Source organism: Papilio machaon, chromosome 24, assembly GCF_912999745.1.
Source record: "Papilio machaon chromosome 24, ilPapMach1.1, whole genome shotgun sequence".
NCBI classification, from domain to species: domain Eukaryota; kingdom Metazoa; phylum Arthropoda; class Insecta; order Lepidoptera; family Papilionidae; genus Papilio; species Papilio machaon.
The window spans coordinates 2,666,939-2,739,027 of NC_060009.1; the positions used below are offsets into that span (position 1 = coordinate 2,666,939).

Here is a 72,089-nt window from a genome sequence, read left to right on the forward strand (position 1 = left end):
GCGATGTATTGTCTACCTTTAATCGACACAGGAGTGAACCATGTCCATGTCCCACGTTCAGGAAAGGAAACTAAAATTAGGCCTCCGGTACGCACACTCATCAGATGGAATGTAGAATTGTTTTCCCTTCACTCCAGTTCTGTGTGGTCGGGGTATTGTAACAGATGTTATTTTGCTCGCATCTACTACTGTTGAAGTTAATATTACATAAATATAACCGGGCGAATAATATAAAATAGTCGGACACATATAAAACTAATGTATGATCTATGTTAGGTCGTGCTACGAATTTTATATGACTAATAACTTAGACTAACTTATATTTATGACATCCTGCGGACGTCGTAACTGTCAAGTAGATAGCTCATGTCTAGTGCACTTAAAGAATATACGCAATAACTATCTATAAAACAACTATCTCAAGATCTCTAACATACGCGGTTATTTTTTAATTACCAGAAAAAACAGGTAATATTATCTGAAAATATACAAATTTAAGATCTACATAAGTGGTTACTGTTACATCAAGATCCGAGAGCAGTTCTGGACGTACCTTGTAACATACGTCAATCCAAATATTCGCATTTATAATATTAGTAAAATTAGTGAGACATTAGTAAGAATTAATATCTTACTTTTTACTTAATTTTACTTAAAGGCAATTAATTGCAATTAAAATTCAATTATAGGTTTTTGTAGGATAATTTTTCGTTTTTGACTTAAATATGATCAATAACAGATAACACTATATTTTCTCTCATAATTACAAAATAACTGTGTACAAATAAAATCAATTTCTGAATGTATGTATGTGTTTTGATACAAACCTTAAGAATGTACAGAACCACCTATTCGGTGGTTCCGGGGGACATAACATACCCGTTTATATTATAAACTAGCTTTTATCCGCGACTCCGTCCGCGCGGAATAAAAAATAGAAAAGGGAGTAAAAATCCTATGTCCGTTTCCTGGTTCTAAGCTACCTGCCCACCAATTTTCAGTCAAATTGATTCAGCCGTTCTTGAGTTATAAATGGTGTAACTAACACGACTTTCTTTTATATATATAGATATAAACACTACACTACACTTTTACTGTTTAATGATAATATTCAAATAAAAAAATGTAATATAAATAATTTTTTCCTACCCTAAGTGACTTGATTCAATTTCTTAAAGTTATGATAAGCTTTTGTTAATTAATGTGACTTTAATTTTTCATTTTTTCGATCATCAGCTTTCATATTTTTTATAAGAGGCACATATTTAACATCAGTTTATAACAATGCAAATATTTACAGAGCACAATGATACAGATAGAGTGGCAATTTCTCTAATTGTACACATTTGGTACGTTCGTAATTACTGTAATTAGCGAATAAATAAACACATTATGCGCCATTCATAGTTACGGGTCTTAATAGAACGTTATTCCAACGGCATTTGTAATTAAAAGCTAATATAACATACTATTTAACGCCCGCGGCTTTGTTTATGTACGACAAACCTTAAATTAACTTGCTTATTTGTTATATCCTCGTTTCTGTTAAAAAGTATTTAATTTCTGTGCCAAAGAAAATCATTAAAAATTATATTTATACAAAAAAAATACATACAATGCTAAACAAATTAAAACTAAATGTAAACGTGCGATTTCACTGCAGAAATGTGTAAAAATAATATAATTATTTCTTTTTTATACTTTTGCTAAAAACGTATTCAGAGTCTTAAAAAAATATTCTACCCGAATAAAGAGAACTTTATCTAAATAAGTGGAATAAAGTAAGTTTAATCTTTACTACTTTGTTAATGTCAACTAAAAAGACGTAACGAATGGTGAAAACTTACCACTGTCAAAGGGCGTTAAGTAACATAATGAATGGTGGAAAACACGAACGGAATAAATCAGTATATTAGGAAATAAACTAGTTTATAGTTTTCGTCTCACACTAACATGGAATAAGCTCTTAAAATTATCTTACAACTTATAGATGACAAAATTATAATTCTGCAATATTATATAGGGGGTCGACATAGTACTGTTACATACGTCTATATATAACATTAGCTGTCGCCCGCGACTCCGTCAGCGCGGTATTAAATAAAAACGTAATGAGTAGCCTATGTGTTCTTCCAGACTACGTTCTACATCTATGCCAAATTACATCAAGATCTGTTGAGCCTTTCCGGAGATACCTTTAAACATCCATCCATCCATCTAAACATTCGTATTTATAATATAAGTATGATTTACAAAATGCAGCTGTATTTAGAAAATTCAGTATGTAATACAAATTTCCACATAACTTAAGTTTACCGACCGTCTTTGTCTTCGACATAGCTCAGACAACAAGCGACCCAAGAATTTCGTTGAAAGTTATTGCAGTTTGCATTACACAGAAATAGATGGCGATAGTTTGGTGAATTTACCTAGCATGTTCAAATAGTAACCACAGTATGCATATTTGTCTTTCATATTCCAAAGGATTCTAAAATGAATGTATAAGGTCTTATGTAATGTAATCTTGACTATTTTTAATAGTAATAAACTATAAATTGCAATAATTTCTTAAACTGACGTTAGTTGATATAAACATATCCACTTTTAGGCCATCATTATAATAGGTCTAATATTTTTTAAACGCAGAGATGTTTTATATGTTATATGTTTTATACTGGGATATTGGTCTCAGAAACCAATGGTTACCTACCTATTCTTTTGATTTAAGAACTGTGACGTCACAATAAAGGTTCGCGAACATTCTTATTTGATACGCAGTGTACTTAAGAGACTACATTTTATGAATAGTAATCATGACCAAAGTTGAATAACCAATAAACTGCTCCTAAAAGTCTTTTATAAAACAGAAAGCTTTTCGTCAGTTACAAATGAGGTGCTGAAAAGTTTCTTTCGTGATAATTTAGTTTACATAAGACAACGCGACGTGATTATTATTTAAAATACATATAGAACTTAAATTCATACATATTTATATAAACTTATAACGTATACAGGTGCTTTATCATCATCATCAGCCTTTGTCAATCCATTCCTGGATATTACTTAATAAAAATTATTTTATAAAACAAGTCATCGTTAGTTAAAACTTTAACGACAAAGGAAGTAAGTTTTCTTGTTTAAAACTTCACTGTACTCCGAGAACTAGTTCGTTTCAATTGCGCTGTGAATAAACTAACCAAAGGACAGAGAGACAAAAAAAAAGACTGCGGCGTCTCTAATAAATGAAATGGCGCCATCTATTGGCTGGAAAAATTCGAAAAAATGATTTTGCAATATAAAATATATGACGTGTCAGCTTCGAACTCTTTTTTGACTAATATAATTTTATTTCTTACGCGTTGTATGTGTTTTGTGCTGATGTAATATTCTCTATGACACTACCGTGATAATAGATTTATTTGAACATTCGGAATGTTCATATGTGTATTTCATAGTTGACGTAGCTGGCTTTATAATAACGTACATAACAATTAGGCGATTAAGATCTCCGATGTATTGGTTTAATTAACATTGGTTGAACGAGCTTGAATTGTTTATTATTCTTGTATTAATTAACAATGAAAATGATGTTTCAATTACAGTCATAACAATCATCTTCGTACTCCTTTCCCTAAAGAGGGTCGACACAGTATAGGTAGTACTCTACATCTCTATCAGGTGTCATATCTAAATTCACTCCCTTCTTAAGCATATTTTCTCTCACACAATACTTTTTTCAGTCTTCCTTTTCTTTGTAACCATCTCGATAATCTTACCATTATTATAAATGCGAATGTTTAGATGGATAGATGTTTGTTAGAATCTATCTTCAGAACCGCTAAAAGGTTCTAGTTGTAAATTGGCACAGATGTAGAACATAGTCTTTAAAAGAACACATAAGCTACTAATTTACTTTTTAATTCTGCGCGGACGGAGTCGCGGGCGACAGTATATTATACAATAGTGACAAATAAATTGACAAGGGTGTTTACGTAAGCATAGTATACGAAATATCGCTCTCGTGTAATCTCGAGTTAAATTTGTTGAAAACAGCAATCATCCCTTGTTAACTTCGTCCCTAAAGGGATTAATGGAAGGCATTTCGGTATGTTCGGCTTACGATAGGACATGTCTGTGGTCGGATCCCTAACTTTTCCAATATGTCGTGTTTTGATATAACGATTAAATCCTCAATAACTATGTAGAGGGCCAATATGTGACCGCGTTGTGATAAAAATATAGTTTTCTATATAGATTTTCAAAATATTCACTGTTTTTTTTTTTGTAGAAAATACGGCCTTCAAACTATATAGAATACTATACTAGTATAACACGAGGGTTTATTAAACTTTAAGTAATTTCTAAATCAGGATAGTTCGTAACTACTTTAGTATTTGCATCAACTTATAAGGCAATTGGGGAATGTTAGAGACGTGTCAGAAATTTTCAGGGAACTTTGACGCGAAATCCATTAAAGTTTTCCAGCGCATCGAAAACTTGAACAACACATTCTGTCTTCTGAACTGTTAACCTTATTGATTAATTTATAGGTTAACAAATGAGGGTACTAGGTTTAATTGTTAACCAAGTAACCTATTTCATATAATGCAATAAACAACACTACTATTTCCATGTATGATTATTTAATTAATTAAATTAAAGCTAAGCCACTTATTTTAGCCATCAATATAACATAACTGACTGCCGCCTGCAACTCCATTCGCGTGCAATTAAAAATAAAACTTAATTTGTAGCCTATACGTTCTTCTAGATACATGCATCCGTTCTAGAGATACCTTCTAACAAATATACATCATCCATCCATATATCCAAACATTCACTTTTTGGAACGAAGTTCCTTATCGCGCGTTGTGAAAGGGGGCTAGACGGAAAAAATTCTTACGAAAAGTTGTCACGACACTTTTTGCTATAGTAACCATGGCAACGACGTGACAATATATAACGAAAATTCATAGGAACTTCGTTCCATCCGGGTGTCCCTTGACACCTCTCAAGTTTTTATAATATTAGTAAGATGTACTAGTAAGTATGTATTAGTAAGATATCTGTGTTGTAATTTAGTTTGATTGCAATAAAAGGCTAGTTACAACAGTTATTACATAAATTGATGTTAACTTTTGTTCACAAAATTCAGGTTCAAGTTCATAGACTTTTAAATTATAGAGCACTTCAAATGTCTGTGTCTGTGGTCCCGTCGAGTCTGTGACTATGGCGATAAACTTTTATATTTTATATCTAATTCTATTCCCCTTAAGCAATGCGACGTTGATGTAACGCCTGTCATTTGTCTTCAGCCGTTGTTTGCTGTTTCATACTACGAGCTAAATTGGCTTATTCGTATCGCTCGAGTACTTTATAATATAGTTAAAAAGAGTTATATTTGTTTCTTTAAGGTATGAAATTGTTTAAGAAACATATCGTTGTCTGAAGACAATAATATGGTAAAATGTTTTTTTTAATGGAAACCTGCTGTGAGAATTCGTTAAGTCGTCTTATCAAACCATTATATTTATATACATGTTTATTGAAATCGTATTGGAATTTATTCTTTATTTGTGTTGTATTTTATTATTCGTACTTCATACTTTAATACTAATGTAACAAATGTGAATATTTAGACGGATGGATGTTTGTTTGAAGATATCTCTAAAACTGATCTCTGTGAAATTTAGTATAGATGTAGAACATAGTCTGGAAGACACATAGGCTACTAATATTTTTTTTAATCCGCGCGGACGGAGTCGCGAGCGACAGCTAGTTTATAAAAAGAATTAATTATAACAGAACTGATTTGTAAAATCATGTTTAAACAATAGTCAGATGTGATCGTAGATTTCTACTGAAAAAATGACTAGGGTAAAAGCCGGATAGTTGCCTCGGACGGATACATGCCTCAGTTTCAAATGCTCTATGTTAGACGTATTGACTGTGTTTATTTTTGATCATAATTAAAAGCGTCCCCCTCGCAGGCCTTAGTGCCGCATAAGCCGTTGAAATAGGGGTATTTGTTTTGTCCGTGTGAGAAAACATCTTCCGCGGCGATACATTGACGAGCGCCAGATTTATATTGGTAAGTAATCTCTGTTAAATATTTTTATAACTGATTGCGATTTCAGTCAAAAATAAATTTCTTTGAGTTCATTAGAGTTTAAATTGCACTGTTTATTAGGTTTTATTGTTAAATATGTTTTATATATTTCGTAAATAAAAAGGGCAAGTATCCGTATCGAATCGGATAGTTGCCCTACTGACTTTTGCGGATTGTTGCCCTGCGGCAACTATCTAACTATACATTGTTAACAAGCAAAAACAGATTTTTTTCTTACTCATTTTTTTCATTTGCTTTTACTGTTTTTTTCTTGGTGATTTTTTATTTGATTTTACCATAGTTTATCTAAAATAAAATAAATACTCAACAGCAAAATGCCGAAATAGGTGTGAGGCAAGCTGAGGGCTTATCAATTCAAAGAGCGAAGGGTCTAAGCAGAGCCGAATTAGCCAAATTTTTTGATCTGCTCATAACCGTCTTAACTGATAAGGATTTGCTAGATAATAAGCCGGATCGAATTTTGAATATGGATGAAAGCTGTGTCCAACTCAACAATAAACCAGGCAAGGTATTGGCCAAGAAAGGTACTAGAACAGTGAAATCACTTACTTCCAGTGAAAAAGGAGAAACAATTACCATTGTTGCGAACCGAAATAAATAATAACATTACATTTTTATTTTGGACACTTATTTACTATTTTGGAGTCAATTATTGTTATAATTTTATAATTATAATTTAACTTTAAATAATATTTTATAAAAAATTGTATTTAATAATAAAAACTGATTATTTAAATTAACATAAGTTCATTTTTATTTGAAAATAAAAACAGACGGGCATCTATCCTCACATTGGGCAAGTATCCCCCCAACCATTTTTAACGTTAGGCTAGTATCCGCTATAGTTGGCAACTATCCTCTTTTTTAGAGGTCATATTAAAGTGGATTTACTTAAAATTTATAATATTTATAATTTTTTTATAGTTAGGGTATGTTAGAAGATTAATGAACTATGTTGGAGAATACACTTTGAATAAAAAATGTATTGGTACAAATTTTTTAAAGGAGATTTTTAAAAAGTGTGGCAACTATCCGGCTTTTACCCTATACGCAAACGTAGTAAGCCTCTTATTGATACAATATCTTATAGATGGAGTGTATTATACAAGTTTGACGACTAACAGAGAGTCGATTTCCGAAATATAATTTTGTATTCTTAATGGCAACAGAGGAAAAAAAGGCCTCCGAATGCCTTTTGTGTCTCATTTTTGTGCTCCAAATTAGATTACAAAGGTTATAAATCTATGTTCTCTCAATTTTAAATTCAATACAACAATGTTTTCGTACAGTTGAAAGGCAGTTGAGTCCCTTTTAAATCATCTAAATTTTTCTCTTCAATAAATATGTTTAAAATAAATCAGAAGTAAATGTAATGAAACTTTGAAAGATAAATCAATTAGGTAAAAAGGGTTACGATAGGTAAATAAGTGAGGTGGAAATGAGAAAACTTTAATGAAATTGACGTCAAACTCGTCGTGGAAATATCTTTTTGTTATCAGGTTTGAAATACGCTTCTCTATTATAACTTTGGTTAATAAATTTATAAGATGAATAGATTTCTGAATATAAATATTTAGATGATTACATAGATAGGGCGTCCCCCGTCCAGGTGGACCGACTACATAGTACGCACTGCAGGAAGTCGTTAGATGCGGAAGACGGAGGTCCACGTACTGTGGAAGGCGTTGGGACAGGCCTATGCCCAGAAGTGGGCAGATAAAGGCTGTTGATGATGATAATGATAGACTGAAAGATCTTGCATACTAACATTTTATACCAATTGAAACTATATCTGTAGACAATTAAATATATAAATATAATAAATATTTTCTTAAGTTAATGAAATAAGTTTATAACGAAATAGCAGTTGCTTGCAATATCGTCCGCGTAGGATTAAAATAAAAATCTACTAATAAATATAGCCTATGTCACCCTGGGATATTGTAGCTTCCTAACAGAGAAAGAATTATTCAAATCGGTTCAGTAGTTTCGATGCTTAATGTAAACAAATCTTTCCATTGTATAATATTAGGGTACTCGTAGATTAATCCACAGTTTATTAATTTGAGGCATTGTTTTCTATTCTATGTAAATTCACTTTATTTGCTTTAGGAGCTACGCAAAAGGTTAGCTACTAATATTTTAAGTTGTCATAGTTTTTAATATCCACTACATAAGTGTATTATTGAGCGTCGGTGGCTCAGGGGTTAAGCACTTGACTTGCAATCTGCAGGTCCTGGGTTCGAATCCCGCCATGTACCGATGTGTTTGTCGATTTTTGATTTACTTATGTAGATTTATCCGACGTTCTTACGGTGAAGGAAAACATCTTGATGCAACCTGCACATATCTGAGAAGAAATTCATTGATATGTATGAAGTCAACCAACCCGCACTGGGCCAGCGTGGTCCCGAGTCATCCCTAACTAGGGGTAGACTCCGAGCCTCTCAGTGGGGACCTATAGTGAGCTGATGATGATGAGGAATTATTTGAAATTATTTGGACTTAAGAAATATTCACAATATATGAATAATATTGATTAATACCATCTACTCAAAATTATTAACATCTTCCTGATCCACTTGTAATTTTAGCACCATTTTCTAACATTAAAAATTGAGTACTCTGAGAGTGTTTTAATTGAATCTTTTCAAACGTCTATTACCATATCAAAGCTTAATTAATCTTTCATGAAGGTTCACTTCGATGCTGTTAAATTTTAATTAACATCCGCTCTTGAGACTTTAACATTGTAATCTGTAAAACTTTTTTAATGGTACCAAAGTTTTTTGTTGCATACTTGCATTTTTATCGCCATCGAGGAAAGAATCTTTTAAATTTTCATTTACTTTGTACTTTTGAATAAGAAGAAAAAATCTCGCCGAGTGAAACTTTGTCAGTTTATAATCGGACTAGTTATATTATGAACTCGGCGAATTATCTCAATGCACATTTGGATGGCATTTTTAACTTAGATTGGTTTTAAATTATTCTACCAAAAAAAACACTACTTTTACGCCTTTATTTTCCCGACAACAGTACATTATTTAAATACAATATTGTGCTTATTTATTAACGTTACAATCAAAGTATAAACCAGCATAATTCACATAAGTTAATCCATGGATGAAAACAGAATAACACGTAATTTGAATTTGTACCTGAATAATACTATAGTTGGACCAATTTAATCGGTCACATTTAACACTTCATCAAAATCTAACAATGTAACCTTGTTAACGGCTTGTAATTTTTTGCGCAATTGCTTATTTTTTAGTTTCGATTACAACGTCGTTACAATCATGCATTAGTGATTCTCTTTTTCTTCTCATGCACGAAGGTTGTAACAAAAAATTCGAAAATAAAACATCGATCATACTAATATTATAAACGCGAAAGTTTGAATGGATAGATGTTTGTTTCTACGCACCTCTGAAACGGCTCAACGGATTTCGAAATGTAAAACTTAGTCTGAAAAAACATATAGGCTACTTACTAAGTTTTTTTTAATTCCGCGCAGACGAAGTGGCAGGTAAAAGCTAGTTTCTAAAAATAACTAAATTCGATTAAAATATATTTGTAGTCCGTATCGATCCGTTCATTTAATCGATCTTTTAATCAGTTTATCTTATTATACAGCTAAATTAAAGACATCAAATATGACCTATTAAATTGGCACTACAATAAACACAAACTAAAGCTTGCTCTAATTCAAAGTTACGTGTCATAATCCTGTATATTAACGCGCGGGCTATTCGTTAGCTAAAACCAGATTTAACGACCTGAAGGTTTATTGTTGGTAATAAAACTAAACGTATGTTTCAAATGTTGAAACGACCATTACCAAAATGTTGACATCCGTTTCATACTTTAGAAAAATGGTGTCAAGAATGTGTTTTAATAACAAGTGTCTTGGCAGTTGAATTTGACGGTAAACTTTATAATTTAAGCAAGATAATGTTATAAATAATTTAAGATAATACGGAATTTATTATGTACTAGCTGTCGCCTGCGACTACGTTCGCGCGAAATTAAAAAACGTAACAAGTACCCTATGTGTTCTCCCAGACTATGTTCTACATCTGTGCCATATTTCATCAAGATCCGTTAAGTCGTTCCGGAGATACCTTCAAACAAACATCCATCTATCTAAACATTCCCATTTATAATATTAGTAATATTTTAATAAAGATGTCTGATACTGTTACTTGTGCCACATATGGGCTTCATGTAATCTCCTATTTTATTTAATTTAATATTTTCATGTCATTTTTGGTTAATAAACTTTTTTTTTGGGAGAAAACATTTCGTTTTAGAAAAAAAAAGAGATCACACCTTAGAACAAAAAAAATAATATTTAAATTAGGGATATATTAAAGAAAAAATAGTTCACAAATCTAAATTAATGAAAGTTCTAAAACAAAAGCAATTTGATCAAATTTTAATAGAATTTTAATAAAGTGTAAAACATAAGTACTTGTTAATTGTATTACATACTTCAAAATCCCTCAATAATTTTCATTGTTTACTCAAGTTTATAACGTATCATAACATATATTGAGAAAGTTATAGATCTAACCTCGTGTCCAAACCCTTGGATCGAAAATACCGAATCTCATACCTTAATTAATACCTTTTGAGGGTTTACGATGTTTGAAGCAAACTCCAAAATAATATTTTACAATATCTACAACTTAATTATATCTTACTGATATTATAAATGCGAGAATTTTGATAGATTGATATTTGTTAGAATGTATCTTCGGAACGGATCAATGGATCTTGTTGTAATTTGACATATATGTAGAACATAGTCCGGAAGAACACGTAGACTACTTATTATTATTATTTTTAATTTCGCGACGACTTAATGAACCTGGCATCTTTGTCAAAAGTGTCCAGTATCATAATTGTATTTAAACAGTGGTAGAGCCTGCAATAACATCATTTATACGAATGAACTGGCTAGACTGATGATTGTGCATTCCGGAGGTCTAATTTTAGTCATCTTCTCATTCCCAAAGTTTTCTTATAAACAAGCAATGAACTTTGGACACTGGAGGTGGATTTGGCAGAGTTGGGAACTCATAGGGAAGAGAAATAAAAAATATCTTCATTCTTTTCGTCCCTTCCTCTGTTGATTTCGCAACGTAGCGGTAGCGGTGACTTAACTAAATTGAAATTTGCATGGATGAATGTATTTATGTTAGTTACCACATAAGTCCAGAACAGCTGGATAGATCTGGATTGAATTTCTAACAAAGATAATAGTCTGGAATATGCTTACACTACTTCCTTCATAATGATTCTATGACGAAATCTTAATAACAATAATATCAAATGTGCAAGAAAACATTTTCACTGGAAAGGAAAAAATCTTTAAATTAACTCAATGATACTCGTACTCACTTGAGTACAAAAGCAAGAACTTGTTGTAGTTTTTTCTACTGACCAATTAAAAAACAATCTTCTTAGTTCTCAGTGAACCGTGAAAAGAGACTTTAACACTGTTAACTTATTCAATGACAAAAGAAAACTTAAATAAGATGCTTTATGTTTTTCAAACAATTCATTTATACATTTAAGAAGCGCTTAATCAAAGTTTTGTATTCATAGATTTTGTTTTTGTATCACGAATTTTATCTTTATTAAGATCCGCAATAGCTTCTTATGTCTGAAATTTCGATATGAACAAGCACTTATGTAAAAATTCGTGTAAAGATATAGTATGTTCTTAATAACATTTCGCAAGTTACATTACATGTTGTTTAGTTACTTTCTTTGTTTTCATTTTAATTTAAAACTATTGATTATACTTTTAAATGTTCCTTCTATGTACAAAGGTAACTTTACGAGGTCTGTTTTACATTTTATAGCTCTCGAATCCAAGCTTGAAATTTCGGTAATGGAACAAAGATACTTATTCGGAAGTCGTGAAGAAAAACGTATAAATATAAACAAGGATTTATAATAATTTTCTAGTCTAAAAAGTTGTGTTGCAGGTCCAACAGTACGTGAAACATTCGCCATGGAAGACCCCGTAGTGGTAAACGATGATGGAAAAAAGTTTAGCCATTACAAGGTGAAGAAGAAATGTTGCCATAGTTCTCCAAAACCAACAAAATTTTGATATCAAATCTCTGCTCACATACAATGTTCTTTTACCCTTCATTAGCAATAACAGTAAATCAAGATTAATTTTTACTTTAACACTATTTAGGTTAGTTTACTTGTGGCTTCCATATTGTTTTTTTATAGTTAAGAATCTATGACCAACAAATATGTTAGTATAAAAAAAACTGCTATGTCCCTGGTGATTACAATTGAATCTGAATTTGACAGTTAACCAGTCGTGTGCGCTACCAAGCGTTTATTTATTCGCTTTTATCCGAGTTATTTTTTTATGCCATGAAATGAAAATAAAATAAAAATATCTGAAATTATTGGAGTGAATAATGAAAAAAGAAAAAAAAAAAAAAGTGGAAAAAATTCTTACGAAAAGTTGCCACAACACTTTTTGCTAAAGACGAATGAGCGCTACTTCACCATGGCAACGACGTGACAATATAATATAACGAGCATTCATAGAAATAAAATATACTTTGTGAAGACTTACGTTTTTTATTCATAGAATAAACATTGGTTCCTTCACTAATCAATTGAAAGGAACTTCGTTCCATCCGGGTGTCCCAACACACCTCTCAAGTTTTTTCTGTATACTAATTTAAATTCGATTGGTATATTTGTAATTCTTGGAATGGTTTAAATTGAAAACATTTTCTTTTGATATTCAGCGCAAACATTTAATGGATTCTTTTCTCGCGAAATGTCACTAACGAAATTTTTTATTACGGTCAGAATACGTTGAAATTTTCAACTGAAATCTCCGACCATTTTTAATTCTAAAGCTTTTAATAAGATTTTATAATTGAATAAATGTAATTTTGTAGCCAAACAAATTTCAAGCTTACTGTTTGAACGGCGGAGTATAACGAGTAATAAAATTTAATATTTTTAACTGTAGAAGAAGAAAATGAAAACATTTATGTAAAAGTACTTAAAGTAAAATTACATTCAACTTTTTTATTAAAAGTCACAAATTAAATAACTTTGAAGTCCATTGAACTTTATACCTACGGTATTATTTATTATTTATATAGGATAGGAACTAGTGGTGGTCCGCGACTTCGACGACAGAATAAAAAAAGGAGCCTACAATGATCTCGCATGCATTAGCTACCTGACAAACTCCCGTCAAAAACCTCCAATTACTCGGAACTAACGTGGACTTGCAGAAAGACAAAAATTTTAAGATTGGTCTTTCGTTATAAGTAAAACAAACACAGTCGAACCTGGATAAGTGAGAGTGCAAGGGACCGCGATATTTTTTCTCGCTGATAGAGGTTTCTCACCCAAGTTACTCACGTATTGAGGTCATCCGTCAAGACCGGACTCTCGCTTATCATATTAAGTTCACGAAAAATATATTCGAATTTTATTCATTGTATAGATAATGCAGGATTTAGATAAATAATTATAAATCATCATAATTAAGGGAATAAATATAGGAACATGTTACTATCACACTCAAAGATGTTCACTTAAATGAGTCGCGTATTGCAGATTTTTCGTACTAAATAATACTATAGACTCCCTTAGTGATCATTAACATCTCTAGTGCTACCGAAGTATCCTGTGAGTTACTTAAGCAAGTGACAATCATGATGGCATGTAACGTGCTTGCAGTATTTTCAACACAAACAAGCTGAAGTAATATAGAAAGCGCTCCGAGATCCAAACTCGTATATTAAATTTATTACTCGCATAATAAATGTAGCACATCATATTTGAGGAGACTAGTTTACAACGAAACTCGTTACTCGTTTAATGTTTATTTTGTGAATTTCTGCATCTCTTTATGATATATCATACATACTTTCTTAACAAGAAACGTCTAAATAAAAGTTTAGTTTTTGTTCGTTTTAATGCAATTTCATTTATGCAATTGTTTACTTATGTCATAAACAATCAAGTCTTTAAGAATCTGGATGAAAGAAGGTATTATATAAGTTTGTTACATTATTTTTTACCAAAAAAATCATGGAGGTGCATTATTAGTTTATTTTTATACTAATGAAGTCTTAATGCTAGTTTTATTTTGTTTCAGGTAACCGAGCGTTGTTGAATTTAGACTTAAATTTAATGCCAAAATTTTTAAATGTTGGTTTTTCATAACGCACAAAGATTTATTTCTCATATTACAGATGTATTACTCTTTTAAACGAATTTAAAAAGTATAGTTTTTGTTGCAATCTATCTTGAAAAACTGAACTTTGAAGTTACCATAAATAAAATTATCGAATAAATGTCATTGGGTAAGTAACATTAGAAGTGCAATTCTTTCTGAGAGCTTCCGAGTAACTTAATAAACGAGCTGCAATCCTCCAATACTTTTGTCAAAGGATAGCAAAAATTGTATTTTATATAACCTCAAAAATATAGCGATATTTCTATTTTGATCATTATTTGCATTTGTTAACAAAATAGAACGTTTTTACCACCTCCAAAAAAAAAAAAACATGCTATGTAACTTTTTCTACTAGTACTGATCCTGGTAAGATTTAACTCTGTTTGAATTATTGTATTGTGTCGGTCCATTGTAAGTGTATACACATAATACTCTATAAATAACTACAATAACAAGTGTTTTTTTTAAGAGAAGGTACAAACGAACAGCAGGAACAACGAGGTGATCATCAACGTACATGACTTCCTCAACATGGTAGTGCAGATGCGTTGCCGTCCTCGATACGATAGCTTCTGGAAGGATCCTAAGTCCGCATCCTTACGGACGTTTTTTACGCCGCGTTAACGCGTTCAAATTGAATAAATACATTTCCATATAACAAGTATTTTTTTAGCCGACTTCAAAAAGAAGGAGGTTATCAACTCGACTGTATTTTTTTATGTGTGTTACCGCGAAACTCCGCTCCTGGTGGTCCGATTTTGATAAAAAATATTTTAATCGAAAGGAAGTGCTTGCAGATGGGTCCCATTTTTTTGTTTTTTTTTTTTATTTATATTACAAAGTGGCAAACGAGCAAGCGGCAACATGAATTCGCCGAAATGGCGAAGCGACCACTGCCCACAGACATTCGCAATTGCAAATGAGTTGCCTACCCTCAATCGACGAAGGAGGAGACGAACAAAAAGAGAATATTTAAACTTCCTATGCATCTCCTCCTCCATCAAATCCACCTCCCCTTCCCATTCTTTCCTTATAAGAAAAGGGTGGGAAGGGAAAGAGGACTAAAATTAGGCCTCCGGCACCACACTCATCAGACTGTATGCGGAATTACTTCCACTTCACGCCAGTCTTCTGTGTGGTCGTGGTATTTCACCGGGCGAGCCGGCCAATTCGTGCAACAGATGTTGTTGTTGCTGGCGTCAATCACTGTTAGTCTTTTAAAAGCGATGCATTTTGAACACTGGATGAAGGAAATAAGAGTAATTTTAAAGTATTCATCACTCAACGTCGTGTTTTAACGCAGCTGAAAAAAAAGCGCCCGTGTGAATGCGTGCTAAGTCATTTTGGTTCGAAAATACCGCTGAAGACAGACAGTTCCATAACGCAGCTGTACATGGCAAATTCCTCGAGAACCACATCGTTGAGGAACACCAGCAATCAAGATTTTGTTGATGGTGATAACGACAATAGTTTTGTTTTTACCAATAATTAAATAGAATACTAACAAAGCCGGTCGGGTCACTAGTATTAATAATAGTACCAATATTATAAATGCCAAGGTTTGGATAAATGGTTGATGGATGTTTATTAGAAGGTATCTCCAGAACGGCTCAACGGATCTTGATGAAATTTGGCACAAACGTAGAACATAGTCTGGAAGAACACATAGGCTACTTACTAAGTTTTTTTTTAATTCAGCTCGGACGGAGTCGCGGGCGACAGCTAGTAATATTACAAATGCGAAAGTTAGGAGGATATTTGGATGATGGATTTATTAGAAGGTATCTCCGTAATGGCTCAACGGATCTTAATGAAATTTGTCACAAATGTAGAACATAGTATATAAGAAAATATAGGCTACTTACTAAGTTTTATTTTTATTCCACGCGGAGACACGGGCGACAGCTAGTATATTATAAATAAAACTGCCAATATTCTATCATACAATTTCCTTTATGTGATCAAAATGTTAACAATATTCAGCAAATATCACTCAAACTTGTGGTCTTGAAATTTAATATGCATTCATGATATATTTACCATTTTATTTATATATAATATACAAAAAGCTATGTAACATATGCTATTTGATTACTTATATATTGGATAACATATACACTAGTAATAACCTTTACAAAATTTACATACATCTCATTATTAATAACATTAGACTTATTATAAAAAAAATCCTATCAACTAACACCGTTAATATTTAAAAAGAAAAAAAAGAAAAATGGAATTTAAAAAATAATTAATTCTATATTAATTTAATATTAAATTTTTATTTTTAAAAATATAAAAACATTTCAATTCTTAAAATATATATTTCTATTATTCAAATTCTTTAATTTAAAAATGGAAACCGATTATTTAATTTCGGTTATTTTTTTTCAACCTTATTAATTTTGCAGAGAGATCACTTTAACCGCGTCGACTTACGATACAAATTAGCAAATATATTTTTTAAATCATTTTAAAATATTTAAAAATAACGCTTAATACATTTATGTTCAAATTAAAACGGAAAAAATTATCTTTATAAAGTTATTTTTTACATTAAAAATTCACTTTAGGTAATTGTGTCACGAGCTTTATTATATAATTCAATTCTTGTAATATAAATTTAAAAATAAAAAGAATTCAGAATTACAAAGAAAATATGATTTGAGATATAAATATACCAGAGATATGACAAAACGTAATTAGTCATTTCTGTCTTAGAAGAAAACAACTTAGTGAATAAAAAGTTCTTAACAAAGACAATATTGTATTTTTACATTTGATTAAAACCTTACAAATAAAAACGACAAATGTTTCACATAACTTGAGTTTTCACTGCACAAACACCAACACAAGAATATGCTTGCTATCTCTGTTTCCAAAGAGAGTGAAAGAGATGAAAGTCTTTGAAAAAGTGTTTATGCAATTATCATCCATTTTGTTTTTCAATAATAATTAAATGTTTGAAATATTTTAAATATATACAATTTTAATTGCTCTTTTTATTCACGGATAGATTTAAAATATTATACTGAACGATAGCATAGTTTTTTTTTTTTTTTTTAATTATAAGGTGACATAGAAACAAGCGGCCACTTGAATTCGCCGAAATAGCGAAGCGACCGTTGCCCATAGACATTCGCAATTGCAGATGCGTTGTGGGGTCACACAGAGACATTAAGTTACTAAAAAAGTCAATTCCTATAAGTGATTAAAAGATTTACTTTTTATTTTAGTCACTTTTTTTAGCTTTGTCTATTATTATTTTTTTACTCTGTGCGCGAAATCAAAGTATTACAAAGTTATAGTCCAACAAGGATATCAGGCTCGGTGAGAGGCGCTGCTATCTCTGTCAGTTGACAGTCTCTGTCGGTTAACTCTGTCGGTAAAAACGACATGGACATAGAAAATGACACATGACATGACAGCTACAGATCCTTTGACATAGGGGGACGCTAGTGAGCTGTCATAATTTAGTTTAACTTACGGCCACCGATTTTGATATCCTTATCGGTCTATAAAATTTCTTGATAAAAACAAAGAAAATAACATCAAACCAGCATTACTTACCATAGGTTTCTGAGATCAAAATTCACGTTTAAAATTTTTTTTTTTATCTCTGTTTTGTCAAATATAACATGTTTTGTACAGATATTTTGGTCTCAGAAACCAACGGTTAGAGAGCTATTGATAACTTCATAACTATAACTATATACCAATTTTTATATCAGTCAATGCAGAAAAGAAAAATCAATTACATACTAATTTTACAATATATGTACAAAAACATGAAACCAGATTTCGTGACGTCACAGCAACGTACAGTAACCAAAGTCAACATCATGAAATCATCAGACATCTAGTACTAATATTATAGTCAAAATACTCAGAGAAAAAGATTGTCTGTTTGTTTGTAATGAATAAGCTTCGAAACTACTGAACCTATTTAAAAAAATCCTTCACTGTTATGAAGCTACACTATTACCAGGGGACATAGGCTATAAAATATGTAGCCTTACGACCTAGACCAGTGTTTCTCAAAGTGGGCGATAGAAAGGGGCATTAATGGGCCCAAAAAGAATGGGGGGGGCGTTAAAATTAATTAATAAAATTGTGGTTTTTAAATTTTTTTAGGCTGAATAAAAATTATGGGGCGCTGAAAAATAATTGATTTTCAAAGGGGGCGGTAAAAGAAATAAGTTAGATAATCACTGACCTAAACGAAGTCGCGGATACTAGCTAGTGTTTCATATCTTTGTCCCTAATTAACAAATTCTATGACGTCACAGCTCCGTACAGTGTTCAAAAACATTTCGAAATAATCACAGATGAATAAGCTAATAACCTTTAACGTATAATATATATAACATAACGTAAGTCTCATGTTTTTGTACATATGTTGTAGTCAAGATTATGAGTTAAATCAGGGATTCCCAAAGGGGTCGATATTTAACTTAAAGCATTGCAAATTCTCACTCTGTCTTCTATTGACCTAAGTCAGAATTAATAATAATAATAATAATAATAATAATTGATCTTAATGGTAGATAATTAGGCAATGGGGGTCTTTGTTAACGCTTCATTTTAAAAGGGGGTCTCTAGTCTAAAATAGTTTGGGTATTCCTGATCTAAATTATAAAAGACCGTGAATTAAAGTCAAATATCACTCATAAAAAATTATAATAAAATGTCAATTTGTTTCATTTACTAATTTTTTTATAACATCAAATAAGAAACATTTTTTTTTTAATTTATATTTTTCGATAAGTTCAGGTACAAATTTTAATGCAAGCTCTAATTTTGATGACATTAGTTCATAAAAAAACTGACTTTATTAATATAAGGTCACAACAATAATATAAAAAAAAATATTTTTTATTTTCTTCAAATTGTTTTTTTTTTTTTATAATTACAATTGAATTATAGATACTCATATAAAAAGGCGTTTAAAACATTTTAACCACAAAATAACATCATGATTATTATTGTGTATTTAACAGACTTCTAGTATATATAAAAAAATTAAACATTTTTAACCTAAAGTTAACACACGATTGTAAAGTTAATTCTCTTCGTATTTTTTTTAATATTTAACTCTTTATTGCTTCACTATTGTTAATAACTTGCTTTATTTAACCTCTTGCTTTGCTAAAATGTAGTAGATTTTTTTAACCTGTTGAACCTGTGCCTTTGCTATAGTTTTTTACTGGCATTTAACCTGTTTTTACTTCGTTAGTCTAGACCTATAGCTGTGTGTTGTCTCACCGATGATGACTGTGAGGTGTGTGAGGACGTCTCGTACTCTGATAGCACTCCTCACAGACTCTCACCGGCTTCATCTGACCATACCGTGGCAGAGGAATGGAGTTAGAACTGCACGATGCACAGAACACTTTACCTGTAAATTATTAATTTAATTTCAGTAATTATCATTTTAATTAATGAATTAAAGAAACCACTATTAGCAAGAGACTTTGTAAGTTATCGAAAAATATTAAAGATACTAAGGACTGTCACCTATTCCATCTAACTGAGGATTTTCAACTGCAATGATCGTTGTATGGACGTAAGAAATAACATGTATCAATAAAAATGTTACGTTTGTCATTATGACGTCATCGTTCCATAAATGAAGCACCAATATAACTTGACCCCTGCATACATGAGCATTGTATACTGACCGCAGTTCCTGCAGTGGTGGCGGCGACGGAAGGCGGTGAAGTGCGCGGCGCAGCGCATGCAGGCGGGCGCCGCGATGTCCGGCACCCACTCGGGCGCGCGCTCCACGCCCCCCGCACCCCCCGCACCCCCAACACCCCCCGCACCCGTCGCCCCCCGCTCCTCATCTCTGAGAAAAACATGAGCATTATTAACTGACTGTCATCTTCATAGTTAGTCATTACCTTAGTAACCTAATCGTAAACTAATCGTTGGTTTCTGAGACCAAAATCCACGTTTAAAGCATATTGTTATCTCTGTTTTGTCAAAGATAATGATAAGGATGGCAATATGTTTTATACAGAGATTTTTGGTCTCAGAAACCAACGGTTAATTATATCAAGAGAATCTCAAATAAACAAACATGTAAAGTTTGAAAGAAAGTTTGTTCCGTTAAATGACAATTTAGTGCTGACAATCAATATTGCCATGTTCAAATCAATTTCTACTGCCGTTAATTAAATATAGAGATAAATAGCTAGAGTAAAATGACAACACATATCTTTCTACCAACTAGCATTAGAAAAAGATCTTAAGAACATGTATTATTTCTTTTAATGTTTCTTACAGACTTTAGACAGACCTGGGTGGACAGCAGAGCAGATATTTTATATCGAAATTAAAATTGAGCTTTATACAATAAGGTTTAAGGTTTAATTTCACATTTTCCGACTTTTTTATCAAAAGCAAACGTGAAATTAAACCTTATTACAAACGTATAAAACACAATTATATTTGTGATAAATATGCTCCATTATCCCAGTCTGTGTGAACGGACCCTAACTATATATAGAATAGAATATAATAAACGTTTATTACCACATAAAAGAAAGGTTAATTTCGTGTTTTCAAGTTATATACAAATCTTACCTATAAGTTAAATCTCCAGTAGAGACAGAAGGCTGTAGATTGGTGACATCCAATGAGTTACGTCTCGTCTCCCTGTCCCTTGCAGCAGTGAGAGTGTTGCGAGGAGCGAGACTCGACTCCGAGGGTGAAGAGTCAGAACTGTCCGCGTACACTTCTTCTGCTGAGTACACGCTGTCGAATGAACTGCCTGGATGTCGAGAATAAATAGATATAAATAGTTTTTTTTTTATTTATAGAAAATCTAGGAATAAACGTACGCCTTTATCACCCAGAGTTAGTGTTAGCTTCTCAACAGTGAAGAAGTTAGCTCAATAGTTTCGGAACTTATTCAATGCAAACAAACAAACAATCAAATCTTTTCTCTTTATTTACTAGGTGTCGCCCGCGACTCCGTCATCGCTTAATTAAAAAAACTTAATAAGTAGCAATGTTCTACAACTGTGTCAAATTTCAACAAGATCTGATAAGCTGTTCCGGAGATACCTTCTTACAAACATCCATCCATCCATTTATCCATCCATCTAAGCTTTCGCATTTATAATATTAGTAAGAAGTAAGATTTATAACTAAAGAAAATTATAGAATAAAAATATAGTCAAAATTTATTTATGAAATTCTAGTTGAGTTATAAAGAATTGTATATTTTCAAATTTGTTTATGTCTAGTTTATGTCACAATAAACAGCACTTTTTTATTATTTAGTCAAACTGAATTTTTTTTATATCATAAGTTGGCAAACTAGCAAGCGGCCACTTAAATTCGCCGAAGCGACTACCACCCATAGACACCCACAATTGCTGATGCGTTGCCTACCTTAAATCGACGGAGGCGTCCCCTTTAGTCAAATCCACACAACAAAAAAGGACTAAAATTAGACCTCCGGCACCACACTCATCAGACTGTACTTGGAATTACTTCCACTTGACGCCTGTCTTCTGTAAGGTCGTGGTATTTCAACGACAACAATTTCAGCAACAATTTCAAATTTTCAAAAAAAAATTTTTCCAATAAAATATCAACTTAAAATTCCAAATGATAATTTGAAAACAACAATAACAATTTAAATACTAAGGATATAATAACAAAACTCACCATTCTGTATAACCTGATCTTCGGAGACCTCGTATTCGATAGCGTTCCCCTTGTCTGAGGGGTCACATGAGGCTGGTTCCTCTTCAGGCGGATCCGGGGTTTGATTCATTAGGAAGACAGATTTAAGGATATTCCTCAAATCTGCTGCGAAGTTAGTCTGCAACTGGTCTGCCACTCCCGCGATGCAGACAAACAGACGGTGAATCAAGTCCTCACTTGATCTGAAACACGAAGAATAATAGAAGCAATAGTATTAAATTGTAGCTTTGCTTGCAGTGGTTTTTTTTTCACAATTTAACTTATTCATTTTTAAACTAAATTGAATGCATTGTTGTCTATTGCATTATGTTCTGTAACAAAATGTTGTGAATTAGTATAATTGATGTGGCAGACATCTCTACAAACAGACAAATTATATAATGGTATGCGAAACTGCTATCTAATTGGATATTTTGCAATTAAGATGCAAGGAACAAAACAATGTTTCTGTAAATGAGCCACTGCAAAATTCCCTGACTGTACATTTTCCCTTACAGTTTATATTAAGATATCGTATGTTACCGTATCATTTGTTCAACAAGCAATGTACCATATCCATTGCTGCTTTAGTATGATAAGACGATATGCCCCTGGATATAGAGAACCAGCAATGTACATTGAACTCACTTGAACTTCCCCCTGGCTTGTTGTCTGGCGGCTAACTCCTGCGCCTGCAGAGCGAGCGCTATCTGCTCGTCGTCCGCGCACTCGGATGTACCGCAAGATGTACCACTGCAACATACAGACATACCATTTTTATATATAAATAACTTTTGCAATATAAGTAGTAACTATAGAATTTTTATTCAGATCACTGAAGCCGATCTTAAATTATTAACAAACTGTACAGATATTAATCTTAGTAATATTATATGTGCGAAAATTAAGATGGATGGATGTTTTTTTGAAGATATCTCTGGAATGGTAGAACGTATGGAAGAACACATAGCCTACTTATTATTACTTTTTAAAGCCGCGCGGACAGAGTCGCGGACAGCAGCTAGTAATAGATAAATATAATAAAAAGTTTATGAGAGAAGTTTTTTAATTTTATTTATAAAGTTAAGAAATGGAAAACTTTATGTTTAGGCAGTTGGGAATTAAAAAATATATTACCTTTCATCCATAATATGGTCCAAATTCAGTCTCAAAGGATTCTGAGCTTGAGTATTCCGATTGTCCAATATCACGATACCCGGCGGCCACATCTTCTTCTTTTTATTCTTAGAACTCTTCCTCGACTTCCTCTGTCTCCCGCTGTGCGTCGCCAACTCTGTCGTACTTCTACTCTCTTCTACGTTTTTTACTTCTGAACTCCTTCTCAATTCTTTTGTCGAATCTTTTGAAGTCTGTTCTGTATTGGTCCAGTCTAAGTCTTTTACATTCGTCGCTTCATTTAAACCATCTTCTTCTGAACTTATTCTATCTATATCTACATTATTTGAGGGTCCAGCTTGTTTGATAGTATCGTCGGTGGAAAAAGATCTTTCTAGATAGTTCTCGATTCTATCTTCTCTTCTCTCTTCATCCAGTTCTTTTATTACCCTGTTCTGTTGCATGAAATTATCTTTACTCTGATCTGTATCCGGTGATCTGTCTAAACTAGTATTTTCTGTACTGACACCTGAATCTACTGGTGATTCGTGTTCACTTTCATAGCCTAGCATGAATTTAACTCTTTCATCTCTATCTAGACTCATTTTTGCAGAATGAAAACTAGCATTATCCGCATCTAGATCATTATTTTCGACGAAATTCTGTCTAAATTCATCATTCGTTAGTAATAATGATGATAGGTTAGCGTTTGCTATACAAATATTAGTGTTGACTATTTCTGCTTCGATATTATCTGGCATTATTAATGGTATATCAGAATTTAGTATAACACCTGTCACTTCTTCGTCTTCTTGATTGAAAACTGCAGAGTTGTTATGTGACAAAGAAGCAAGAACGACAGGCTCCTGACTTATCGCGTTAGGTATGAGATAGCCGTGACTAGTTGACGGCATACAACTTAAAGGCTCATTTCTAGGCCCCGAAAACCCAAAATCTGAATCCTCAGTCGATATTAGAGTTGGGACATCGTTTGTCGATAGCGAATGCGTCTGATTGTGTTCTTGGATATCGATATCTGTCGCTATCGATGATAATCTGTCCGCTATTTCTGTAACTTGCTCGTTTAGTGATGTGACTAAATCGTTATCGGGTAATTGTCGATTAGTTTCTGTGGATGTCGATGCGGACACTGCGTTAATAACTAGAGGATCGAACATCATTAGTCCATTGGTTGATAAATTTCTTAATGAAGATAGATCGTTGGTTTCCGTTCTGCTTGTTTTTCTAGATTTTTCTACTACATCTTTGCTATCATTGGTCTGGAATGTATCAGTACTTGTTGTGTCAGAATAATGTCGATGGTCGTTGTTCTTTGAGTCAATAGTTTCTTCGTCAGTTTGTGTATCTTCAGTATCTTCAGTGAGTCGTCTCAGTCCATCTATAATTGGGGTCATAACTTCTATATTATCAGGGAGGTAGTCAGCGTCTGTTATTGTCGGTTCACTAGAGCTGGAAAGGAGAAAAAAAGATGAAAATTTCGATTTGCTAAATGAAGGGATTATCTCACTTTATACCAGGGGTTCCCAAAGGGGTCGATATTAAACTTAAAGCATTGCTAATTTTCACTGTCTTTTTCTATTGACCTAAGTCAGAATAAATAATAATAATTGATGTTAAAAGTAGGTAATTTGTCCAGGGGAGGCTGAGGTAACGGTTCATTTTGAAAAAGGGGGTCACTTGTCAAAAATAGTTTGAGAATCCCTGCTTTATACCCATAATTTCTTGGTTATCTAAGACTAAAGTAATTTTGATTATGCTTTACTAATACTATAAACAGCAGAGATTAGTTTGTTTTTTGTACTGAAATAACTGAACCGATCTAAAAAAAAACACTGTTAAGAAGCTACACTATCTTTGGTGACACTAATTTATTAATAGATTTATTTTTTTAATTCCACCCAGACAAAGTCGCGGGCAACTGCTAGTATTTAAGAACAAAATTAATTTAACAAAACCTTTGTGTGGAGTACAGGTCGCGGCAGTGTGCGTGGTCGGCATAGAACTTGGATACAAACTCTCCGATGTCCGGATAGTGACAAGTTGAGTCAGTCAGTGTTTCTACACCTGTAAAAAAATATACAAAAATTATTAAACGCATATTATTAAAGTTCAAAAATTAATAAATATAACAAAAGACTTTCTTAGCAGTGTGTGTGCTAAGTGTAAAAAGGATGGTTTTCCTTACTCTGTGGCAAGTCCAGTCCTGCAAGGTTGGAGATATCCTCGTTGGTGCAGAGCAGTCTCTCCAACGCCATCAGCTCGCGCCGGTCCAGCGTCCACAGAAGAGACCTGATCTTGTGCAACAAAGTGCGAAACGGACGGAACATGTCCGACATTTCTTCTGGAAATATTAAATTTGATTGTTAAGTAGTTTACCATAGCTATATTAATAATACCACACTCAGAATCAATGGCTCCTTAATGATAATCATTCCGAGTGCAACATTAATTTTATATCCATAAAAATGTTTCAAATATCACCAAAAGCCTCTCATCATGTCACATCACATATAACGTGCTATGAAACTGAAATTAAATTTCGATAATTGTGTTCAGTATATTTAAATATAATATTTTCTAAAGGTTTTTTTGTCAAAGACTCAAATAGGGTCGGCAGTAAAAATTAGTGAACCTAAACTAATGTTTATGTCACAAAAACCTTTAGCGACGACCCCTAGTGAGTGAGATATGACCAAGGAGATGATGATGATGATGATAATTGTTAAAGACTTCACGGACTATTATATAGCATTACTCCATTCTTAACAAGAAGTGTAATCAAGGCAGATCAGATCGAGGCAAGAAGATCAAGACAAGGCAAGGTATAAATATTTTCAGATATCTTGCCGGCTCTTAACTTTGCGTGAGTCGCTGCGTAGAATACAATTTAGATATGTGTATCAAGATAACGATGGCTCTTACTAATAAGACCTAATGTACAAATTGACAACTTTTCAGGAGAGGCTCTCAAAGTTTCAACCATATAGAAATATAGACCCAGCAAAAAAATAATATTTATATCTGTAAAGGTGTACTTTGTTTAGTGAATGTTGTTAAATTAAGAGGTAAAATTTAAAACAAAAAAGTAAAAATCAGATTTGGTACTTTGGTCCTTATACATAGGACCCATAGTTGTATGAAAAGACTAATTTACATACCAGGTGGTTTATCAATACTGAGTGGTCCACTGGAGTAGATGAGCAGACCGCTAACTATGGCCAGTCGGGGCACAGCGAACATCAGAGCCGGGTCATAAGAATCAACCTGCAAAACATTATAAAATTTCGATCAAAAATTATATTTTGAAGATTTTGTGAGACGAATTCTTTGTTCTTTTTTCATTGTACTGTTATTTGTCCTAATAAATAAAAATAAATAAACTGAAAAAGTGTCAAATAACATCGAATAGTGACCAGTATGTGTTTTTTGATTTTCGATTTACATATGTACATTTATCTGACGTTCTTACGGTGAAGGAAAACATCATGATGACTGCACATATCTGAGAAGAAATTCAATGATATGAGTGAAGTCAACCCACACTTGGTCAGTGTGGTTGACTATGGCCTAGTCACCCCTAATTTAGGGTAGGCTCCGAGCCCCGAGGGTATAGTGATATACGTCCCTACTGAGGGGTCAGCTCACGCTGATGATGATGATGAGTGACCACAAACATTTTAAAATTTACCAATCATATTATAATCGTGAAGTATAAAAATTCTTGGCTGTTCTTGGTTAGTTTCGAAAGAATGTCTTATCAGGTGGGTGCCATGTGACTTTAGCGGTACAGGAGTCTTGTCAATACCTAAATTTAAGCGAGCCAACATTAAGTTTGAATAGCACTATATTCAGATTGTCAATCAGCTGCTCGGAATCGTACAATCGCTGCGCAGAACACAATGTTAGGTATAGGGGGTGAACATGACCTCGAACTGCCAAGATATTTGAAAAGACTTATACTCATTTAGAACATACCTGTTCCTGTGTGAGCAATCCTTGTTTTAATGCTCTCCGAAGACTCTCAGAGAAAAGGACGCAGATCAGCTGCTGCGCCTCGAACTCGTGAGGAGTCTTCACATTCACCATGGCACTTACGTAGCACAGTTCGAATTCCGCGAACAACCTATAAACAACATTATGTTTGCAAAACACAGTTAAATAAACAATATAGCGTTAACTCGTAAGTAGACTTGGGTAGGCAACACATCTGCAATTGCGGATGTCTTTTAGCATCAGTCGCTTTGCTATTTCGTTGAATGCAGTGGACATCATGGTCGTTTTCCACCTAATGATATAAAATTTGGGTGATTTTACGAAGGGCCCTAAAACACGGGATACATACAGCAGATGACCTTAAATCCTTACGATAGATTCGACGATCATAACGCTTACAAGAACATCCTGTAGTTATAAAGGAACTTTTGGTTAAATTGTGAATGTAACCAAACTCAATCTATCTCTGTCTCACCTATCAAATATCCGTAGACTCTCGTGCAGCATGTCGTCGTGTGGGGAGAGCGCGAGGTCCCTGGAGCGCAGGCACTGTTCTCGGAGCAGCGAGCGCACTGTCTCTAGGCTGCGGGTGAGCGCCTTCGCAAGCGGACGCATTGCAGCTGATTCTTCCTCGCGATTCATGATTGATGAACCCGCCGCCAAACACTGTAATGGTAACAACATACTATGCAATTTATAATGCTCGATGAATGGTAAGATAGTAGCTGAAACTAATTTTCTTTAGCAAAACAAGTTAACAAGAAATTTAGAAACAAATGTACACCTAAAACAGACACACACAAATTTTTGAAACGGGCAATGAACTTTGGGAACCTAATCTAGCGTAAGGCGTAGTGGACCACTGGTACTAAGTATGAGTGAGTATGTGTACCTCTGCGCCGAACCACAGCTGCCCCGCGAGGTTGTCTTGCAGCACGTCCTCCGGGAACTTAACTCGGAAGCCGCGCGCCACTCGCTCCTCGCCCAGTACCTCGTCCATTATCTGGCTCGTCACGTTCAACACGCGATCCTGGAAGCAAATATGTACCACATATATACACAAATTGTTCGATTTATCGTTCATTCCCTTTCTATTTTTATGCATAATATAGTCAACGGATGACCCAAAACTGCTTTAAGTTTCCTCATTTACCTATCACAGGAGACACAGGATTATTTGTAAAACAACCTGACTAAACCAATCTAATGCTGATTAAAATGTAATTCTAGATATTTTGTCTATTTATCTAGAATTTTAAATAGATAAAATAGATCTAAGATAGACAAAAAGTGCGTATGTCCGAAAGATTTGTATAAAAATATGTAATTTTCAGAATGGTGAATGAACAACAGACCGTATCATATTTGATTCCAAATACTTTTATTACCTTGGAATCGAACCCAAACCAGGAAAATGCAGATTTTAACGTGTTACATGATTTTGCATTATCTATAATACATGTTAATCTAAAGAGTGGCTTTATCTATTGCGTTTTATAATTTTTTTTTTTATAGATAAGTATAAAGATAGTACAGATGTAATGGGTATAAATGTCTACTTTTACTTGACAGATCAAATACTTCGAGATAATATCTAAACGACCTTGTACTATTGATATGAGATAGAAGGAAAAAATACTCCGTTTTATATCTCAGTGTATCTTATGGTTTTGTCAATTATACACAATTTTGGATGGTTCAACGGCATCTAGTCAGTTAATAAAAAAGTAATTTATGCTTTCTAGTCAGTATATTAAAGATCTGTCGAATAAAGGTAGTCAATGCATCTGCAAATGTCTAAGGGCAATAGTCGCTTCATTATTTGGCATAATCAAGTGGCCACTAGCTCATTTGCCACCTAATGTTATAATAAAAAAAAAACTTAATCCAATAGGAATGTAACAAAGTTATTTGGGACATATTTTCTTTATAAACATTCAAGAACAATCAATTTCTTTGCACACAAACAACTGTGAAAAGTCGGTTAGAAAACAGGTAAGTCGATAGTAAGGAAATCTCGTTACAAACGGACGGGTGAATGTAAACAAGGCGATTATCGCGGCAAGGGCGAAGCGGCAAACTTTTTTATAGCATTACCTTGGCCAGAGAATCCCAAAGTGGGTATACTATTACTGAGTCCAAAGTATCCAGTCAGCGATAATTAATCCCTTATAAAATGTAAGTTTTCCTTCGTTTGAAAGACAAGCAATTAGTATGAACTTTAAGATGATATAAACCAGTTTAAAGCAGACTTAAACTGGCAGTACACCGTTAACAGTTAACGAGAGAGGAAACTCTTTACGTATTCTAGAAAAACATACTTTTCATTTATGAGTCAACAGTGAATGTACTCAAAGGCATAATTAATGTATTCGAGTAAGATAGAACAATACGAATCTAAACGTAATCCACGACTTGTAATCATCAGGGAACGACATCAGCTTGTTACTTCGTACAAAATTATTCTGAAGCAAAATCAACTATTTTTTTATTATTTTATACTAAGGTTACCCCTTTGATATAAAGGCATGAAAGGAAAACATAACAATTCTACTATTCTTTAAATTACTGAAGCATAAAAATCGTATAATAAATATCAATATAATACTTTAAAAACAATGTCCTTAGAACAAAGAAAAATGCTTTCGATAACAAACAAATAGCATTCAAGCATGTCTAAACGATTAGACGATAAGAGTAACGCCACATGCACGTGCGTGTATGTAAAACATAACCACGTGCGTGAGTTTTACGACCAACTCTTTATACCTGAAATTACTTGCGTCCTAACGACCAAAATCGATAATCGATCTTTAGGATCGATCCGAAAATAATTTCAATTTATATGAAACGAAGTATAAAATTATTTAATCATCCCCTTGAACAATTGACGTTTTCGATTGCTATCGGGATGTTTTGATCGGTTAAATTTGAACGTGGTTACTAGAATTGTGTAAAGATGGATTATACCACAGTTCAATGTAATACATAGGTTATTGGCAAAATTATCTCTGTGAATCTCAAGTTACCTACCACGTCTTGAGTGATTTCACAACAAAAGTAACAGACCAACATCTGTTCACATACTGCGTAATGTTTTATAAACGATTCAGATTGTCACGATAACTAGTGATGTACTAATGTTAATATCGATAAACATAGATTTCATATAATCGATTTTTGACGTACATGATATTCAATTTGAACAAAGCCTGCGTCACTCAACAACATAAACGTCTTCAAAATCTTCAATTGCGATAACATAGTACAATCTTTAAGAGATATTCAATAAAATATTATTAGGATATCTATATATATAAAAGAAAGTCGTGTTAGTTACACTATTTATAACTCAAGATCGGTCGAACTGATATAGCTGAAAATTGACGGGGAGGTAGCTTAGAACTAGGAGACGGACATAGGACCTTTTTTATCTTGTGTGCAATTTTTTTTATTCCGCGTGGACGGAGTCGCGGGTAAAAGCTAGTTATTTATATTGCTCCAATCATCCAACAATATAGTATGGCGTTGACATTAAATTGGAGATCTATTTTAAGTATATAAATTTTCCGTCAATCGATAAATTCCGACCTGTAATCGTTATTAACACGTATATGCACATCACTATACCACGTGGTGACGTCAGAGCGCACAATCGAGCTCTCGGCGTGGCGTGACTCATATAAAACAAAATCGTCTCGAACTCAATACACTTGTATACCGTAGGTAAATTTTCCATACGTAGCTAGATTTGGCTCACGCACAAAGGAAATCGTCGATAAGCAAGATAACGCTACTGTTATTAAATACAAGGAATTAACAGTCTTATAGAAGAGTAGTTACACGATATATCAAGCAAAATAATACAGTCTATTGCTTTCTTTTACTCAGCATTCCTCGGACTATAAAAGTTCAAACTTGTATAAATGAAATTAAATGGTACTGAAAATGATACTAGGCTTAGGTCCTATTTCTTGGTGAATACAAAATGGAATAGTTTTTCACATCAATGGGACCATATTTTGCTACAATGCAGGGAAAAAAGTATCTTTTTATAACGTAGTATGTATTTTGATGTAATAAAACCTAGGCAAATTGCATCTATTGTGAAATTGAAAATATTATTAAAATACAAAAATATATCGTAATTGCTTATTATATAAATACATAGCAGATTTGTTTAACCAACTTATATATATATATATATAATATAAAAAGTCAGCAACTTAATAACAGGTTTTTAAACATGTTATTATTTCTTTAAATACAAGACCATATTCAAAAGCGAAATTTTACACCAAGGACGTTTAAGTATTAATTTATTACACGGTAATATTAATCTAGCTGTACCCGCGACTTCGTCCGCGTTAAATACTGTCTACGAGAAGCATAGGCTTAGGCTAATTATTTTACTTAAACTTACAGAACATTCACATAAACCTTACATATTCCCATACAAATTTTCATCTCATATTTTACACCCTTGAGGGAAAATTTTTACAAACTTTGAATGTCATATTTAATTTTGTCCAATTAACAGCTTAAAAAATAAGTTTCAAGCTTCTAACTGTAAAAATGACGACATAAACATACAACTTTTCATTCCCCCTTTCAACCACTTACAACCCTTTTTTCACATTAAAAAGCCTATGTCCTTTCTCAGATTCTAGACTATCTGTGTACCAAATTTAATATACATCGTTTCAGTAGTCTTGGCGTGAAATAGCGACAGGCAAATAGACTTTACTTTCGCATACGTAAGATTAGTAAGGATAAGTAAGAATAAAATTAAGGAATTGTTATGACAAATTTATACAAATTGATAAAAATAACCACGAAATCGTCTGACAGAATAAAGCAATATGCTGAAGCATTTTAAACGAGGACATGACCTTATGGCTTACGAACAAATGACAAAATGAATAATATCACACTGGCATACCGCTTTTTTTTAAACAGGTACGGCGAATCTTATGCAGAGTTTATTTTATTATCCTCAGTTTAGTCCGTAAAACTTGTACAAAAAAGTCTTTTCTAACAATGTCTTTGACAAACATAACCTTATCTATTAATACAATTGGAATGTCTTCTTGTAATATATTTAAAAAAAATCACATTTTAAAATGTTTATCGGTCTTTCTGTCTGTCCGCAAGGCCGTGTTTGTTCCAGGTAATCACTGGAACTGCTGCGCCGATTTTGACGGAACTTTGACGGAAAGGTAACTGATGCACTCGAGCTTATTATAGGCTACTTTTTTCTACGGTGACAAAGTCGAGATCGACCGCTAGTAAAATAATTACGTTTCAGTATTTCGAGAGTTGTCTATAATTTTTTTAGTAATTTTAATCCAGTTGTTAATTTATTATTCAGATGTCGCGTGCGTCACCACAAACCGTTGAAATTAATATTCGAACTTCGAGACTGATCTTTAAATTATTTCAATTACTTTTTATGCAACGAAGTACAAAATTATTCAAACGCACTAAAAAAAATTCGATTGATATTACCATTTTTAGATCAGTTTCAATTCGAACCAAAAGAAAAAAATAATCTGAGATCGAATAATTTCGGTCGTAGAATGAAAATCATCTATGAAAAAGTTTTTATCAAACACCCGTCACATAAATTTGCTTAGTCGTTGACATTTCGAAATACGCCAGGTGGCCTGCGAACGCCGACCCTGTGGGCTTTGCATTTTTATGGGTTCACCATAGAGGGCGCGGTCGACGACCGTAGGGTCGTAATTAAAATAAAACAACATTTTTCTTTGTAAAACCTAATCAAGCGGTTGTCGTTTCGTGAACTCGTTTTAAGTTCTGCGTTCTCGAAATAAAATTACGTCAAAGACAAAGAAAGAACTTCTTTGATGTTATTAATTCTTGAAATTGTTGAATTAAATTGTGAGATCTATTCATTTATTTTATATAATTGTTTAGATCAGTACTACCATTTTGTAGTTAACTCGGAGCAAACATGGATTTGCGGACAGAGAGAAAGACAAAAAATTAAAAAATTGAATATTCGTTTTAAGTAACGCATATACATCATGTTCGTATAAAGTGTTTTTTTTTTCCACATTACAAACAAACACTACAATTTTTTTAATAGATGGATGGATCGGGTACGGAACGGCTTAGCGGATTACGTTATTTTATGACGCGCGGACGGAGTCAAGAGCAACAGCTAGTAAAATTATACAAAGGCACACTTAACAATGTCCTATACTTGGAATTAACTGTCCCTTGAGTAAACTAGCACTTGACCAAGGTTCGATGAGATGTTAAGCTGAGATAGTTGATAGATTCTAGGCAAAACAACTTTGTTTCTTAAGAGCTGTTACATCATCCATAATTACTATCATTCTGAGATTTGTTTATTACTACTATAGCGTGAGCAGTCCAGTACCAAAGACAATTGATGTCCAATCACGTTGAATAATAAAAGATTTTTCAATGTTTTACGTATCTGAAACTTATAGATTCGCAATTGATATTGTATTCATAACGGTGATCCATGACGACGTATTTGTATAAAAACAATTCGTACAGATGTTTCGGCAATGAAAACTAACTAATATTTTATATCCATTAAGGATGAACAGATAATGTGGTTAGTATGTTACACCTGCGTATCAACTTTTTACATCCCACATATTAAGCGGGAATTTGCAACTGTTTTACCTCACCGTTAGGTTCCACTACCTAACAGAAATTTACCGATTTATTTGTTTTATTCAGTGTGAGACGGACAACAGTACATTTTTCAACAGATGTTTCAGTAGTGAAAACACAACTGTTTGCCTTTAATAGATGTTGTAAAACAACACTCTGTATATGTTATATCCGAAATTCGAATCAAGGGCATGTCTATTCTTAAATGTAGTACACAAATAGATTGAATACATTTACTAGTTAGGATTGTGCAACAATACATAAACTATTAAAAACAACAACGATAATGCTTTAAAATGAATCATAAGTTAATTGCACACTAGGGGGAAAATACATATCTCTTACGTCATACCAATGTTATCGGTCGTCAGATAATCAATGCATTCAAATTCATAGATAAAGAATGCATTTCTGCATGAAATATTTAAGCAGGCACGACTAAATGCTTAACGTTGGTTTCTGAGACCAAAATCTCTAAAACATAACGTCATTACCATAACAATATGTTATTAACGGGAATTTTGGTATCGGAAACATTGGGCACAAATGGTTAGTCTGTCTACATTTTAAAAGTTGCATAATCTTGAATCTTTGTTCATTTGAGACAAGTGAAGAGTTTTAAATGTAGGCATATAGACCTTTATTAACTGGACAACGCAACATTCACAGTCTGATAACCATGAACGATTTGCAACAATCGACAAAGCGATACTCAACTCATGACATAAGCCTGCAAAATTATAGAACCATTATCAAACCGTAACTCAAATAACAGAGGTTAGCTTAAACCTTCAATATACACTCAATAATGAAACCTTTATATTACCATTCCATCATCATCATCTCCCGGGCATTTTCCCACTCACGTGGGATTTGCACACGAGATTTTATAAACCTGAAAGTTTTGACTTAAGTTTTTACGGCCGGCCGCCTGCCTGTCACCAATCCTACTTGGGAGGGTAATATTACCAGGATTTTTTATATTACCATTTACAATTTACAATATAATTTTAAACATTAACACTTGGTTATAAAGTTCTATTCACAATACAGGTTACAGTTACGTCAACTTCCGTGATTTCAGTGGAGTCCCTTGGAAACAGAACTTACTTGGGAACAGAATAGACTCCATTGTATGACATAAACTACAAATATGATATTTGAATAATAAGTTAAAATACCTTATCCTTGCATGTTTTGCCTTACATATATACATACATATATCGACGAAAAAATTTAAGAGGTAGGTATATATCTAGTTAACTGACCAACTTTGGACCAGCATGGTTGGTCCTTTACTTTGGCTAGTAATCCTCGGTGGGGACATATGAATTGACGAAGACGTCGTTGCCAACACTCTCACCTCATTTTACTCTTAGTCACTTTTTTATCTCTTCAATTCTCTTTCTTTCTCTTACCTGTGCGAGCCGTAGCTGAGTAACGAGCGTGGAGCACCTCTCCGGGTCCTTGCGGCCGTCAAAGGAGTCCAGCTCGGACGCGATGATGTTGAGCGCGTCGTCCGCAAAGAAGAACTGCGCCAGTAACGATTGGTCCTCTCTCTGTAACAACAATATTAAAAAAAATTAAAAAAAATGTTAGTCATTGGTTAAGGAGCGCATACTTGACAAACATAAATGCATTGATATTTCTTTATAAGAGAAGAAAATAAATAACTGTACTTTGTTTTGAATATTTTCATTAACAAATGCTAAAACTAGCATTTCTAAGTAGCAAGCAATTTAAATGGTTTTATTTTTTGCTCAGTACACCAAAATGAACCATCCTTTATCCGGAGTAAAGCGCAGTTATCCAAAGATTTTACAATTCATTTTTGTTAAACCTGAATTAAACTAAGAGTAAACATGGCCAGAATCTTCAATTACCTACATTCTTTCGTAACTAACTAACTCAATGGACATAATAAAATTTCTAAAGAAAATAACCACTTATTGTGCTTGAGAACAAATTATAAAGCGTTGTGAATAGGTTAATTAATTCCGTTAGCCCTGAGAGAGCTCACCATAGGCCAATAGAAACTGAAATGCGACGTAACGCCTTGTCCTATTTGAAGCCGTATCCTTCAAATAACAAAGTAAACAATTTTAACTCAACTAACAACAACAACGAAGACGGCAATGACTAAATTTGAATCTTAACGAGAGAAATTGTTAAAATTATTGCACACGAAATTTAAAAGGGATTAAAATTTTTGAGACTAGAAAATCTATTCATAAACGAACACATCACAATAAATAAAATACTTGTTATTCAATTTAAATGTAATTTATAATAAAAAATACATCCAATTTGAATATAACTATATGTCATAAAGTAAGCTCCTCACAGACAGTCCTTGGGCAGGACGATTCGGTCGACCGGTCGGCGCCGCAGTACCATACGTAATACGTGGTACGTTTACTTTGTTCCAGTTCACTCGACTACTTTAATTTTGCCTTTTTAAAAAATACATAGAAATTATAATTGCGTAGCTTATAGAACAATTAAAAGATCATTTAACAGCTCGCACTGCTGACAATATTCTCACGCAAGTTCATATTATGGAAATTCTGATAACGCTATTATTTCAATAGTGCGTACTCACGCTGCGATAAATTAAAGAGACAAACAACCATCACAACTTGGCAACCTCTCCACTCTGTTGTAAAATATCTCAACTCGGTGTCCTTCCATTTGAGAAATAAAAAATTCTTTACACCACATTTTGTTCGCCTGTTACAATAAAACTATTCAATAAACTATAATTTCACCATATAATACCAATTTAACTTTTAATACAAACTTGTACAAGTGACGTGAAGAAATTCAAACACTCCTTCTACAGTCCGGACGACACGCTCCCAATAGCAGAAACAGCGTGTCGCCGGCATCAATATCAATTTGTGCAAGTCTTCTCTTTGCTCATTTGAACAACACTATCTGGTGATGTAAAACCGTTCAAAGTAACCGTGAGCGTAAACTAAAACTCTAACAATATTTTTCTAGGACTGTTTCGGGGTATATTTAAAGAAAAACTGAACAAATCTTGGTTGCTAGAGATGGCGAAAATAAATTTTTTTATGCTACCGTCATTTGGTCACTTGAAATCTGCAGGTCCTAGGTTCGAATCCGCCATGTATCAATGTGGTTTTTGATTATCGATTTACATATGTACCTTTATCCGACGTCTTACGGTGAAGGAAAATATCGTGATGCAAACTGCATATATTTGCCAAAATATTCAAAGATATGTGTGAAGTCAACACACACGCACTGGGCCAGCGTGGATAACGACAAGACCCCCAGTTAACAATATACACTAAACAGAAATACACATTTACAGGTGTAATTTTTTTTGCTGAAGGGCCTATGCGGCATCTTTTTCTATATGGTTGTAACTTTGAGAACCTCACCTGAAAAGTTGTCAATTTTCACATTGGCCCTTATTCATAGGAGCCATCGATTTACAAAACTTCTATTTGCATAACAATTTTTGAGAGCACACACAATACTTATACACAATCGGTTTATCGCGAAATGGGTTCATGAATCATATCCTTTGTTCGTTTTATTATCTGCTAGTCGCTGTTAAATCGAGGGCGTTCTGGTTAGTGGACGGCCAAGACAGCTAATATAGCTACTGAAGAATATCCGAATTGGTGAAAGTACACAAAGATTTTTCTTATACACAAACTAGTGATATTATTACTAGAAATAGTAAGTGTAATATCACAACTATAGTAGTCATTCATAGCAATATATTTTTGTCTTGTACTAAACTAGATCTTTCTTGTTAAAATGAGTTGGTTAATTAACATATTGACAATTGTTTGTCCAAAGATTGGACAATGGAGACTCACCGTATGAGATATAATGATTAATGAATGAATCAACGGATCTTGATAAAATTTAGCACAAATGTAGAACATAGTCTGTAAAAACACATAGGCTACTTATTAAGTTTTTTCTTTTAATTCCGTCTACACGGAGTCACGGACGACAGCTAGTCTCTATATAAACATATCGTTGTAACAGATATCAATATGTTTTAAACGGGAGTTTTGGCGTCAGGAACCCACGATAAGTGTGTTTCAATAAGTTATTGTTTATTGCTTAGTCATTGAGTGTTTTATTAATAAATTCTAAGTGTTATTATCAGAAACAATATCATGACAAATGAAAGAATGTAAAATAACTATAACATGTATACAAATATAATAATACTAGAAAATAAGGTTAGGTATATGATGCTAGATATATAAATGTACATAAAAAACAATTAACGAGCGACTTGTCTTAACAACTTGTATACGCATGTAAAGTTTACATTTAATTATAAATGAACCAGTTTAAATAATTAGCACCCGAAAGAGACGAGTCAATTATATTGCAGATGTCCGCTAAACGCGTCATCAAACTAGTTTTAAGAAAATAAAACGATAAAAGCGCTAAATTAAATACCTATTTCACGGTCTGTGGCACAAATTTTTAGAATAATCATTGAAAAGTCAATTATGTACATTTGGGAAGATCGTTTAAATAGACCTAACTATCCAAATAAGAAACATACTATGCCTCGCGAAGGCATCGTTACACTTTCGCTTTATGAAATGTTCCAACAGTTTCACGGATTATGACGGAACATGTTCCAATATTTTATAGGATTATGGCAGCATTGGTTCTAATACCGTGGCAGGATTAAACTTGCAGCACTATTATAGAATAGGGACATGGCCTGATATTACAGACTTAGTGTTACAATAGTACATTGAATATACTATTTGTCACGTTCACAATTGTAACAACTGTAGATCTGTCACGTGTTTTAACTCACTATCTTGATAGCCTAAAGATAAAAGCCTTTCTTTCGATCAGTTTGAATTGATACGAAATGGATTAATTAAATAGTTTTTAACAAATAAAATAAATACAACTTTTAAAAGACTTTCGTATTCTCTTTTTAACTTTTAACGACATTAAAGTTACAAAATTAAAAAGAAGAATATTTCATTTAAAATTCCAACAAAGCGATCGAAAACACTCAACATAATAGGGCCACTATTCCACCGTAAAATAAAACTATTCCAACGTAATTTTTTACACTATACGTCAATTACATTTTTTGAGTCGAACGAAAGTGACAATGGTATTGGATGAACGTCTCAATACAAGGTGATGCATTCACATAAATACCTTGCCCTATAAATAGAAATGACCCTGATTAAAAATATACGAGTCATTGTCAAAAGCAGATGTTGCATTAATGAGACGAATAACATGCCATCACAACGGAGAGTCTCCAACTATACGTGCCCACCTTTATAATATGGGCTACAACATTATTGCTATCCTTATGATTATCTCATCATTGCCCTACTCAACCAAAAAATAAAAATACGTGCCACGTCATTTGAAATTCACCTATAAAAATAAAAGGAATACAATCAGGTTCATAACCATATAGTAGTTGGTAGAGATTGCGGACTTCCTGTTTTGAAACAATTTGATACGATCCAGGCACACCTCTTTACCCTCTTACATAACTATACGATTACGATTACGACGTATCACTAATTTGGTCAGTATAAGCCAATTTAGGACGACCTCTAGCAACAACTACCACTCAAATTTGCGGCATCAATTACCTTTGTCAATCTTTCATTTATGTTCCATTCAATATGTTCTATATCAGGCAATTGCTGAATGGAAATGTGTTGATGTATTCATTTGTGATGTTTAAAACAAATGGAAACAAGTTTCGTAACATTTTGGCAGTACTTGACCTTACCCACTTTCAGGCGGTGTTCTCTAAATCCATACCAGTCGTGCGGTAGACGTACTAGTTGGCAAATAGCCAGGCCATCTTCATCCCGGAACGATAGCATTGTTGTATGTTTATTTAACAGCCATTTATAGTATGATTTCAACACGAATTTGATTGTCAAAATATTTAAATAGATTTCTTGTTAAAACATATTCGTGTCGTGTTGTTTTAACTTTAGATATTAAAATGAAATAAAAACGTTTCTTTGTACGTAGGTACTTGTAACTGAAATGTTATGAGGACTAGCTTCTAAGATCAAGAACATTAAAGCGCAGTATAAAATAAGGAAAACTGCGGGAACTTCCCTCGCGTAATGACACTTACAATACCTGTTTAAGCAATGTATTCAAAAAACACTATTTTATAAACATGTTCTTAATTTGAATATGTCCTCTAGAATTTGAAGATCTCATATTTTATTTTCAAAATATTAAAATACTTATCTACAATTTACTTTAAAAAAGTTAGTATCAAAGGAAGTATTAAGAACATTTTAGTAACAGATGCTAAGAAGATATATATTTATTGTGCAAATATTTATATATCTAACTGAAGGTTTAAATACTAGTCAACGCATATTTTAGTGTCTTCCAGTAAGTTGGTTTAAAAGTATGCTCATTTTTATTGGAATTTCTTGTCAAAGTAGACATCTTATTTATTTGTTTGCACTACATACTAGAGATCTTAGTCATGTATTGAAGGACTTCTCTACTTTAGAAGTACAGGGTGAAAAAGAATTTCAGCTAAAAAAAGTAGTACGTAGAAAAACAAACCGATGAATAATTTGAAGATTGAATCGAAAGTGCTGTTCGAGTATTTATTGGAATTCGGTTTAGATATACCAGTCAGCGATCCAAATTCTTCAGTTTGCTGTATACATTTATGTTACGGAAAAATTCAATGGAATTCAAACGAAAGCCGTTCAAGGTAACGCGATCCTATATCTATAATATCGCAGACTTTTCGGCCATGGAATCTTTTTTTACATATATCTTCTACAAGGATACAATAATAAAGGAAAAAGGGAATTAACTGTCCTTTGAAAGAACTTCAGAATTATATGTAATCTGTGCGTCAAAGTTACTTACTAATAAAGATATAGGAAGTTAAATCGAGTACCAGGATAACATGAAGATCATTATAGACATTATAATATTACATGCGGGCATTGATAACTTTAGAAGGGCATTGCTGAGATATTGTTATTCTTCGTCACCCGCGCCGTGTCTACAGAGATATAACTCTACGTGCTGGCGCGCGCTTGAATACTAATCAGTTAGAATTATTATATTAACATTATTATTCAAAGCAGGTAAACGACTACACCTAGACTAGGCCTATCTAATACCTTAGTTACTAGTGTTAGGAATTGTTTAAGCAAATATAATCACCTACCAATTATAAACTTCGTCATTATTTAATCGGGCTAATAACTGAATAAAAATAAAAACATTTTTACTTGTAATTTCTGAACATTTCACAAACTGCCTAAATGAAATCATTAACTGATATAAAGCTAAATTCATGACATCTTTTCAAGGATTGTTTATAAATATATTTGAGACTGGGTGCTCCGACGTATACTGTGCTATAACCTTCACAGCGATTAAATTATCGATGATTTTGTACATAATGACGTATTAACTCCATGTACATATAGATATGTTCTATATAATATCATTATTTCCATACAAATCGAATCACTACATAAAACATGTGATTTAAATGTTCTGTTCTTGTTTGTTTAATATTTTTTATTAATGTTAATGAAATTTTTGTTTGAATTATAACATTACTTGACACAATTAGAAACAGACTGAAACTGGCATTCTCAACATTTAGTTTAGTTCATTACAATGTAAATTATTTGATAACAAAACACGTGTAGGTACAGACTAGTAATTAAATATTCAATCAATACTTAACTCCATGTAATCACTACAAAATTAATAACATACTAGTTGACATATAACATTATCCAAGCTTATTATTATCAAAGTACTATCAACTAATAATTAATGTATTGAAGTTGAAATTAGAAATATTTGTGGATACATTTTTTTTAGCTCAGATAGTTTATGGAAAATTAAATTACTATGTTTCGAACACCATTATATGTGAACCCTGAAAAATATTCAAGAATTTTTTTTTCAATAATTTCACGTTTTTCTGTCAAATGGTAAGCATTAACAAGAAATGATCTTAGACCGATATGTAGATTGTGTCTTTACCTATATAATCTCTACATACTTTTTTAACAAGCGGTCGCATTTGAGATGTTACGGTTCAAAGTTGAAATTCATTAGGTTAATTTAAAAATTAAAAGGTAGCGCAGAATATGATAAATGATATGAAAATAAGTTAGGAATGTTCGAAACGCCATTATAAATGTGATACCATATAATACCCTATCGATCTCCTACTTGGAACAAGAGTTATTCTACCTTTACATATCTAACCGTGGGTTGTTGATACCAAAATCTCCATATAAAACGTATTTATATCTTTTTTTTTCAAACATAATGACAGGGATTACGATATGTAAATTGATCGATCTAATTTATCTGAAAAATCAACGCACAACCCAAACTTACAATGAATTTGTTGTCAGACAGAGCACTCGATATGTATTGACATATCGAGTGCCATAACAAATAGAGCAATAAGATGACATCATCGCACAGTTCTATGACATTACGTTTGCACGCGTTCAGTAGATAGCTACAAAGTAACAATAGAGTCATAAGACTATGATAAAATACCAACGGTAACCACTTCCTTATACATAAATGCCTTTAAATCTTACTAATGTTATAAATGCCTTATATATAAATAATCCCTCTTTCCCTTCCCACCCTTTTCTTGTTAGGATAGGATGGGAAGGAGAAGAGGATTTATCGGAAGAGGGGACGCATAGGAAGGAGAAATATCCTCTTTCTGTGCGTCCCATTCTCCGTTGATTAAAGGTAGGCAACGCATCTGCATTTGCGGATGTCAATGGGCAACGTTCGCCTCGCTATGTCGGCGAATCCAGGTGGCCGTTTGCTCGTTTGCCACCTTGATATAAAAAAATGCGAAAGTTTAGATGGATGGATGTTTGTTTGAAGGTATCTCCGGAAAGGCTGAACCTGATGAAATTTGGCATAGATGTAGAACATAGTTTGGAAGAACACATAGGCTACTTATTAAGATTTTTTTTTAATTCCGCGCGGACGGATTCGGAACAAACAATCAGAATACCAAAATGTTCGAAACGAAAAATGATAAATGGTATTAATTAATCTTATATATAAAATTCTCGTGTCACGGGGTTCGAACTTGAACTCCTCCGAAACGGCTTGACCGATTCTCATGAAATTTTGTGAGCATATTCAGTAGGTCTGAGAATCGGCCAACATCTATTTTTCATACCCCTATTAAGTTTTTTTTTAAATGCGCGCGAACGGAGTCGCGGGCGACAGCTAGTATATTTATAAAAATAATTAGCATTTTGTATAGTATAATTGTATAGTAATCAAAGAAGGTCAAGATCGTCTATTATAAGAAAAAATATGTTATTGTATTCATTGACATTTACTAATAAGGAAATCAATTATTTAATAATGCAATCGCCGAGAGTTACATCTCTTAAGATATGTGACTCTTTTCGTCATAAGGGTCGAAATGTAGCAGTTTAATCGTTTGTTATATCCACGTAAAATATAATCGAGGGTACGTTACTTTCAATATATTCTTGTAGACCGAATAGCACGAAGTGTGCATACAAGTGCAGTCATATAAAACCAACAATTATCACATGCAACATAGTTACTCTGAACTAACGGAAAAATAACTTGTACTTCCCTAAGAATTATATAGAATTGCAGTGCATCATACAAGGATAATAGCGTATTTTTGCGGTTTATTTAGTTAATTTTAATGGCTAATATAACTGCACAAAAATTTTCAAATTTATCTAATCGACACAGAATAATATTGAAATTTTGATTGAAATCGGTTAACAAAAACTTTAATAAGGAAAGTGCAAATAATTTAATTTATGTAACGCACTATCGTAAAACCACAAAAAATTAGGTAAATAATACGATAGCAAAAATTGATACCATAAAAAATTACTATCACACAAATGATGTCATCAAAACAAAACTTGATATTGGTAACATCACAATCCCATCATCAATACATACTAGGACCATGAAGTCCTAGTATGTAATTGTGATGCGATGATGAAGTGTTTAGTAATGTACGTACATAACCCTATATTGAAACGACATCTTATGTTACAGGTGGCACAAATGCTATTACAATCCTGTCAGTAGGCAATGACACCAACTGAAAAGGTTGCTACACACAAAAGTTTACTTTCCACTGACATTTTGAACATAAACGGAAAAATTATGAAATTGAGGAATGAACTTGAGTATCGCCATTCCCTATCTTACCGTGGGTTCATACTGCAGAAATATTATTACAAAAATATATTGTTCTTTATATTTTGTCAAACATAACGAAACATACAACAACATATTTTTGTACGTGAAAACATACATTTATATTCGTACGCTGAATGTACAACCGGTTATTTAAAAGTAAACGCATTTACAACAAAAAAGGTTTCACTCGGCTTTATTGCGTCGCGAATTCAACGATAAAAAAATTATTATTACGTTAAAAATATCGACAAACAAAAACTTTACTACGCACAAACAAGTACAATATTTATCGATTACTTTATTTGAAAAATTTCTACCGACATTATTATTCATTCAGAACCGAAGTGACATTTTGGAACATTTTTATATATTTCTTTGTACGTCAAACACAAAAAGCCTTGACATGCCGATTTATCAATAAGCAACTGATCGACTGATCTAAACAATATTACGCTCAATGCTTACGTGATATACTTCTATCAAAGTTATCGTCACCCACCTCTAGGTACAGCATGATGTAAACAATTCATACGTTTTTCTTGATATAAACGATTGTCGGATTCCTCGGTACTAACGTAGACAGCATGGCGACTATTTGCTTACACACTATCAAGTGTGTAAGCAAATAGCCTTTTTTAAATGAATGAAATGAATTCGCCGAAATTGCGAAGCGACCGCTGCCAATAAACATCCGCAGTTACAGATGCTTTGCATTTCTTTAATCTAAGGAGGAGGTGACGCACAGAAAGAGAATATTTCCCTTTCCTATGCGTCCCCTTCTTCATCTAAATCAATTTCCCTTCCCATCCCTTCCTCGTAAATAAAATTAGGAATCAGGAACGCACATTCATCAGACTGTATTGAACCGATCGAGCCGGCCCATTCGTGCAAACAGATGTTGCTGGCGTCTACCACTGTTTCTAAAAGCCTTACTTAGGGTCAGATTTCCTACACATATGTCACTCGTCGAAATACTAACAATGCCTATCGAAGATACGTCATAGCTTACATCGGTTACAACTTATAGCGCTTATGATGACATACATAATCTGTTCTTGTACACGCAAGGGCGGCTATCTTAAGGCTTTTCCTCACTATCTTATCCTAGCTACTATTCCGACTATAAAATCGCAGTCATCGAATATGTATGATTAAAGTACTTTATAATATAGTGCATTATACTTGTTAATCAAAGTATAATGTGTTAATACAATTGTATCGAAGTGTGACATTAAAATTCCTATGAATCACACGCGTCGTTATTATAAATGACTAGATTAAATACGACCAATTACTCTAGCAAAAGAACCGCAAGTGCGTTGTTTATTTGTGTCTAGCTGCAAGCAATAAATAATCATTTTACAAGGCTCATTGTGTTTATAAAGTTAAGTTTTGCGTAAATAAGCAAAACAATCTATCTTCGATGGGACGCAGACTTTTCCATTTGAAGGTCGTAATTATTGTCAAATACGACAACAAGCTGATACTAAAAAACAAAATAAATAGAGATACATTTTCCATAAAAAAGGCGCTAAAAATTCTAGCGACTTCGTGAGTCTCAATAATTGTGTAACTATTTGTTTTTAGGCTAATTTTTTTTCCTTTTAATTGATAAAAATATAATTATGTTACTAAACGTTGGTTTCTGAGACCAAAATCTCTATATAAAACATATTGTCATCGCTGTCATTAAATGGGGATTTTTGTATCTTACTAATATTATAAATGAGAATGTTTGGATGGATGGATGGATGGATGGATGTTAGTTTGAATGTATCTCCGGAAAGGCTCAACAAATCTTGATGAAATTTCACATAGATATAAGTATATTCTGGAAGAACACATAGGCTACTATTAAAGTTTTTTAAATTCCACTCGCACGGAGTCGCGTGCAACAGCTAGTCTTTTATAAGTCTACGTAAATATATTACATTTATTAATAACAACTCAAAGTTTTACAACTGTTGTTTGAGTATATTTCCATTTTGTAGTTATAAACAAACCGTATCTTAACAACTTTAAAGTATACAATAAACATGAATGATAAATGCATCGTTTGTATTAAACTTGTCATTTATCATTCGTCTGAAGTTAGCAGAATGTAGCTACCAAATCGAAACTAAAGTGAGAGCTAAGAGACATAGTTTATCTCTATCATTACTATGCCTATCGTATCATTTCGTTTCACACTCACATAGCGTATTGGAAGCGAACTTCAAAGAACTCTGTTGTAAATTTTTAATACATACTTTCGCCTTAATGTTTTGTTATTTTCAGACAGAACTATTCGAGGCATATTACTAATTTAATAAACCGTTTTCTACTAGCAAGACTAAATACTGCTCTAATGTATTACTGATTGCTTGTGATGACGTCACTCATCGAAATCGGTTAATAGGGCAACATCAATCAAACCTCGACAGACGTAATTTCAATAGCCCAATCACAACGCCCACAGAGGCGACATTAAATTAATAATTAAATCATACACACTTACAATTAGGGCTTACTCTGGAAAACATCACTCTGTATATATATACAGAGTGATGTTTCGCTTAATTGGGTTATATACAAATAGGAATTATTAGTTTATGTTCTACTAAAAATTATTAAAGAGAACCTCTATGTTAAGCGTAATTAAGCCTTAAATCTCTTTATTTATGTGTTAAGTTATTATATAACATTCGTAAAATAAACATGTCTTATATCTATATCTCGGCACTCATGAAATAATATTCTAGATTTGCCTAGTACATTTGCCTATAGATACTTAGGATTCAATCCTGTTTGGTAATTCAAATTCACTCCTTTGTAGTAATACTTTTTAATTATGTTATTCCTAAAAAGGTCATGGTTTTAATCTTTCTAATCTTACCAATATTATAAATGCAAATCTATGGATGTTTAGGTATATCTCCAGAACTGCGAAACGGATCACGGATTAAATTTGGTATAGATGTAGAACACAGTCTGGAAGAACACATACCTATGATCCCGAAAATGTAAACGGTTCCCGTACGATACGTTTGACTAACATATTTAATTTATAATCCTGTTACAGGTCGACATATCGAAATTTGGCACAGCTGTAAAACATAGTCTCAAATAACGTATAGTACATATTTAACGCGAACGAAGTCGCGGTCGAAAGCTAGTTTTTAACATACATTTAAAGGATCAATCGCTTTATATCGCATAATTGAACCTTTGTAGTATACATCATACATATATGTGTAAAGAATCGCGTAGCCTAGCTATCCATTGTCAGAGAAGGGAAACCAACAATTTGTTAATTGGAATCTGCTCCAGGACTCGACACTAAGCTGTATTACTATATAAATACTAGCTGTCGCCCGCGACTCCGTCTGCGCGCAGTTAAAAAAAACTTAATAGGGGTATGAAAAATAGATGTTGTCTGATTCTCAGACCTACCCAATATGCACACAAAATTTCATGAGAATCGGGAAAGCCGTTTCGGAGGAGTTTAACCACAAACACCGCGACACGAGAATTTTATATATTAGATGTGTTACTGTGTAAATAATAACACGATTCTGCAATCTAAAACTTGGAATACCAAGACGTTCCAAGTTTGGATATTAAATTACTACATCACTAATTTTATGACGTCATAATACATCATAGTCTAGACTAGACCATTAAAAATAATTACTTTACACGTCCTTTGACACATTCTACTCCCGAAGCATTTGTACTAAAACATATAGTTGTTTCTATTTTTTGAGTGAAAATAAGAGAGTCGGCAATATTTTGTTTCAAAAGTTTTTCAGCATTAGAAACCCACCCTAAAAATCGAAAGTTTACGTATATTTATATTTTTGTACAAAACTATTTTAAACCTCAACAAAAGTTTGTAATCATGCATAAAACCAAATTATTAAGACTTTGGCAACATTCGCGAACATTTGGCAGAACGGCCGAGTTTCACTGCTCATTGGGAAAGCGGTAAAAAAGTGAAAGTGAGTGAGCGAGACGGAAGTACATCGTCGGCGTAAGTCGGAAAGGAACGGAGATAGCCTGGGCCGATAAGGCGATAAAATAGTATCATAGATAAATCACGTGTTCTTAAAAACTAATCGGGATTTAATGTTAAATATATGAGGTTATCTTCGTTAAATAAAGGTAAACATTAACGCCTATTGTCGAGATGGGTATGCAGAGATCAAGCATTTTTTTTTTTATATTCTACCATTTTTCTTTCATATCACAAGTTGTGTAAATGAACATAAAAAAGTAAAAAAATGATAAAATCTTACTAGTATTATAAATTACAATGTTTGGATGTATGGATGGATGTTTATTAGAAGGTATCTCCAGAACAGCTGCATAGTTCTCGCTGAAATTTCATATAGATGTAGAACACAGTCTGGTAGAACACATAGGATACCAATGAAGGTTTTTTTATATCCCGAGCGATTGAAGTCGCGGGCGACAACTAGTTAGGTTAATAAAGAATTAACACGTCACATTTTATTACACACTCAGATTCCAAAATATTTACAATTTCTCACCGATTACCTCATTAACTGTCCATATTATGATTTAATTTTTCTTCATTATAATATAAAACTTTCTTTTAAAAAACTACAGCGTTTCCGGTATATGGAGTATTGTAAAAACTACTTCTAATAGGCCTGTATCATTGACTAAGTTTTTTCCATCAATAACTAATATATGTTGGTATGTAATTTAGGTACCAGTTGTGCATAAAAACAAAATGCGGTGAAGACTAACTACACATAAATGTATCCACAACTAACTGTCGCCTGCATATTTGTGAGCGCAGAAAAAAATAGCCTATATTATCCCCGGGTTCATCAGCTACCTTCCCATCAAAGTTCTGTTAAGCTCAGTTAAGCCATTTCAGAGATTACCCTGAACGCACATGGCCTTGCAGACAAATATAAAGGCATAAAATTTAAAAATTGGTATTTTGTTACCATCTACAGAAATGTATCTTAAGTATGAAATATGACATTACATACATATATACCAATTTTAATTTGTATAGAGTATTGATAATAGGTACCTATATAGAAATAATTTCTTAGTGTCATCATCAGCACACTATACGTCCCCACTGAGGGACTCGGAGCCTACTCCAAGTTATGGGTGACTAGGCCATAGTTAACCAAGCTGGCCCAGTGCGGGTTGGTTGACTTCACACATATCATTGAATTTCTTCTCAGACATGTGCAGGTTGCATCACAATGTTTTTCTTAACCGTAAGAACATTGGATAAATGTACATATGTAAATCGAAAAAACACACTGGTACATGGTGGGATTCAAACCCAGGACCTGCAGATTTCTTAGTGTTCTTAGTGTACTGATCCAATAATCTTCAAGGTATATAATGAAAAGATTAATACCTCAATAAATATAGAAAAATCACCTTTTATAAAGTGCAATTGAAATTATGACTCTCGTCCATTTATCAATTCATATTGAGATGAAAAATGACTTAAAGGTTATCAGTAATACTTCAAAGAAGTCAAAGTTAATAAAAACAACTCTCATTTGCAATTAATAATAATCTAATAATAAATGAACAATAAGAGATCAACACAACAAATATAATTACATTTCTTATGAAATAGCGTAACAGTTGTGTTGCGGTAACACTGGCCCCGGGGTTGGGTGGCCAGTACCCACAGCGCAACCTTTTTTCTATGTTTATTTTTCTTTCTTTTTTCTTGTTGAAATTTTATTCATTGTTTTTCATTTAATAAAAAAACATCAGTCTTGTAATAAAAAAAGCACTTCTTTATTTCAATAAATATAAAAATATATATAATTCTATCGAAGGCTTCAGAACATCAACAATTGTTAATCTTTTTGTTTGATGATTCAATAGTTGTCTGTGTTCATTGTTAAATTAATTTTAATCCATACTTTGTTGAGTCAAAATATGTAAGATTTATTTGTTTGACTTGTTGGATCAAGTTAGTTGAAAAAAAAATCCCACAACTTTGCCATTCGCACACATTTTTAAACTTGATACAAATTGTCTTTACTGAATTAAATATCTGCAGTTAAATTGCACACAAATTTTCAACTTAATAAATATTGTTTTTTGAAAATGAAACAAAAAGAAATTAGAATTTATTAGAAGTAAATAATGTCAATAAAAAGGTAAACAAACAAACCCAACTAAGTAAATACTGTACATGTCTGTGATGCAGTACTTTATTAAGACACATTAAAAATGTTAATGAAATAAAAAATATGCAAAAATTTGAACTAAAAGAGACACATATTTTGCAATAACAAGTTTAAAAACATTAAAATTTGTCAATCGGATAAAAACAGCCACATTAGATGAATCACAAATGTGGTACAAAAAGTTTTGCAGAAAAGGAGAGAAACGGTAAAAAGACGGGAAGAAGTGATGTCAAGAAAATGTAATATTTAGTATATTTTTTACTAACAAGTAAACTTATAACATGATAATAATGTCAGTTATCATACCATCAACAAATTACATGTAATCTATGACTTAAATAGCTGTTGTTTCATATCTATGCTTTATAAGTAATACTAGATGTAGCCCGTACAGAATTGAAAAAAAACTTTATAAGTAGCCTATGTATTCTTCCAGATTATGTTCTACATCTGTGCCAAATGTTCATCAACAACTGTTGACCGGTTCTATATATACCTTCAAACAAATATCCACCTAAACTTTCGCATTTATAACATTAGTAAGATTTATATCAACTGCAAAAGATTGTGATAAAACCTTCAACCTTGCCTATGACGTGAAATCGCGGAAGACCACCGACCACTTGGCTGACGACGATCCAAAATGATCTAAAAGAAATTGACCTTGACGAACAAGACTTCAAGAGGCTTGCTGTCTGGAGGATTAGGACAAGGAAGGCCGACCCCAAATAATTGGGAAAGGTATAGATATAGATAGCAAAAGATTATGATACAGACTGCAATTAAAGATTTTATATATCAATAGAAAACTTGTATAGCAGTTTGTAAACACATGTTGTATGAAAAGAATGAAAATTATAATAACGAGAATTAAAGAAGTCAATTAATCATATTTTATATTGTACATTAAATATTTATAATTAGTAAATATAGTTAAAGGTACAGCACAATATTCCATTGAATAGAATTTTTTTTACTAAAATAATATCAGAAAATAAACTCAAAAAATGGTAAATTTTTTTTTAATATTCTCAATTAAAACAGCAAAACTAACTTATAAATTAAAGCTTTAGAACAAAACCAGTTTACGGATTAAGAAATCGGTCACTTTGTTTACATTCGAATGACAAAAACGTTAGGTCACGACAAACTACGCATTTTAAAATCATCAACATTTGTTTAAACAAATTCTGTCACATAAATTTGCCTTACATTAAAAAGTTTGCAATTGTGAAATAAAAACTTCTAACTAGATAGCACTTTATATAACTATGTAAAAGTATAAGTTCAATTGTATTATAAATTTATGCAATAAGTAAAATAATAGGGACAATGGCAAACGGATCAAAATAAAATAGAAACATTGGGCAAGTAATGAGTGACAACAAAGAATGAGTAATCTTGGCATTTAGTTTATAAAAGGGCACCGTTATAAAACTAGACCTACGCCTTGTGCAATATGTTATATAGGAATAACAGTACGTATTAAAAAAAAACAGAGTAAAGTCGTAAACTAAAACTTTACAAGAATAAAAGATCAAGTTATTTTGACGTACATACCTTTGGTTTGCGGAACCATTTTCGGAGAGAATCCATCGGACCAGTTTTATATAGCAGCCTCATATGAACAGATCACAGCACAATCACACACACATTATAAAATCAACTTAGCACTGAAAAAACACAAATTATTTGCAATCACAGTGATATTTTGGCCAATATTTACGTCAAAATACACAAACGGCAGACATGTTTCCACGATTCGCGTTCACGTTTATGAATGAATGAATGAACTGAATAACTTTGATTATTTTGAAAGATTCTCAATTCTCATTATCAGACATCATTCAATTATTTTTGCGGCTAATATCAGACGAGTGAAATGGCTGAATACACGCCACCACGAGATGTTTTAAAATACTCATTCTTAAAAATTTTCAGTTTATATTTCTGGAATACAAAAAATCTTGAAAATATTCTGTATTTCAATTCTAAGCAATGGATAAAAAATGAAAAATTAAAAGTGATCTTATGAAAATTTTAGGCATGTATTTGACCACAATTACTATTTTACATTCATTGTCAGGCTGCCATCTTGTGGTGGCTTTTTGTAACATCTACAACTGTACTATGTTACTGTCATCTGTTGGTGGGAATTCGTATCACACGAGGAGACAGGGAGAGGATGGATTGTAAATTAAAATTATTCTACTTCTATACAGCTCTTTTGTCAAATCTTTTGTCAACACATCTGCAATTTTTTAAGTTATAACAGTTGTCTTTAGGCCGCGATCTTTTTAGTGATATCACTTCGCCGCATACTTGCTTGGCAATTTCTACTGTAAAAAGTTATATTATGCACTCTTTCAATCATCACGCGTAAACTTATAAACGTTTATTTATTGAACAAAAATTTTAAAAGACACAGACAAAAATGAAATGTTCGAAATTAAACTTTATTGTGATATAATTAATGAAATTAAATAAATTTGTCCTCCTTCGGATATGTAAACGTTGGTAACGTATAATTTAAAGGGAACTAATTAGTTCGGAATGCATGGCTAGGGTTTCTGCCCTCATATAATAGGGATAGTAATAGGGCATTGCACGTTGCGACGAGAAATTTTCGCGGCTAAAACGTAATATGCAGTAACAGTACCACTGTTATCCGTTAAATTTTAACTAATAATTAATGCCTTCTATTCGAAAACCTCAATTATCTGAAAGTTTGCAAAGTTTGGCTTATAAGACTGTACATTAGCGATGCGAGCGATGATAATTAAACTTAATAAAACTATTGACAGGATGGTACACAACTTTTTATTTTTACTTTTAAGTTTAGTAATAAATTAAGATAAGTTTCTCTCCTTGTTGTTGTATAGTTTATTTGTAGCTCCATTGAGTAAAGAAGTTTAATACATCCATGATTTTTAGCTAAACAGCGATCTATGCATACTATTGGTTAGTTTGTGAATGGTTTATGAGAAAGAGGATATGCGTTATAAGGGAGTCAATTCAGAAATTATCACTGATTAAAGCTGATAGAGATGCATGGAAGAGTAGCACATAATGTGCCGACCCCCGTAGGTAAGGTTGATGATGATAACCTACCGTTTTACTAAATAAAATAATTTCAATTTAATCTAAGTTTAACGTTTAGGTTGCATCGGGCCTCGCTGCACGTTTCCGACGGAAAGTCCGGGGGGCGTGCTATAATAGCGTCGTAAAAACCGCGTACTATTTATTACGATTTTAATAACTTGTACTATTTTGATACTATGACTTTTTAATAAAGATAATCTGAGTAACCCCACAAAGTATTAAGAACTTTTATAGCGTGAAAAATCCTTTTCAAAGTATTAAAATGGATCAAGTATAAAAGGTCAAACAATGCTTCTCAAATGCAGGACTTTTCTCGTCTCAATGCTGAGAATACATCTACCAGGGCCGCCTTAACATGTGAAAGCAAGGGGTGCGATGTGCCCGTATCCTCCGCCGCCAGACATTGGACGTACTTACTTTTTAGGGGCGCCAAACTTATTTTGAAATCTGGGCGGCCGCAACGCTGAAGGTGGCCCTGCATCATCTACGATTTGACGCGACTATGAAACTCTAATGATGAATTACCTCTTAAAAAAAATAGCTCAAGTCGTTTAGACTATAGAGTGTCACAAAAGCACTCATGTCAGTCTTTTAAAATAAAGAATCACTAGATGTCAAATTATTTAATGAATAATAAAGTAAATTAACATATAATTCAAGAGTGAAACATGTATTTTAATTACTACTATATGTAGTCTCTTATATACATATATGTGTCATAATTATATGTTAAACATATCATTATCTTATCTATTAATTTTCTGTTTTGTATTTAATTAGAAGTCGGGATCACTGTATAGCGCCCCTGGCGTATAAAAGGGGTTGAATTCAGTTACAAACGCCGTAGTCAATTTTCATCCCTCCGTAGAGTGTGTTGTGAAAAAGAAATCTGCCACTGTTTATTTTTAATTGAAGATTTGTATACACTTTGTTGAAATACACTATTGGAATATATTACTGGATATAATTGGTATGTAAATCTTTTTTATATTATACGTAAATTTAAGTCAATGTGTAGCAATAGTTGGTGTCAATAAAAAAAGAGAATATCATATTTAATTAAGTATTATAAAGAAATAAATGTAATTTCTCGTTTGGAATAATATCGCTCCATCATTTATCACCCATTAGCCCATATTTAGTAATTATTCCTTAACTAGAATACCGCGAACGAAGCTAACTGTACTTTCGTCTGTGTATTGTACTAAATGTTAATAGTCAATTTATTAAAAATATAACGTAATTTTTATTTAAAAAAAATAAAAAACACTGCAGTAAAGGTAAATGATTAAAAAAATAGCCTTTAATGCTTTACAACTTGTTTTATATTAATTGCCTATTTACTAAAAACTACTTTTTTAGATAAATGATTTTAATAATAAATATTTCCGTTCAAACAATCTGTTACTTTATTTCTCATTATCTTCTCGACTTACTGCCAGCCCTGTAATCATCTCCATTAAGTCAAACAGTATTTTTAGATAATTTTTGAAATGTAAAGGAATACTTTTAGATTAATCATTCTTTTGACTGAACAAAGAGATAATGCTAAAATTAATACGTTCTTTTAAAATGGAAAACTTATTATCCGAGGTACTGTTTTACTTTAATTACGTTCTAGTATTACCTATAATACTCCGGAGAAGAATACTTAGCTGTATAAATCTAATAGTAAATAAAAAATAGTAAATAAATGCTTTATTGTTACACTCATTTACATAATGACGTTGTTTCAATTCATAGAGAAAATAAGAGGGGACGCATAGGAAGGAGAAATATCCTCTTTCTGTGCGTCTCCTTCTCCGTTGATTAGAGGTAGGCAACGCATCTGCATTTGTGGGCCTATAGACAACGGTCGCCTAGCTATTTCGGCGAATCAAGGTGGCCATCTGCTCGTTTGCCACCTTTTGATATAAAAATATACCTCTATTCAACTTTTTCAAAATAGATATTATCAGCTTTTTATTAATTTACTAATTTTTTTGTAGCATTCCAACTAATCTCTAGGCGTGTGATAGGATATGGTTTACGACAGTAGCCGAATGGTGGGATTCTAACTCTCTAAATGTCATCTCTAATAAACATCTATTAAAAAAAACGTATTGGCACTCACTGAGACAACAGTATGATGCTGTATGTTTGTATGTGTTTCATTAGGGAGGTAAAAACCATAAAAAAACAATGTTTACTTCGCCCACATTGTAAGAAATAGCAGCCTTGTTACACGACGAAAACTAAAGGAAACACACGATTAGACGTGACTTTGATATCTAACACTTCAAATGTTTAACGACGAAAATTGCTCTGTGTAATGTTATCCCTTTAGTTTATTTATTTATACATTTCGATGTTATCTATTTGTATCTACTTGACTCGATGTAACAACGCTAAGATTTGTTGTTTTTAGTTCCAATATGTTATATTTCCCCAAATAATCTAAGTCTATTACATTGGGACCTCATGTAGCCTAAACAGTTTGATGTATTTTAAACAGTGAGATTTTCGATTCGTGTTTCTTACCGAAGTGTCATAGAATACATTCAGTCTAGTATGTGGCTTTTAATAAAAATTTACTCTAACAAAATATAAACCAGAATCATCTTATCTATATATATAAAAGAAAGTTGTGTTAGTTACACCATTTATAACTCAAGAACGGCTGAATCGATTTGACTGAAAATTGGTGGGCAGGTAGCTTAGAACCAGGAATAGGACATAGGATAATTTTTACCCCGTTTTCTTTTCTTTTCTTTTTTATTCTGCGCGGACGGAGTCGCGGGAAAAAGCTAGTTATTCATAAATCTCATTCTCTATGAAATGTAATAATGATTTATTTCGATTTTGGATACTCAAGCTTATCGCTTTTTATCTTACACTTCTTAAAGTCACACTTTTGTTCATTCATTATGCCAGAACCAAAACCTTGAAATCTTTGGTTACAACCTCACCCACAAATACACTTAGAGCCCTTCGCGGTGTTCCACTTTCAGAAAATTTGCCTTATTCCTTGCAACGAGTAAAACTCCGCCTTTTTTTACAAAATAACTAATTAGTCTTGTACTACTGACCGAATTTTTTTCGTACATACAAAACATTTAAAAGTTTTATTGTTATCTAAATGCTTACGAAACATTCAAACGAATGTCGTTTTTAATGTGGAATACCGCCAAATTCCCTGATAGTACCTACATTATATTTATTTTACAGGTCTCACAATGGTAACGAACATGATGATGTTACTTATGTTCATGACTGTATGCACGGTCACTGCGCAGACGTTCCAATACTCGAGAGGCTGGACTAATGGCAAACGAGACGGCAACAGGAACGAAGTTTTGGAACGCATCTTAAGCCCTTGTCAATTAATAAAGCTCAAGTATCTGCTGGAAGGAAAACCGTTCAATGAAAGGGTAAAAAACATATATTTAAAGATTATATGGTTTATAGAAATTATTATTTATTGTTATTAATTAAATTTAGTACTTTTATATTTGATAGTTATATTACTTTAGTAGACACTATAGAGATTGTTTGAACTCGCTTAATATAATAAAATTATTGATAGCATTTAAAAGCTTAATTAAGCATAATTAAAAATTAGAAGACGGACAGAAAGAGAAATATTATATTCGTATATAAATAATATTTTATTTGAAAGCTTTTATGATAGATTTCATTATTTATCTTTAATTTTTTCCAGTTTTACGCGCCCTGCGACTACAATGAAAATCTAGAGTCGCCATCTACGCGGTACAAAACGGAACCAAGTCAAGAAACTCTCTTTGATGTATTTCAGTGAGATGTTTCGTAGAAAAAAGCTATTTTAACCAGATTATGAATGATAATTCGGACCTTGTGTATAATTTTAAAAGAAATTCTTTTTATTTTCGCCAAAAAAAAAATTATAATAAATATGTACGATATTTATTATGCTCAAAATTTATTTTCATCCTGTTATAAATCATAAACTTAAATGCAAATTGTATCAATAAAATATTTGCTATTTTAAAAGCGCTTTCTTACTTCAAAATGTGATACTATTTCTAGTAACGTTTTCTATCCAGCCCCTGCTCCGTCATGTGCACTTGCATCTTCCCATTTCCTCGTATAAAATGTGTGACACTTCCTCGTTTCCTTATAAAAACGATATATTTATTAAAGAAAAAGATATCCATCTAATATATAATCTTGTTGAAGCACCGAATACATTGTACTCATCATCATCATCTCCCTTAGGGAGACTCCCGGACCTTGTTCCAGTCACGTGTGGTCGGTACACAAGTTATTATAAAACTTAAAGTTTTGACTTAATTTTTTACGGCCGGTCGCCTGCTTGTTACCAACTCTACCTGGGAATACTCTATACTATTAAGTAAAAAAAAGAAACTTTTTAAAAATAGCATTATTTTAAAATGGTATAGTTTTTGATGTTTACAAATTAACGTCATAATAACAAATGTTAAAATATTTTTTAAACCAAACACATTTTTTTACTTTTATTTTATTAATATTTAGTATTATTTTTAACAGACATCTATTCTTTTCAGAAAGCAAGACTTATGTTGCTAAAGCGCCATCTAACGAAATATCTTAAAAACATTTGTGTTGTAGAAAACTCATTCGTTTGGAAGAATAGTGGTTGAGTGTATATAGGAATAGTGGTAAGCTTTGGTATGTTACAAATATTTTTACATTACATTTTGTTGTAATCAATAAATTAAAAAGCTTTATATAAAGTCACTAGAGTCAAATAGTGTAAGGATTTAAAAAATCTGCCAAAAATTTAAACTAAGCAACTGCCATCTAGTGACAAAAAGATTTTTCAAAACGTACTTCTTCTTGCCGGCAGATGGCAATAATCAAATCATTTAGAAAAAAGAAACTACTAAAGTTGGAAAAAAATTGTGACTTACACGTTATTAAAATTTAATTAATTTTCTATAGTTGTCTTTTCTTCTATAACTTTCTATAGGTTTTGAATATTTTTTTTTATATTACAAGGTGGCAAACGAGCAATCGGTCACATGTATTTGACCGAAATGGCGAAGCGACCGCTGCCCATAGACGTGCCCTACCCTCAATCGACGAAGGAGGAGACGCACAAAAAGAGAATAGAACCAAACAACCTATTCACAACTTGAAAAAGGAAATATGAGAATCCAAAACATTTTTTTTACCTTTTTTTTGGCGATTTTCGTACGACGATAACAATTTGAAAGCTATAACTTAATATAAGTTACAATACTAAGATTTTTTAAGGTTTGCACAAATTATATTATAATATTGTAAGCTAAAGCAATTTTGTTCTAACTATGAGAGCTTACATTAAAAACCATTTCGTTTCATTCCCATCCAATCCAATTCTAAACGCATTCACTCATCAACAACAACAACCTGTCATTACAACAAAATTGGAGACATATTTTAATCTGTTTTACGTTATTGTCATTTGGTACAATCGCTGATACAAATTAAACTTTATTTCCATACGAATAAAACACATAATCGTGTAACAAAACATTTAAGTCCAGTCCAGGTAATTTGTAATTCATGTATCATTTTGTAACAAGCGCTATTATGTTGATATTAAACTTCAAATTGTGGGACTATGTATTTATGGAAATAACATAACGGCAAGAATAATTGAAATCTCACTAATATTATAAATGCAAATGTTTGGACGGATCAATAAATGTTTGTTACAAGGTTTCTCCAGAACGGTTCAACGGATCTCATTAAAATTTGGCATAGATGTAGAATAGAGTCTAGAAGAAGACGTAGGCTACTAAGTTTTTTTCTTTAATTTATCGCGGACAGCTAGTCCTCTATAAGGCTAGTAGGTTTGTAATTTTACTAATAATGTAAATGCGAATGTTTGGATGTATTGATGGATGGATGTTTTTAGAAGGTTTCCCAAGAGTGACTCAATGGACAGTCTGGCTAGAGGCTAAAGGCCGTAGTAATCAATGCACAATGGATTTACTTATCTGTGGACAACGACTTCATTGGCATGGAATTAAAAAAAAATGAGTTAGTAGTGAAAGTTGCGCTGTATATTCCAAGTTAAAAGTAACCGTTTTCTTCCATTCAATTCAGCCATTCTAAAATTAAGTTGTTACATACATTTTAAAAAAAACTTTTGCATTTACAATTTATCTCTAGTTTTGTTTTCAGCAAACAAATTACATAACTTAGAAAAAAAATCGACATCAAGTTTGGTATGTAGTTAGGGATAAAAAGAAGTTCGGCGGTCACGATCTAATACAAAGGGGAGACAGTTTGTTGAAATTGGAACTGAATTAAACTCGACCCGGCGGCGAGACGTGATCGCCTCCGCTAAACTTTATGCGGTCCGTCTCAATTAACTTTAGTGATGTACGCATATCGATAGATATTTATTATCGTTAGCAAAGTGTCAATTTTTTCATTACATTACTTCACTATATGTCTCCACTGAGGGGCTCGGAGCCTACCCTATGTTACTAGTGATTAGGCCATAGTCAACCACACTGGCCCAGTGGGGGTTAGTGTTAGCTAGGTATACTTTAAATCTATATATATAAAAGAAAGTCGTGTTAGTTACACCATTTATAACTCAAGAACGGCTGAATCGATTTGACTGAAAATTGGTGGGCAGGTAGCTTAGAACCAGGAATAGGACATAGGATAGTTTTTACCCCGTTGTCTATTTTTTAATCCGCGCGGACGGAGTCGCGGGTAAAAGCTAGTTAATTATATTAAAGCTTTGTTAAATAGAATATAAACAAAATAACACACATAAATTATCGAATAATAAAGTTACTCTAAACCTATGTAGTAACAGCCGCATTCAGAGTAGTCAAATGGAGAAAATGAGTCTTTTAATGTATATTTAGTATGACAAATCGACACTAAGCAGCTATTTTAATAATTAATTGCCTCTGGATGGGGTAGTTTGATAGATTTTTTATTTCATAAGGTGGTAAAAGAGCGAGGGATTACCTTAATACATCGAAATAGCGAAGTGACCGCTGCCCATAGATATCTGCAATTGCAGATGCGTTCCCTTTAATCGACAGAGGAGTGGATGCAAAAAAAATGAATTGTACTAACTTATTAATAGACCAAACGTTTTGAGAGAAGAACGCGTATTACCTAATCATTATTCCAAATTATTTCTTGCTGTTTCTTTGCATGAGTTAAACAATAAATTATAACATTCATATCAAATTGTGTATTTGTTTCCAAAATTGGCAACATTATGAATCGAATGTTCTTATTATTGTTAAACACATTGAACTTATTCATAAATTATTCTCATATCATATTTTAACAATATCGATATTGAACCACTCAAATTAGTACGTAACTATAGTAAGAATGAGATGCCCTTAAGTTAAATCCGTTTCCCGCCATCGCACAATCTGCGGCCGCTCCACCAATGGGCAGGCGGGGCGTTGCGCGGGCTGCATACGGCCGCGCTCATTGGACACAATTATTAAACGGATTGCCAGTTCTAAAAAAAAGAACACGTCAGGGATATAAAGCTCACAATTGAGTGCCACTTTTTGTTCGTGTTAAATTGATGAAAAAAGAGAGACTCAGAAAAATTGGTACGGAGATGAAATAAAAAATGATTTATTATTTGCCCGCCGCTTAACTTTTTAACTTATTGGACGTTAATGACTTTTGATTTTGCACCGCGGAGCTTTTGCTACATTTTAAAGCTCCCCGGTTGAGCTTTTCTACTTTTTATTAATGACCCGCCAGTAGGCGCCTGAATAATTTGGTCAAGCAATTTTTAATAGAGAGATGGACTGAATTGAAAAGTTTGAGTTCGTTTTTAATTTAGAATGATGTTGGCTGGAATTGAAATTTAAAAGTTAACGTCTAATGTAATTTTTTAATTAGTTCGTTTAAAAATTAAAAAAAAAAATTGATCGGTATTTTGTCCGTACGTACGTACTAAGTGCAAAAAAGTAGGTACATATTGACAATCTTGATAAGGTATTTCATCAAAATCATGTAAATTTGAACTTTAAAAAAACGTTAAAAATATACGCCTGGCCTCCAACGTGAATAACATTTTAACAATAACTAATTACATATACCTTTAAATTAATGTGAAATATTAAAAAGTCATTTAGGCAATACAACTTTAAGATAGGAACAAACTTTAAGATAATACAAATAAAATAAAAATTAATTGATTTGAAATGTCATAACAATATTTCTTTTTTAAATGGTACATTAAAACAATAAATAAGAAATGTCAAAAAGTTAATAGACAGAGACACGAATTTAGTGTTTTATTTTTTTAACAAACTCCCAAAGATACTGCACTTGAATTGCGTCACTAGTTTTTTAAAGCATAAAGTATTATTTTTGTTTCACAACTACTTGTTTGATGGCGACCCAATTCGACTCTGCTTTTCCTTCCTACGTTTTTCAATAAGGTAAGCATTTAAGAGTAGGTATGTAGATTTGGTGAAAGAGTGTATGCATAAAAAAATTCCTAAATTATGTACAGTCAGAGTACTTCGCAGTATTACACTTACAGAAAAATAACCTTGTTCCTTCCAACAAGGCAAACCCCTTCTTTCAAAATAACCAATTCGGTAGCAGTGACTCATGCGAAGTGATCGACGTTTTTCCGTACAAACCACTGATCTATATCTGATAAATGGAAAGGCGATTGCTTGGAAATGAGAGCTTTTGCTACGTTCCGATTTAAAAACGTCTGGTGATGTTACGTAACAGTTTAGTATATTATTAGTTCGAATTCACACCACTGCTACAAACCACTACCATCTGCCAAAATGTCGAAAATCAAATAAGCACAAAATATTAGATTTATAACCAGTCCATTTATATAGGTCAGCGGTACAGACACATTAAAAAGCTACGTCCTATTGGTTATTGTTACTGCGTCACTGTCTCAATGTTTACGAAACTTAAAATGACTGTCGTTTTTAAAGCGGAATTCGTATAGGTATTTTATTCAATGCTTGGATAACAAACTAAGCATTGTGTATATTTCGAAATGAAAATAAATAAAATTACTAAAGGAAAAATAAAGCCATTTAAAGTATGTTGTCCCAAAAAAAGAAATGAAAGCATTGTCTGAGAGGAGCTCAAGTCAGACCAGCAATAGTGCGGTGCACACTTTATTTGCGAGATAACAAATGCCTTGAACTCAAACTGCCTCGCGACTGAATCACACTTGACTTCGATAAACGTAAGTTCACATTTGAGATGTTTTAAATAACCTTTATTATAGGTATGATTTTTTTTCAATTTTTTAAGCGTTAACGTTATAAAATGTAGCCAGTTCTTGAATATTGTATTTCACTTATAATACTGATTTTATAATAACTAGACATAGTAGTCATCTGGTAGTCCTTGAAGCAGTGGAAATTTGTGGTATTTATACTAGGACAGAAAGAGATTTTTTCCTAATAATATTTTCCATTAAAACATTTTCTAGATTATTATATTACGATATGACTATTAAAAATGTTTTCCAGATTGTCAAAAAGGTGTTTAGTTTTTTTTCGCTTTTTTAAATAATAATTTATTCCATTTTAATCCTTTGCTATTGTGACAATATCTTAAGAATCTTCTTCGCTCATATATCGCAGGCTCGCGACGGCCCGTGGGCCGAGGCGATGCCGATACGATATCGTGACGACTTTATTTCGCGACGAACCAGCGATTTATAACTGGATGGGTGCGCGGCGACTTGCTGATAAACACGCGTCTACACCGCGACTTGTTGCGATACAATTATTTTACAACGCACATTACCTCAGTGTGTCCTTATCTTAATGATAAGGGAACCAAATAAAAATTGTGCTCTTAAGATTGTAGTGACAGATTTGTATTAGTTTTATTCAATGGATTTCTTTCTTTTCAGTTTATTTTTTGTTCAAGTGTTTGACGTTTAGTGATTACTAGCTTTTGCCCGCGAATTCGTCCGATTGGAATTTAAAAAAAAACTTGGTAGGCTGTTCTATATCTATAATAAATTTCATCCAGATCCACGCAACCGCAACCAGAGTCCAAGTTTTTTTTTTTTATAAAACGTTTATGCTATAAAAACTTCTTCAACAGAATTTTTTTACATATTATTTTCTATCGCTTATCGCAAACTTTTTGAAAAATAGTTGGTATTTAAAGGAATATTTTTTTAACCAATAAATATAAAAAATGACGGTGTCACGATAAGATTGTGCAATGTATTTTAAAAATGGACAACTTTTTATTAATGGTTTAATTCTGTTTTCATTTATCAAGTTAATGTCAAAACTTTAAGTTTTTTTTACACAGACATAAGGTGGCAAAGGAGTAAGCGGCCACGTTAATTCGTCAAAATAACGAAGCGACGTAGCCCAATAACACAGGAGGAAAAGCACGGAAAGAGGATATTTCTCCTTCCTATGCGTCCCTTCATTTGCCAAATCCATTTCACCTTCCCATTCCTTCCATTATAAGAAAAGGGTGGGAAAGAAAAGAGTATAAATTACTTTAAGAAAAAAGAAAAAAGTGGAGAGATTATACTAGGCCACATTCACGCACACTCATCAGACGAAACGCGTAATGACTTCCACTTCAGTCCTGTCTTCTGTTTGTGTCGTTTAATATATACAATTGTATATTTTATAATAGAAGGAAACAACACTGCTGTAGGAATACGTCCTAATTAACTATTTTAATCTTAAAGACAAAGATAGAAGAAGAATGAAGATTCTTCACGATTTGAAATCTTTGATACCAAATGAGTATAGCCAGCGGCGCAGTACAATTTCAAAATTACAAGTTACTGAAAGCGAAAATTATAGCCGACCTTTGGTAGGAGTTGTTAATAATAGAAATAAGTAGTTGTTTATATTGATGACGGAATCGTAACAGCCCTAGTTTATTACAACAGAAAACTTTAGTTTCAAGTCTGGTCCAATATTTTGGACTGTGCGTTGATCAACCGATCGTTTTCTTCACATATACATTCATATAGATATATAATTTTGTGCCGAATAATAGGAAGTGCATAAATCTTGCACCGTCGTGTGGGTGTCATGGTTTAAAATGTTAAAAATGTGTGTCGACCGCTCTGCCCGCTGCCCGCCTGTCCCCACAACACATTCATTAATACCGGCCGCTTTATCGCGCTTTCATTTAAATACCTTCGTCTTGTAAAATGTGAACCGGCATAGGACCACGAAAGTACGGGTATGCTTTATATTGCGAAAATGTATGTGTGTGCTATTGAATACAAGGGTTTCTTTTTTTTTAATAACGAGTGTCTGGGAAGCCACAGTAATGACAAGCTAACCTAACTTTTCCATATTAAAATATTTCTAAAGATGAAGATATTTTTAGTTATGATTTCTTTTTAAATCATAGGATTTTAATAATTAATTTTATCTAATCCATTCCGTTATATAAAAATAATCTCTCATTATTCGATTGAAAAATGAATTGTCTGTTTATTTGATGGATTAATTAACGAAAATGATAAAGTTTGACATATAGTATATTCCGGTACTTTCTGTACATCTGTCCATGTCCATAATAAAGTTTGAACAGAACATAATATTAAATAGCTTTTAACATTCCTCGCGTTATCTTAATGTCCGCCGGAGACATTTATATTTAGCCCAATACGTGTCCAATGTTTACCTTTTTGCCCCTTTATCGCAGCTTTTCCTTTTAAACTTTTGTACCCTTTGGGTTCCGTCAGCATTGTTGCAAATACAAAAACGTCAACAAAAACAGTTTTTGTTCAACAAACGTTCAAAACAATAGAACAATAACAAATAAAACAAACTATACTTCGCAAAATATATCGAGTAGGTAGCAATATTTGTCGTTTTCGTTGAGATAAAGAAAAAAAATTGAAAACCTCCTTCTTTTTGAAGACGGCTAAAAAATAAGCACTTAAGTTAATGGCGACAATTACTTGTGTTGACATTCCTTACATTCTCTGTGAAAAAAAAACAGTGACAATAACATGTGTTAATATTTAATGGCAGTCAAAACACACAATAAGACAAACCTCGACGTATACATAGATCGTTAGCCACTAAGCTGCATAAATGGATAGACCATTACTTAGAAGTGATAGCTTATGCATTGTTACGTCATAATCGCATCTGTTTAGGTAACTGACTTATTATATATCTATTAATAGTACGAATCCTGACCACCGCTACCATCTGTTACCGTCAGCGACAAAATGGCGACAGTCAAATAGGCATAAAATACCACGTCTTATAGCCAGTCCATTTATAGAGGTCAGTGTTTGTAACATGTTACAAAAGCCAATCAGAATATAAAACAAGATATGAAAACGAAGGAAAAATTAAACGCAGAAAACCACGACAGATTAATTTTTAATGTACCATCTTTTACCCACTTTACCACTTGTCATTAAATGAGATGTGGTCAAGCGCTAGAGTAGTGCTTCAGTTTCGCAGAGAAGTAAAGCTAAAGACAAGACTACGGAACCAATAGTATTAAAGTCAGTACAATCAATACCCTGACGTGCGGTCGTATTGCGAGTGATTTGTGGGGATCCGCCTCACATACAGAATGCTTTAAAACCTTTTAAGTTCCAACTCTTTACTGATAACAGCGTTATAAACTTGTAATTAATTGGCCGTATTAATAGCATGTCTTGTATTACCTTTTTGTTATAAATTGATATATAATTTTTGTTATATTTGTTTTAATTTGGTTTTTAATGAATTCAACCAGTTCACTGGTTGTTGTTTGTTAATCTTAGCGGGAAATTTGACTCTGTCTTAAATGAGTGAGTCAATTATTTCAATATTACATATTAGTGTAGTTGAATAACTTTTAGATAATACTATTTGCTAATTAAAAAATCTATGACAGTTTACACTATTGATGAACTGAGTCGTACTGTTATTCAATTAAACTCTCAGAGTGCCATGAACTTATAAAACTTAAACGGTTTTCCAAATACTTTTGGCTTAAAAATATCTCAACCCTTTTATGCCGTGATTCTAGGGCGGATTTTTGACATACAATGGTTGTTGAAACATTATTATGCGTAGGTTTGTGAAATACGATATTGACCAATAAACAATGAAGTACCTCCTTTTTAATATTAAAAGGTGCAAACGAACAAGTGACTGCCGAAATAGTAAATTCTTCGAAATAATGAGGTGAATGCTGTCCATAGACATTCGTAAAACAGATCCTACCTTTAATCGGCGAAGGACACACTAACTAACTAACTAACTAACTAACTAGGGTGACGCAGTGACCCAAAGTTGGCCTTGGCCTCCGACAACAAAAGTCTCCACTTTCTCCGATCCCGCGCCGTCCCGACCCAGTCTCGGACTTGTAGGTACCGCAAATCCCTATCCACCTCATCCATCCAGCGATACCTGGGACGGAGTCGAAGGACACACAGAAAGAGAATTTCCTTCCTATGCGTCACCTCCTCTGTCAAATCCCTATCCTCTCCCTATTCTTTCCGCATAAGAAAAGAAGATTAAAATTAGGTCTACAGCACGACACTCCTTGGACGAAACACCGAATTGCTTCCACTTGACGCCTATTTTCTGTGTGGTCATGGTATTGCACTGAGCGAATTCCCTATACTTGCCACAGATGTTGTTGCTGGCGTTTACCACTGTGACCACTGTGAGTGTGGTGATACATATAACCACGTTGACGTCCATAATATCAATTAGCGGCGGTCAGACTTAACACTATTCAACTAAGCAGTGTTAAATTAAATTATATATATTTAAAAATAAATATTATATTTATAGAAAACTAGCTTTTACCCGCGACTCCGTCCGCGCGGAATAAAAAAAATGCACACTAGATAATAAAGTTCCTATGTCCGTCTCCTAGTTCTAAGCTACCTCCCCATCAATTTTCAGCTAAATCAGTTCGACCGATCTTGAGTTATAAATAGTGTAACTAACACGACTTTCTTTTATATATATAGATAGATTTTATGTTAGTATATCCTGGTAGTTTGTACTCCCTACCTAATATGATATTATATAAGATAAATCTAATAATAAACGTGTAAAATAAATGCAATTTGTTTCAAACACGGCTCAATAACTAAGACACGTGTTGTAGCGTACAAACAAACGCTCGATATGACACGACCATCTAAATATACTGACTACCATATAAGTTTTATAAGTTCTTCTGTTCTCTTTATACTGTCACTAAATAGATTTGATACTTGAGACACAATGAATTTTTATTTATTTATAACTGGACGTTTAGTTTATTGTGTATCTTTTTTTACATACTGTTTATACAAAGATATTAGATAATATGAAGTATCAAACGTTTTTGATTTTTTGCGGAAAAAGTAGGCACTATATTATCGGATTTTAAAACTATGAAATCGGTAGAATTTAAGGTGTTATTCGCATTATATCCTCGAGTCATATTATGTGTATAATCAGTCAGGTTTATGCTTTTCAATTAATATCTATTTACACAAGTATCAAATTGTTGAAGTCGCTCTATTAAAGAAAACAGAGTCGAACTGTGAACGTGGTCTGGGCGCAAAGTGTGTCATTCGGGTCGCGTGCCCTACCGAATGCTGTGTATTGTTACATTCGTTGGGGACATTTACGACTTTACTCTGGCCATTGCTTACGGTGGGCCTACATGATTATGTTAAGTATGGAATTGTTAGTGTGTTACCTCCTTTATGATTTTTTATCGATGTTTTAGAATAAGGTAAACACATAAGCAATGTTTTGGCTTTACTAATGTATTTTGTTTTTTTCTTTTGTTGTACTAAAACAATTTTTATGATAATTCTTAAGAAAACCATTTATCCAGTCGGGCTATATATTACTAGCAGTTGCCTGCAAGTTCATCTGTACGGAATTAAAAAAAAAAACTATCTAGTAATAAATATAGCCTATGTTACTCGAGGATAGTGTAGCTTCGCAACAGTAAAAGATTTTTCAAATCGATTCAATAGTTCCAGAGCCTATTCAATGTAATCAAACAAACAAATCTTTTCGCTTTATAATATTAGATGTGCTGTGTTTTTTTATTTATTTAAATTTCTTCTAGAACAATTGATTGTATACCATGTTTCCAGCAGAATAAAAATCGACCCATCTGACAAAAAAGTTACGTCTTTGTGATTTTTTTAAGAATTACTCTTTTCATAGAATGGGTCAAAAAATGTTCATTATTTTCCTGTATAAATCATATAATAAACTATGTTATAATACTCGTAAAACTTATTCGAAACTGACCAATAACATTGTATAACATGTAGGGTTGGGTACACACTGCGGGATATCAGAGGTGCTAAATATTGGACCGCATCGATTGATATACGAACACGTAGCATTGCCCGATATGAAACTTTGATGCTGACAGACAGCGCTGCAGTGATTCCGATTGGTTTCCAAATACAATGACCATGAAGTTGTTATTTTTTTGATATTTCCGCAAAATATTGTTAATAACCTTCATTTGTATATGACCCTTTATATACAAGGAAAAATAGATAGTAACCGATTTTCAGACCTACCGAATATGAATATAAAATTTCATCAAATTCCAACAAGCCTTTTCGGAGGAGCCCTTCTAACATTGTGACCCCGGAATTTTATATAAAAAATACTAATATAAAATTGTACCTCATAATATTGAAATGTTGGTGACCCTAGTCATACGTGACTGTAGGAGTATTGCATTTTATTGCTACATTGATTTTATATGACCGGTATGAGGCGATGTGAAATATCCTCAGATTTCTTAAAACGAATAATAAAATAAAAGAACTCGCCCTAACCTACGGGAATAGATTGAGAACATGGGTTTGGATTCGATTTTCATCAATACATATTTAGTCGAAACACAAAGCTATAAAAAAACGTTTTGAATTCTGCAATAGCCACTTTTAATACCTTTTTGGCATTAAAGTATAAAAAAAACTTTTTCAACATTGATACAGCAATTAAATTTTAAAACAAATTACTTCCTAAACTTTTATGTAACAAAAAATATTATTTGATTATAAAGTATTTCAAATCATCTCAACACCTTTATATCAATTAACAGATAAATAACATTTTAATTAATACATAAATCAATCAAATAACTGCTATAAAATAGCAGATAAAATTCACACTGCTAAAATAGCAGTTATTTAACATAAATGTCGACAGTTGGCATAATCTGTGGTTTCCTTATAGAAACAGTGACCGTTATCGTAATATAATAAAGGGTCGTAAATCAGAAGCGACCCACGCGACGCCGAATAGCGCTAAGTAATTAACCGAACCGCCTATTAATAGCTATGTTAAATTTAGAAATATAACACGACTACTTAGTAATCATCACTAGTACTTTGAAAATTTTATGATTCTGCTTTCATTGTAACATACCAAGTGGACATTCACAATATCACCAGAATCAATTTGTTTCTGAATATTAATAAAACATGACATTCGTCAGTTGATCTGTTAGCCAGTTCCATTATTAAAGCAATAATGTGTCCGTTGGCGAAACATCAACTTAAAATATTATTGTAATCCTTTATATTCTCATGGAAAAATCGCATATAAAAACGTCTGCAATAGCGTATTTTAATACAATCATCCCTCAATCTCACTATGTGTTAAATTTTAATAAAATAAATTATCGATTTCTCTGAACCAAGCGTGCTCAAGATAAATCAGTCGAGGTATAACAATTCATTCATCTCGCTAATAGCGTCAGATGATCTAAACGCAATTAATGCGTAATTTCTGCGCGTGCGTTAAAATGTCGCTGTTGGATCGTCGGTAATTTGATTACATGGCCCATCATTGATTATATTTGTTTTATTGCTGTTGGTAATGTTTGGCAAACGTTTGGCCCAATCATAACACGTTATATTTATTTTTGTTTGGCCATTGTATCATTGTTGTATACTTACTCGTAAATATATGAATTTTGTCTTCCTACGTTCAGTTTAATTGATATTTTTATTAGTGTCGCTCGATCGTTTGCCACACTATGATATAAAAAAAATACGGATTTGTAGAAATTTTGATTTTTGAACTTTCGTGGATATTAAAGTTTGGGAGCACAACAAGTCTAATCCCAAATGCAATGGTAAATGGTTAGTACCCGATTTATTTCGAAGCTACTTTTTAATATTTTTTTGGAAAGTTGTTGTTTTTAATTTAATTACCACTATTTATAGTCTTTGAAGTGTAAAACCTTATTTTCCTGTCTATTTAATTTTTAGGTCTTTAACACCAACAAAATTTATAGAGCTATTAAAGGTAATATGACAGACGTGGCAATTACGTAGAGGTGTTTCTGTTAATTGCTTTCATTGTGGTAGATCGAAGAGCGCGGGCGGAACGGCAATTATTGATCAATTTAATATTTTTAATGATGACCAATTTGTCGTGTGATGACACGTGTTTTCAATAAAACTTGTGTGATATCATTACTCGTAGATGCCCACACGAAAAATACAAAGATAACAATGAGTTTTTGTGTAATATTCACATTTTAGTTGATTTTGATTTAATGTCAAAAAAGGTTGTCAACCACTGATTATGAGTACATCGTTCATATTAATAACTTACAACTACATCAACTTAAAATGATTAAATTGGAACTTACGTAGTCGCTTAGTGTATCTATGTAATGATACGTCTTTACGAATGGTATAATACAGGCAAAGGCAGTTTCCAAAGGACGTCTGGTTCGGAAAAGGGTGACACTAGAACATATAGAGTGGCTCGTTGTTTTGTTATAAATAAATGCTCTAGATCTAGACTATACAATACTAGCTGTCGCCCGCGACTTTGTCCGCGCGAATTTTAGGCCCCGAGGCCGAGGCAAATTTTACTTAGACATTACAAATAAGAATGTAATTTATTCTGCTTCAATGCCTAACATTTTACGCTTTTTTATTCTACTAGCTATCGTCCGCTACTCCGTCCGCTCGGGATTAAAAAAAAAACTTTATAAGATGCTTATATGTTCTTCCAGACTATATTCTACATCTGTGCCAAATTTCATCAAGATCCGTTGAGTTGTTTCGGACATACCTTCAAACAGACATTTAACCATCTATCCATCCATCCATCTAAACATTTGCATTTATAATATTAGTAAGATTACTATTATTTTGACTATGTATTGTATATAAGTTGACAACAATAAACTAACAATCTACTATCCACGAGTACGCCCCTTTATTGAACTCATACAGTGACAAAAAACGGGCTGCAAAATTGCAATATAATTGAGTTAAGCTGAATTTGCTATGGGACGGCTGATCACTGCACCGGGCTTATGTTTGATGAATTAAACAGGGGGAGCCACTGAGCTACTGAATTGATATTTCAATTACTGATACCAACACACTTTGATACAGACTTTCTATATATTTCAAATGAAGACATACATTTAGTAAAAATCTACTTTTAAAATGTGTTTCAGCGTTAAATCTATCTATATATATAAAAGAAAGTCATGTTAGTTACACTATTTATAACTCAAGAACGGCTGAATCGATTTGACTGAAAATTGGTGGGCAGGTAGCTTAGAACCAGGAAACGGACATAGGATAATTTTTACCCCGTTTTCTATATTTCATTCCGCGCGGACGGAGTCGCGGGTAAAAGCTAGTAGGTTATAATTGTGATGAAATTTT

The 72,089-nt window shown here is 32.8% G+C and overlaps 2 protein-coding genes across 2 annotated transcripts; one reads left to right on the forward strand and one right to left on the reverse strand.

The window, feature by feature from the left end:
• Nucleotides 1-19,451: 19,451 nt before the first annotated feature.
• Nucleotides 19,452-52,093, reverse strand: LOC106708471 (lateral signaling target protein 2 homolog). Its single transcript, XM_045683865.1, has 14 exons — nt 51,878-52,093; nt 35,297-35,437; nt 28,099-28,236; nt 27,682-27,872; nt 27,189-27,336; nt 26,372-26,477; nt 25,399-25,554; nt 25,169-25,277; nt 23,214-24,662; nt 22,725-22,829; nt 22,059-22,279; nt 20,967-21,153; nt 20,060-20,226; nt 19,452-19,776 (listed from the first exon to the last, which is right to left on the reverse strand). Exons 1-14 carry the CDS (start codon nt 51,938-51,940, stop codon nt 19,640-19,642), a joined length of 3,318 nt encoding a protein of 1,105 aa, XP_045539821.1. The 5' UTR covers nt 51,941-52,093; the 3' UTR covers nt 19,452-19,639.
• Nucleotides 52,094-54,274: 2,181 nt separating this feature from the next.
• Nucleotides 54,275-57,303, forward strand: LOC106708472 (pro-corazonin). Its single transcript, XM_014499995.2, has 3 exons — nt 54,275-54,389; nt 56,627-56,829; nt 57,120-57,303. The coding sequence occupies exons 2-3, from the start codon at nt 56,635-56,637 to the stop codon at nt 57,216-57,218; spliced, it is 294 nt and encodes a 97-aa protein (XP_014355481.2). The 5' UTR covers nt 54,275-54,389; nt 56,627-56,634; the 3' UTR covers nt 57,219-57,303.
• Nucleotides 57,304-72,089: the final 14,786 nt, after the last annotated feature.

Coding starts and splice junctions, on each gene's coding strand:
- LOC106708471 (XM_045683865.1), bottom strand. CDS start 51,940: ATGAGGCTGCTATATAAAACTGGTCCGATGGATTCTCTCCGAAAATGG. Junction 27,337..27,681: donor AGTCTACGGATATTTGATAG/GTGAGACAGAGA, acceptor TGTTGTTTATAG/GTTGTTCGCGGAATTCGAAC. Junction 21,154..22,058: donor AGATCAGGTTATACAGAATG/GTGAGTTTTGTT, acceptor CTCGACATCCAG/GCAGTTCATTCGACAGCGTG.
- LOC106708472 (XM_014499995.2), top strand. CDS start 56,635: ATGGTAACGAACATGATGATGTTACTTATGTTCATGACTGTATGCACG. Junction 56,830..57,119: donor GAAAACCGTTCAATGAAAGG/GTAAAAAACATA, acceptor AATTTTTTCCAG/TTTTACGCGCCCTGCGACTA.